We start from the raw sequence: 72,089 nt of genomic DNA, 5'->3' as shown, positions 1-72,089 counted from the left end.
AAAAGAAAAAAAAAAAAATTTATTAAAGGTTATGCTAAAAAATCTAAGCAAAAAAAAAATTGTTTCTGAAGATGCTGCTAATATTCTTTGTGAAAACTTTAGTGGATTGACTTTTGATATTAAAAAAAAATCAGTTTAAAAACAATACCTCACTTCCAAAAGGGCATAGGTATACTGATGAAATTAAAAAATTTGCAATAACTCTGCATTTTTACTCACCTAGAGCATACAATTTTCTACGGCCTACACTCCATTTACCTGCTTCAAGCTCTCTAGCCAACTAGACTTCCTTTGTAGATTGTGAACCTTGTTTTTTGAAGATGTTTTAAATTATATTAGTATAAAAGCAGAGACTGACATTAATTATAAAGATTGTGCAATTATTATAGATGCAATGGCAATCAAAACATCAATTCTAAACGATAAAAAGAGAGGTCGATTGATTGGATTTACAGATTATGGAAAAGATATTGTTGCAATTGAACCAGATACACCAGCTACAGAAGCATTGGTATTTATGCTGGTAGGATTACGAGGTCATTGGAAAACACCTATTGGCTATATCTTGTGTAGTAAAATAACAGCTGAAAACCTTTCATGTCTTATTAAAAAAGCATTACCAGTTTCCTCTGATAAAAAAATTAATGTACGTAGCATTACATTTGATGGTGTAAATGTTAACTTTAATTCTGCTGCATCACTAGGATGTACATTTGGGAAAAGACAAGAAAAAATTAATGGAAGATTTACTTTTGAAGGCTATAATCACTACTTGTATGTAATCCCTGACCCAAGTCATATGCTAAAATTAGCTAGAAATGCATTATGTGATTTAGAGGTACTTAAGGATTGTGATGGAAAATACATTAAATGGAGTTATATAAAAGCTTTATATGAAATACAGGAAGAAGAAGGATTAAAATTTGCAAATAAAATCTCAATAAAACATATTTATTTCCAGCGTCACAAAATGAATGTTAAATTTGCTGCACAAACACTTAGTAGTTCAGTTTCAGATGCAATTGAATTTCTGATGTTTTCCAAAGATCCAAATTTCAAGCATGCTGAAGGAACTATAAATTTTATAAGGGTCATCGACAAATTATTTGATATGCTGAACTCTAAAAATCTTTTTTCAAAATCGTATAAGAAAGCTCTTTTTTTGAATGATTATCCTTATAGGAATGCAACTTTTGATCAAATAATAAACTACTTATCAAAGTTGACAGATGCTAATGGTACTCCATTATTAAAACATAGGAGAAAAACCTTTGTATTAGGGTTAATTGTGGCTGCAAAAAGTCTTCAATACTTAGCCTATGAGCTTTTGACTTTAAATGTTCATCCTTTTAAATTTTGCCTAACATACAAGTTTTCACAAGATCATCTTGAGTTACTGTTCTCTTGTATTTGTGGAATGAATGGATTTAATAATAATCCAGATGCCCTCCAACTTAAGTCATCTTTAAAAAGAATTCTTTTGCGCAATTCTATTGTAGGCTCAAAGCATGCTAATTGTTTAACATTTGAGGATATTGCAAATGGATCTATTTTTGCATTAAAGTGGAGTAAAAAATATGCAATTTATTCAAATCCTGAAACAGATTTTTAAACTTTGATATTGATATTGTTACAATTCAAAATTATCTTGATAATACCTCTATCTATAAGGAAGTAATACTAGGATATATATCTGGATATATTTTAAGAAGATTATTATCAAAGATAACATGTTCTGTGTGTGCAAACTCACTTATTTCCGAAAACAATTTTGTGGAACATTCTTATGGAACATCAGTTCTTTCATTGATTAACATAAAAAATAGGGGTGGGCTTATTGCTCCAAGAAATGATGTTATACAAACTATAATAGTATGCGAGAGTGTTTTCAAAATTTATGTCTGCGGTGACAATTTTAAAAAACCAAAAATGAATGTGGAACGAAACCTTAAACTGAAAATGATTTATGCAGTTAATAAAATTATTAGTGAAAAACATTTTTTTAAAGACCTAAATGAACACGATGCTGAGCATGAAGCTGTCACTGAAGACATGCATTCCACACAACTGATAAAGATGTTAGCAAATGACGTTTTTAAAACCAGACTGCAAAGATATGGCCAATTATATACAGAAAAAGTTTTAAAAATCAATGATTGGTCTATGTCAACAATCTAATAAATTAATTACATTCAAAGGTTTATAACATAAATATAAAATAAACAATATAAAAGGATAATAAATTACTTAAAAATTCAGTTTATATATATATATATATATATATATATATATATATATATATATATATATATATACGTGAAAATATTATAAATAAAAATATTAAATTAAATTTTATTAACTGTTACTTTTCTTGATTTGTTATTTATATTGAAAGACTAATATTTCAAAGGAAAGATATTCTTTATATACCTGAATACCTATGGAGCTTTTTTTGTATTGAAAACCTTACTAGATTATAACATAACATTGAACTAAATTTATTTAATTATTGACGGTAAATCAATTATAGAAAAAAGTAATAATGATTTTTATGATAACAAGAAGTTTTTAACCATAAATAAAGTTCTAACATTTCTAGAAGGAACCTCTAAGTTGTGTCACACAGAGCTTAGTTAATAGTCAAAACAGTTTTATAAAATATTTCATTACAATTCTTGACTCTGTTTACCTTGCAGTTATGTTATAATACCTCCTAGCATTACTGCAGAGGGTAATTAATGACTAACAGGTGCATAAAATGTTAATAGATTATAGAATAAAATCCAACTAAATCTAAGATTTGAGTTAAATGTTAAATTTTAAAATCAAAAAAACATGAAATAAGTATGATTTTGAAATGTTTAACAAAAAAAAAAAAGCATATTTTACTTAATTATAAAATTTTAAATCAAAATAACATCAAATTTTTCAGATATCTGTGTATCGATTTTTTATTGATTATACATTAAATTAAACAATCTTAAGCTTCGTATTTGTTTTATTTTGATAAATAGCGTAAAGATTTTGTCCCCCATAATGGCCGATTTTTGCTTCACTTTTTCTTATGCCGATTTACGGCAGTTAGACATCTAGTTATTTTTAATATATCATTGAGTTTACTTTACGTAACTTACCATTAAAAGTAAGTTACATTTACAAGTAAAACTAATAATATAAATAACTTTTACTAGCTAAAGTAAATTTCTTTTTCAAGTAACACTTACTCATTTAAAAAACTTAACTTAAGTAATTAAGTTTTACGAGTTATATAATTAATGTAAAAAAAAAACGAATTACTTTTGAAAGTAAGTAAATTATATATTTTTATATGAGTTATGTAAAATAATTTACGCGTAAAAGTAATTCGCGTTTTTACATCAATATAAGTAAAAGTGCCATCCCTACTAATCAATACTATCAAATACTATCAAATGATGCGTCAATACTAGTTAATATTAGTCAATACTATCAAACGATACATCGCTAAAAAGGGCAGAAAAAGACCTTTATGAAACAACTGATATTTGCTTATAGGGATTAAAATAAAAGTTTAATGAAGCAAAAAAGCAATAAATTTGTTAGACTATTTTCACTTTACTCTTTAAATTAGGCTGAAATGCGCAACAAATTTGTTAAATAGATTTTTTCTTGAAGAATATCAAACAGCAAATATGTCAGACATGAACTTATGTCAAAATATGTTCGTAGAAAATATGCCTGACATATTTTATGTCAGCAGAAAGTAATTCAGACATAAAATTACGTCAAAATATGTCGACAGAAAATATGTGGGACATATTTTATGTCAGCAGAAAATAATTCAGACATAAAATTATGTCAAAATATGTCGATAGAAAATATGTGGGACATATTTTATGTCAGCAGAAAATATGTCTTAGACATATTTGACAGATAACAACCCTGATTTTGACTAGTAGACTTTTAGTCGATTTAGTCGAAGTCGATAGCAACACTAGTTTAAACACTTTTTAATTTTAAATTTGCATAACGTAAGTTTAAACCTTAGATTTAGAATTTACATAAAAGTTCGTGCGCTTTTCCTAAAGGATATAGTTATGATGTTTAAAAAATATAATGTGCAATTCCCTAAGGGCCTCAAACGCAAGTATATGCGGCCGTGGCGCAGCGGTTAGAACGCTTGCTTTATAAGCAGGAGATCCAAGTTCGAAACGAGCTCTGGACATATTTTCGCGTCACGGTAAGGAAGGAGGCGTAAACTTCCTGGTTAAATGCATTTCCGCGGTGCTCTGTGACAAGACCGTTAGGACTTCTTGGGGCACCTAAAATAAAAAAAAATAAAAAAAAAATAAAAATATGAAAACGGCTAATTACTCTCTAGTAGTTATTTAGATTTACAGCGATTTCAAACAATTATATTTATACCTTAGCAATCTTTTTGTTACATAACTCTAAAATGTAACTAAAGTTATAATAATCTCTTTAATCGCTCTGTAACCTAAGTGAAGTAACATGTGTTACACATTTACTAATAGCATAAGATACTAATTTATTAATATTTGTTGTATGCGTACGAGTAAAAAAACTACTTACTTTTTAGTTTGAATAAACATGTCAAAAACAAATAAATCCGTTATTATGAAAGGAATAAGAAAACGAAGCTTCGTTAGGACATATTTCGAAAAAGACCAAAAGAATCAAACAAAATGCAGCATATGTTATAAGATTCTACCTTACAACAGTTCGACCAGTTCAATGCAATCCCATTTATCAATTGATCATTGCATTAATTCAAAAATATCTAAAAAAATCAACAATTTTACTTAAAGATGACGATATATCCGATATTGAGAGCGGTAATGAAAATAGTTTTGAAGAGACTGGTCATAAAAAATTGAACAAGTTATTGATGAACTTTATTGCTGGTACTGATCAGCCGATTTCGATAGTGCGTCATCCATATATATATAAAATTAATTGCATCAATTACGGACAATCTAAGATCAACTTTAATGCTAGAATTGAAGGGATGTCATTTCATTACAATTACTTGTGATGTTTGATCATCATTGAGTAAAACAGCTACCTCGGTGTGACTTGTCATTTTATTGACAAAAATATGATTCTGGTTAACCGAAAACTGGATCTTAGGTTTATGTCTGAAGTGAAAACAGCTAAATATTTATTTAATACGTTAAACGAAATCTTCAGTGAATGGTCATTCAGTAATAAGATTTTTGCACTAGTTACTGACTCAGGTGCAAACATTTTCTCTGCAGTAAATAAGTTTGATGATAATGTTCTTAAGATTCCATATGCTGGTCATCGTTTGAATCTTGTGGTTAACGATCTTCTAAACACGAGAGATATAAAAGTAAAAAAGTTAAAAAATGGTTCAAAGCGTTACGAAGTTAATTAATAAAGAAATTACAGAAAGTGAAGTTAAAGAACTTGAAAAAATGAACGAAGGCAAATTGGAAATCGCAAAGGTAATTTCATCCTGTAGGCGTATTGTTGGTTCATTTAAGCATTCGGAGATGTTACAAAAAAAGTTAAGAGAAGTTCAAGAAACACTCAATATGAAACTAAAATAAAGTTAGTACAGGATATAGCTATTCGTTGGAATAGCCAATTCGATATGATTGAATCTATATTAACTAATAAAACTGCGTTGGATATGATAAGCATCGAATACTTAAATATAAAAGACTATCTTCCCACTGCTAATGAATTTAAGGTGCTGGAGGATTTATGTGATTTGTTACACCCAATTAAAGAGCTAACAAAACTTTTTAGCGGAAAGAAATAAGTTACAGTAACATTTCGGTTTCCAACATTTGTATTCTCTACTAAATGGAATACTTTAATCGCAAACCATTTTTACAGAACTAGTTAAGACTTTTTAAAAGGAATTATTAAGGTCTCTAAAAGGGCGTTTTAAATACATTTTTGCTAATGATTTTTTCTTAGCAGCTACTTTTCTTGATTTCAAATTTCGTAAATTTGAGTTTATCAAAAATGATATCAATAGATATGAATCCATTACATAAGACAAAATTGTTTATAAAAAAATTTTATGAAATGCATCTAAAAGAATCCAAAGAAATCGGTATAACAATTGAAACAAATTGTTTAAATAACACTTTAAATTCATCAAACATTTCAACTGACAATACCATAAAAAAATTTCAGCAATCGTCAACGCCACCGTTTGCTCATACTACTACTTTATATATATATACATATATATACATATATATATATATATATATATATATATATATATATATAAATGTACATACAGAGAGAAAAAGAAAATGACCAATTAAATTACTTGATACACTGCATAATTTCTGATGGTTTGTATTTTTTATGCATTTTTTTATCATTTATAACAACAATAGTTGTGCTGCAGCACAGAGTCCTGGTGGAGGCATTAAATTATAATTTATCTTCAAATTGTATTGTTTGTGGCAGTTTAAGAAGTTTTTCAAATATTTTAAATAGTTATGACCACTCAAAAGTAGGGGACCCAGTATGTTCGCATTTATTGCAATACTTGTTGCTACATTATGCTGCTTACTTACTTAAATTTAAGTTAATAACATGTTTTAATAACATTAGACTAGTTTTTTAACCTCAGTTCCAATGGCTTGACCTTGACCTTATTTATTTGTTTTGCTTTGTTATTTTGCTTATTAGTTGCATATATAAGATAACAATGTGGATAGGGTAGAAAGTCTTTATAAACCTTGAATATTTAACCTTGCTGTCATTCCAGTGACACTATAAAAATATTCTAAAAATATTCTTACAGAAGTTTCATTGCCTTTGACCAAATTGCCCTAAATGGGGCAAAGGAGCACTGGAATTCATACATATACTTTGGATTTTTAAAAATCTTTATGAACTTGTTTACTCTGGCAATATGAAAACTTGTTCTTTAACTAAAGTTAATTTTTATTGTATTTACAGAGCTTCAATTGTTCCCGGCCTTATCGCCCCGATTCGGAGAAAAAAGACTTAAAATTTGTACATATTTTTTTGATATTTATAAATATAAATGAATTTGTTCACTCTGATAAATTGAAAATTTTGTTTTTTATTATTTTTTTATTTCATTTTATTTTGCCGCATACTTTCTTCGTGAGCAGATGTGTTTTTGCGAGCGTAATAATTAAAAGAAAATAAATCGTAGTATTTTTAAGTTTTAGTATTTATATATCCTTTAAAATAGGAATTATTAACGGAAAAAAGAACATAAATAAAATAAATTAATACATCATGGATAAATTATCAAACGAGGAACAAATTATTTCAATAAAGCTTGTACGAGATATATTCAACGAAATGTTTATTAAGCAACAAAGTGATATTCTAAAACTAATAAGTGGAAATCTAAAGTTAACAAACGATATAATTGATGGTCTGTTAAAAGAAATAAACACTGTAAAAGATTTGTATGCAACACTCCAAAGGAAAATATATTAATTAAAGAGGAACAAAAAAATTACGTTAAAAGATTAAACAAAAATGAAATTGTGCAAAAAGATATAGAAGAAAGTCTGAACTTTTCACAAGATATGCAAGAAAAAAAAAATCTCGAATTAGAAAAAAAAATCATATCAAAATCAGAGAGCAGAGATACGGAAGATAATAAACTAAGGCAGCTTGAGGATAGACAAAGAAGGAATAATCTTCGAATAGAAGGTTTATCGGAAAATGAAAATGAAAATTGGGATGACACCAAACTGAAGGTATTAAATACTTTTGGAAAAAAACTTAATTTAAAAGGAATTGTAAATGAACGAGCACACAGGTCAGGAAAAATTGAAGCAGGTAGACCAAGATCAATAGTAATGAAACTGTTAAATTACAAAGATAAAGTTAAAGTTTTAAAAAGTGCGAGTAAACTAAAAGGATAGGGAATATATATCAATGAGGATTATTCATCAGAAACTGCATCTATTAGGAAAAAACTATTCGAGCAAATGAAGATACATAAGAAAACTGGTATATTTTCGGTTGTAATTTACGATAAATTAATAGTAAAAGAATTCAGGAAATTACCTCCTAAACATTAATTATTTTATTTCATACTTTAAATATTTTGTTAGGATAACCTTTCTTGTTATTATGGAAGGTATAAATTTTCGTGAATTAAGCTTTAGGGCATTCCAGACAAATAAAAATATACTTTTAGAGAATCATTCAGATCCAGACGTTAATTTTTATAACACTGATGAAATAATTAGCAACATATGCCCTTCTTATTATAATTCCGATATTTCTAATCTTTCTGCTGATATAGATATTAATGAGTTCTCTCTTTTACACCTAAATATAAGGAGCTTTCAAAAAATGTTGATAAATTGAAAGATTTTTTATATAGTGTTGAAATTAATTTTAAAATTATTTGTCTCACAGAGACCTGGTGTTGAGATAAACAAGTTGAAAAAGATTCAAATTTTCAACTACAAAACTATAAAGTTATTCATCAAGCCAGAAATTCTAAGACAATAGGTGGAGGAGTATGTATTTTTATTCACAACTCTTTTAAAAAATTTTAAACCGCTAACCGAATTTAGTGCAATTAGTAATGATTGCGAATCATTAACGATCAAAGTTATAAATAAAATCACTAAAAACATCATAGTACATGTTGTGTACAGACCGCCATCTGGCAATAACAAATTTTTTGAAAAATACTTTGAAAATTTAATCAAAAACAAAATTTTATGTGACAAACGTGTCTTTTTTGTTGGAGATTTTAATTATAATGCGCTTGATTACGACAAAAATAAAAATGTAAAAAATTTTATGAACATCATATTTCAAAATGGGTTCATTCCAACAATAAATAAACCAACACGAATTACTAGGAATAGCGCAACCTCAATTGATCAAATAATAATTAATGAATATACAAAATATAAAATAAAAACTGGAATAATAATATCTGATATATCAGATCATTTCCTAATATTTATTTTTATAATCGCGCATAAAGTTGTCGAACACACCCCTCAAAAAGAAATTATTATTACAAATCTAGTATATAATGACATTTCTATGGAAATTTTTAATAGTTCACTATTTTCTGAAAACTGGGATGAAATTCTACAAGTTCAAACCACAGATACTGCTTATAACAGTTTCCTTCAAATATTCAAAAAACACTATGATAAAGCTTTCCCGTTGGTAACAAAAATTATTAAAACTAAAACATTTATAAACCCTTGGATTACACCAGGAATAATAAAATCATCAACAAAAAAAACGATTGTATGAAGCGTTTATGAAAAAAAAACTTATGAAAATGAGTTAAGGTATAAAAAATATAAAGGTCGCTTTGAATCAATTATAAAGCTTTCAAAGAAGTAATACTATTCAAATAAAATAATAAAATTTAAAGGCGATACTCAAAAAACGTGGCAAGTCATCAAAGAAGTAATTGGAAAAAAAACACTTAAGCTAAATGGTCTTCCAAAAAAACTAAACTATCATCATCAAGATATAACAAAAGAATCTATAATTGCTAAAACATTTAATGAGGTGTTTGTCAATGCAGGTTTGAGTATAGCATCAAAATTAAAACACAGTGAGTTTAACAAGGAGAAATACTTGACTCCTTGTAATTCAATTATGGAAAATGCTGAGTTAACTGAAAAAAAATTATTAGTTGCTGTGAGTTTGTAGTAATGTTGTAATTAAATGTATTTTCTATATTAAAAAAGTTCTTTTGCATTTATTTGATCTTTCGTTTAAACAAGGAGTCTTTCCAAAAAAATTTAAAAATGCAAGGGTAATACCAGTTTTTAAGTCTGGAGATGATACTAATATTTCTAACTATAGACCTATTTCCATTCTTCCATGCTTCTCGAAAATACTAGAACGCATTATGTATAACAAATAATACTCATTTTTAGAAAAAAATAATATTCTTTATAACAAACTATTTGGCTTCAAAACAGGGCACTCTACTGATCATGCAATTCTTCATCTCATTCATATTTTTTCAAGGTTTTGACAAAAACAAGTTCACTTTAGGTGTTTTCATAGATCTTAGTAAGGCGTTCGACACTGTTGATTATAGTATTTTAATTAAAAAATTAGAAAACTATGGAATCAAAAATATAAACATAGCTTGGTTTAAAAGCTACTTATCTAATAGAAAACAATATATTTCATTCGGGAATGAAAAAACTAACAATAAGTCAGTTACTTACGGCATTCCTCAAGGATCTATAATAGGACCACTTTTATTTTTAATCTATATTAATGATTTAAGCAAAGCTTCTAATATTCTAGATTCTATTTTTTTTGCTGATGACACAAATTTATTTTATTCTCACAGTAATATAACAACATTATTTAAAACGGTCAACATTGAACTTCTAAAACTAACCGAATGGCTAAATATGAATAAACAACTAATTTAACTAAAACTAATTATATTATTTTCATCGCCTCCATAAAAAAGATAAAATCCCTCTTGCACTTCCAAAAGTTATTATTGGAGAATACATCGTAAAAAGGGAATGTTCAATGAAATTTCTGGGTGTAATTCTAGATGAAAACATAAATTGGAAAAACCACATCAACATGATTGAAAATAAAATTTCTAAAAATATCGGATTACTCTATAAAGCAAAACCATATTTAGATCAATCATGTTTGAAATACATATATTACTCATTTATTCATTCCTATCTGAATTATGCAAACATTGCCTGGTGCAGCACCAATAAGACAAAGGCAAAAAAGCTATTTAGCAAGCAAAAACATGCAATTAGGTTATTATCAAATGCACACCGCTTCTCACATTCTGGACCATTGTTCAACAATCAAGAAATATCAAATTTGTACCATATAAATATATAATTTTTATGTATAAAACTAATAATAATACAATACCAAATATCTTCAAACCATTATTTAATAAAATTCAACACAAATACATGACTAAATATGTATATATGTGTGTGTATGTATGTGTATGTGCATGTATGTATATATATATATATATATATATATATATATATATATATATATATATATATATGTATATATATATATATATATATATATATATATATATATATATATATATATATATATATATATATATATATATGTATATATATATATATATGTATATGTGTATATATGTATATATAAATATATATATGTATATATATATAGTGTGTTCTGATTATAAATTAACCTTTATGTTTGCTGTTGTAAATTAACCCTTATGTTTGCTGTTGGTTTTGGTTTTCCTGAATGATTTATTAAAATTTTACTCTAATGAATAACTTTGAAATTTGAATATATATAGCATTGCATGACCGTAAGTTAACTACTTCTTTAACTTTTATTAAAAACAACTTTGAAAGACTTTAACTATTTTCCATTTTATATAAACTTCTTTGAAACATTTTGCTTTTTTCTCTCATTTTTAATTTTTAATTTTAGTTAGAACGTATTTATATAAATGTCTAGAAAAAACAAGGGACTTGGTGATAAGGCAAATCTGTCTTCTTCTCGTTCTTGCCATTTTTATATATATTATAAAACACGAAACTTGTAAACATTTGTACGGCTAAAATGAAAGAAAAAAAAAAAAAAAATCTCTTTTTCTATAAATAACGTTAATTTTTTTACGGTTTTAATAGAGCTTCTAAAATTCTTGGCCCAATTTGCCCCAAAATAGGAAAACGGGCCCTGTGTATTTTTACATATTTTCTTAATATTTATTAATATAAATGAATTTATTCATTCTGACAGTTTGAAAAAGCTCTTTTTCTTTAACTAAAGTTAATTTTTACGGTTTTAATTAAAACCGCCAGGGTTAATGAATTACTCTTTTGACCCAGTTACTTCATTTGGGGAATTGGATCAAAAGCTATAAAAGTCTTTTTAATTAAAAAAGCTTTTATAGCTTTTGACCCAATTCCCCTAAATGGGGCAAACAAGCAATGGGATCCTTAACTTGGGGCCCCTAATATGAGAATAATAATTTTGAGAAATGAATGATTTGATTCTTTAGTAAAAAAAAAAAAATATAATGTAACATAAGTACTGCAATGAAACTCTTTCTCATTGATAGCATTTGAAAAATAAATCTAGTATCAAAATTTGGTGCCATAAATCCTTAAGGAAAACTCAACAAATCTTGACGCAAAATAGGCGTTATTGAGCCCAACATAAATTGTCATTACTTGGGAACCAGTTGTCCAAATTTAAAAAACGAACTCATTCTGAAAACGTGTTTGTTATCCGCGTACTTTGGTATTAGTTATAGCCAGAGATAATAATAATAGTAAAATCGTGTGAAGTGCCTACTACTAAAATATGAAGTTCTTTAAGTGACGAAACTTTAGATGCAATAACCTTTTTGAAAGCAGACTATGAAGAGTACTCATTGATGTTATTTACTTTTTTCCTAATTAATAATGATAAACAAATAAATACTTTTACGCATACTTTGTATTAGTTTGTCTTTGCATAACTAAAATAAAGTTCAAAGGAGTTCGAACTTTTTCCGTAATAGTTTCAACATGTTCAGGTTCGAAATATTAAAAAAGATCCGACTGGAAGCCCTACTACCTAGTGTATGCCAATAAAGTCGTTATATATGACAAGATTGATTTCAGTCTTCTGCGAGTTCTCTATAAATAAGTATAAGTAAATCTAGCTTTTTTTCTCTTTTAAAAAATGTAATATTTGAAACAGTTCGATAAACTTAAACTTATTGAAACAACAAGCAAGATAAACAAGCATAATTCAAAAATATACAAGATAAAGTAAAATATTTTATTTGGAATAATATATATATATATATATATATATATATATATATATATATATATATATATATATATATATATATATATATATATATATATATATATATATATATATATATATAAAGATATATTTATTATATATTTATAATATAAAGATATATTTATTGGATTCTTATACGTTTATATTATGCTATTGTCGTTTTTATATTTTCATTTATTATATTTATATCATTTTCATTTTATTATATTTATGTATAGTGTCAATTATAACTAATAATTGAATCAATTACTGGAAAAAAGTATTGACTCATGGTGACTATATCAAAGTTGTAAACGACTGTTCCTTGAATAGTTACTTTGTATATATTAAACTTTATGCTTACGATATTTATTATTTTACATATGAAACCATCAATCTGTTATTTTGGTATGATTACTTGGGTAGTTGTAAAACACATAGGTACTCAAATAATAAAAAAATAAGATGGCTCGTTTGTGCAAGTTGTCACTGGTATTGTCAAGTAAATTTTGAGAAGTTTTTCAGAAAAGATTATTGAGACTCCTTTAGTGTCGTTCAACATATCACATATCAGTTATGATTTATGTTACTCTTTTTTTTTTTTCATTCATTTTGCTGTTCATACAATAATATAAAAAGCTATTCCATAAAAAAAAAGAAAAAAAAATATATATATATATTTATATAAACAGACAGGGGCTCAAAGAAGCTATGGATGACTAGAGTCACCACAATCTTTTCATAGAGCCCCTATGTGAGCTTTAACAAGTGCAAAGAAAATAAAGTTATTATAATAAAAAAAAAATAATAATAAAGAAAAAAAGACAATAAAAGGAATAAATTCCTTTAAATATATCAAAAAATTAGGTTAAAAAACGATAGTGTATATTTAAAAAACGGTAGTGTATATGTTAAGCTTCAAAGTTGTCATTTAATTTTAAATTTTCTTTTTTTATATAAAACTTAATTGAATTTACTGTTTTCACCATATTGATGTGGTTATTTTTAAAACTGTTCCATATCTTAGGCCCTCGATATGTTATACTATATTCTTTGTATTTAGCTAGTTTGCGAGGTAGTGTTTTTGTGAGCGTATTAGGTGCTTAATACACGGCTTGGAACATTTATTAATTTTGGGAAAATTTTCCTACCCACCCCACGCGTATTAGGACCCTCTGTTTATTAATTTTTTCTTGGTATTGACAAATAAATCTCAAAATTAAAAATTTTTTTTTTTTATTCATGTTTTTTTATAAATTATTATTATTTTTAAGATTTTTATATAATTTTGCTTCGTTTGAGACCCAACATGACATAGTTCTGAAAAACTTTTTTTAATAATATTAAGGACCTATTTGATTTGAGGGTCGGTTAGCAACCCCTTAAAACATTTTTTATATAAAAAATTTTTAAATCCAGTATTTTTTTTATTATATACAACATATTTAGGGGATGCCAGGCAGTCATTTTCAAAAAAAGTTGTTTTTAGTACCACCCTAATATATATATATATATATATATATATATATATATATATATATATATATATATATATATATATATATATATATATATATATATATATATATATATATATATTTATAAATAAATATATCAGTCACTGATAAGAAAATTTAGATTTGTCAAAAATTAGGTCTTTGTTTATTTCTCACTATAGTATAGAACTTATATAAGCATATTATCAGTGACACTGTAATTAATTGTTCTATTCGTATTTTGTTTCCCACGTATTTATATGAGAAACTACCTAGCAAACATTTATAGCGGAATTGGGTGGACATTTATAAGCATTTTGAAAAAATCGCTGTAGTTACTGTATCCCCAATGTAAATTTGTTATTGTTTAGTGATTGGTTTATCATATTGGCAAGATCAAGAATTACATGCTCTGTTGAATGTCGTTTTTGGACCACTAGTGGTAGCCGCCAAAAGTGACTAGCCAATTACTAGCCACCATAATGGTCCACTAAACAACCGATGAGCAAAACTTCAATGAAGCGTTTAAAATGCCAAACTAGGTCCACTGTTAATCCACTACAACATTGTTTGCTAGGTATTTATATGAGAAAAAAGATTGGCATAAACATGCACAATTTTTGAGTTTAGTTTATGATAAATAATTTTATTAAATTGAGAATAAGGCCACGTAGGAAAGATGGGAAAGAAAGAGTAGGAAAACAAATATTTTCGTTGTTCACTGGATCTAATTACCAATTGCCACATTGTTTTTTTTTATTGGAAAAAAAGTTTAAAAAGTCCAAGAATAACTTCTCAAAACTTCAAAACAGTTATTTACGTTGTTCTGAAGAGATATTTCAAGAGATATAACACACGCATTTTTCGAAGTATAATTTTATTAAAAAAATTGCTATTAAATTTATCAATCAAAATTTTATCTAAATCTAAAAACAATTTGAACAAGTTTAAAAAAAAAAGTTTAAAAATTAAAACTTTTCAGTTAAAAGTAGTTTTAATTATTTAACTAACAGTAAAATTAGTCGCAATTTGACTTGTGCGATTCACTTTCCTATTTACGCCATAGTAATGTTTACCTCGTCAGTGATACGTTCATATTGAATTGTTTGCTCTGGCGTAACCTAATGTTAAAAAAATAACAGTGTAAGACAAGATAAGATATAAAAATAATAATATTAAAAACATTACAACATTAATTAGGCTTTAAATAACCTCAAACTCTCCTGCATCGTCGTAACGGTTTTCTTCAGAAGGACTTTTCAAGAATGTTATAATATAACCTAAAAAAAAATCATCATTATCAAAAAATATCACGGTCACATTTTTCTGTTTTAGTTTGAAATTGTTAACCAATTTGACTTTAAAAAAAAAAAAAAAGTCAAACCAAATAACAGTTTCAAGCCAAATAAGAAACATATTTTCTTCTTCTTTTGAATTAAAAAACTTTACCTGTGATCAAGCCGCAAATTATAGCAAATGCCAATGTTACAATAATCGCTGCAAATTGGAAACCACCCTGTTTAAGAGGCGATCTTTCAGGTGATGCAGTGTAGATTGATTTGAAACTAAATAGTTAAATACAAGTGTAAACATTACCTAAAGTTTTCAATGATTAATTTAGTCTAATGTCTGTTCAAAATATTTTAAAAATCACAAATTCTTAGTGTCAATTATAACTAATAATTGAATCAATTACTGGAAAAAGTATTGACTCATGGTGACTAAACTAAAAATAATGGATTCATATTAAAACTGAAATTGAAAAACATTCAATATTTTAAAGTTTTTAAAACTTTTACACTCTAAATTAAAAAGTGTAAAATTACACCGTTGTGGTGTTAATATAGCCTCAAACGGTGTTTATTGAAAATAATTTAAGCTAAAGTTGTAATTTTACACTGTTTTGGTGTACTTATACACTCTAAAGGTGTATTTTTATAAAAACGGTGTAAAATAACACCTTCTTTATTAACTACACCGTTTCAAAAAGGTGTAAAATTTAAATAATGTAACATTTTTTTTATTTTTACACCGTTTTAATAGAACGGTGTAAAACGGTGTAAAGCTGTTTTACACCGTCTTTCAAAATTATAATCTCAGTTTTACACCGTTTTATTAAAAGGTGTAAAACGGTTTAAAAGTAGAAAAACTTAATAAAATTGAATTAAAAGGTGTAAAATTACACCGTTTTGGTGTTAATATAACCTCAAACGGTGTTTATTGAAAATGATTTAAGTAAAAGGTGTAATTTTACAACGTTTTAGTGTAATTATACACTCTGGAGGTTTATTTTTATTAAAACGGTGTAAAATAACACTTTTTTTAAATCTCTACACCGTTTTAAACTGTGTAAAATTTGAAATATGTGACATAATTTTTAAAGTGGGGAAAGGGGGATGCCGAAATATATGATCGCCTCAGCGTATTTAAGGAGAGAAATATCACGTTTAGGCTCTTTCGTTTTCAAAAAATGCTGATTTATTTTGGGTACTTTGTTTTGTTTATAAATGTTCGGTGATTTTATTATTTACGCCTTTCAAGTTTTAGCTTAATACTATCGGACTGGCAGGGTCGTTCCTTAAGGTGCCGCTTCAAATTTTTTTCGAAGCTTTTATACCTGACTATTACTTGAGAAAGGGAGCGCTGCAACTAAGTTTGCCTCGGTCGCCGCCGACCCTCAAGGTGCCCCTGGGGACAGAAAGTAAATTGCTATGAGTGGAAACTAATGTGAAACTTCGGTTTTTAGCCATTTATTGAATAATTTAATGCTGTAAACATGAAGAACTTTTAATTTACAATAAAAAACCGTTTCAACTGTATTTATGACGCTGCACGTCGCCTTTTATGCATTTTAGTGGTAGTTTTATTTTGTTTGTACTTTGATTGAAAAAAGATTTAATAAGAAATAATAAATTATATAAGAAAAACTTAAACTTTACTTTTTAAAAGTATATAATAGTAATAGTTGATAATAAGCAGAAAACACAAATAATTGAAGTTTAAAAACGTAAATTTCAGTTTTTAAAAAATGCATCTCTCACTGTGACAAGAGAGGGGAGGGGGGGTGGAATTGGAAAATTTTGGCAATTTTGCGGATTTTTTTGCCAATTTTTGACATCAGCGGTATTTTTGCCAATTTTTGCCAATTTTAAACATCAGCGGCTGATTTTTTGACATCAACGGTATTTGTGCCAAATTTTGACATCAGCAGCTGATGTCAAAAACAATTGAGTTATTGACATCAACTTTGAATTGAAGTAATTAAAGGGACATTTAGGAAATCCAAAAAAAAAATTTTAATAGTTAAGGATGTAATAAAAAAATAATTCTAAAAATATGCCAAAAAAATAACATAATTTTTTTAATCAGTGAGCAAATATGTATTAATATTTGTCTAATACATAATTACATAATTGCTTTGTTAATTTTGTATAAAAATCGATTTGCATTTAGATTTTGCTAATTATAAAAAAATGCAAAATAGTGATAAGGATGACACTGTTGTAGCAACCAGACAATCTCTAATGGACTTATTATAAAAGGACAAAAATAGACTTCGACAAAGCACTAGTTGCAACAATTTTAATTACAACTATCAAAAATGAATTGTCTATAAAAAATGTTTGTCTTTCTAGACAATCATTTTAAAAACGGACACTAAATGAACAATCTCGATTTTTTAATGAGGTATAGAAGATCTATTTAATATATAATTTGGACTTATAACGAGTAATTAAATTTTCACTGCAGCATCGTTTCAAAAACTGAAAACGAGCACAAAATTAAAAATACAATTTTTCTAACAGAAGTTCATTTTTTAATTTTTTGTCCAGCGTGTGCTGTTGATTAAAAAGTTAATGTCTATTTAAAAACCTCAAAATGGACTATTTTGTGCTCAATTGAAGTTCATTAATTACTCAGTTCAGTTGTTTTTCAATTCTCTGTGAATGTGCGTGTTTTTTACTTTCATTTTATTGATGAATATGTACGCAAGTTTTAAACAATAATTAATCATGGGCAATGATCGTCATTTGGAGTTTTGATGTCATTTCAATATTTTTTTAATATTATAAATTTACTACATAACAATCTTCAAATAATACGGTAATGAAAGATTTCTGGTTTTATGAAATCAAGTAAATTTAGACAAAATCATAGACACCAAATAGACAAAAAATTATGCTTTGTAGACTTATGAAGTAAAAATTATTTTTTAACTGAGCAATCTTAGGACACCATCAAAAATTTGATAGACACAACAAGGACAAAAAATTAAACATTTGTTGTGTCCATTACAACATACAGAATTGTCTATGTCTGTGTTGTAAGTCTATCCATAGACTAGTCTGGTTACTACACTGTTGTACACGGAAAAAGTTTATATTACGTGAAAAAGAGTTTATTAAAGAATTTGGATAAATTGATTAATGGGAAAAAGTGGAAATTCTTATCAATAAAGAGTTTAGTTATTATTTAGTTATTCACAATAATTTATAGTTTACTAAAGGTCAATTCGGCAGTTACAAAAAAAAAAACTCTTCAATTTTATTTAAATTCCAAGTGAGAAAGATTATTATCTCGTTGTTATCATGTGTTAGAAAATAAAAAAAAATTTATTAGAAATGCCTGTTTTTCCTGTATATGCACATTTTTATCTGATATTCCTAAAGGTATAGTTGTTAAACTTGAAACCACACTTGCACAGTTTCTTGAAAAAGGTAAATTTTGTTTTTTTAAAAGTTATATTATAAATAATATTATTATTACTATTATTATTATTATTGCTATTATTATTGCTATTATTGCTATTATTATTATTATTATTGTTATTATTGTTATTATTATTATTATTATTATTATTATTATTATTATTATTATTATTATTATTATTATTATTATATATATATATATATATATATATATATATATATATATATATATATATATATATATATAAGTAAAAGTATTATTGTTAATACCATATTAGGGACTAATTCCATTTGATATTTCCTAAACTTATATAAGGTAATATACTTATATAAGGAATATATACTAAGGTAATACAATTATATAAGGTATACTTATAAGATAATATAAATTAAAAAGTGTAAAATTACACCGATTTGGTGTCAATATAGCCTCAAATGGTATTTATTGAATATAAGGTAATATAACTCAACTATTATTAATATAACCAGCTTATACTATCATTATTATATGGTTATAATAACTTATAATAAATTATATAGTTATTTACTTAACTAACATAAATATAAGTTTAAGAAATATCATATGGTTTTATTACTTACAGGTAATAAAACCATAGAGTTAAATATTTATATTTAACCCTATGGTTTAAATATAAATTATGGTTGTAATATAAAAAAATATTTATAAATAGGGTTCTCTAATATATAAATATTTTGTGTTAGCTAATTCTAAGTTGAATACAAATGCAACTATTGTTTGTAAACGAGGGCGAATGGAAGTTGATGAAAATGAGATGCTGCACGAACTGGAACCTAATACCCAACTTATTTTATGTAGTTCTTTAGATGGTTAGTTTTTTTTATCTGGGTTAATAATGGAAAAAAAACAAGTGTTTTCATCTAGTTTATATACTATAATGTATATTTTTTATTATCACACTTTTGAAATAATATTTTAGGTAATAGCTTTTGATTAAATTTTTTTTTTTTTTTTTTTTATATATTATTCACCTCCCCAAGGCCCGAGGGGGGCCACTACAGTCGAGGAGGATACTCATTTTTTTTTTTTTTTTAATATATTTTTTTTTTTTTTTTAGTCATTATGCGTGGTGCAACCCTCTCTCAACTCTTTAACTCCGAAACACGAACCTTGCCGAGCAAGGCCGCTGCGCGGAGAAACTAAGTTGAGCGCGGTACTTCCAGGGACGTGGTGGGAGTCGAACTCCGAACCTCTCGCTTACAAAGCGAGCGCTCTTACCACTACACCACTACCGCATTTAAATGGAGTGTTACTATATAATCATGTCATTATTTCATTGAATGACATTGTATTATTTATTAACATTAACTTTTTATTTCAATTTTTAGAAATTGTTCCATGTTATTCAGGATCATACTTCTCCTGAATCACACAATGATCTGAGTTATTGGAAGTTCAAGAAATGAAGTAATTCTTTAATAAACACATATACATATTAAAATATGATAGTATGATATGGTAATGAGTGATATAAAAAAAAAAGAATATAAAAAAGGAGGAGGTGAGGTGCTTAAGAGAGCTTTGCAACCTCTTGTATTTTTAAAACATGAATCTTGGCAGATTATTAAGGGTTCTATCTTTTTTTACATTAGTTTTCTGTTTAAATTTTTTCTCACTGCTAATAATGATATAAGAAAAAATTGCAATACATATGCATTAAATTTATAATAGAATTTATATAATAATAAGAGTTATGTTATTAAATTATATAAACAAAAATGTAAATAATATAAATAATAATAAAGGTTTAAATAATATAAATAATTACAAAATTTTTTCTTTGGAAATATCTTTTATAAGTGTTAAAATGCTGGCGTTATTAAAAAACATGTTTCTGTTATTTAAAAGTGATTAAATTGGAAATCATTTAAATGATTTTAATGACATTATCTTATAAGTATAAGCCAATACAATTTTAATTATGAATTAAGTATATATTAAAGTTATTCAATGCATGTTATTTTCGATTAATAATATCAATATAATAAAGAAAATATATTCACTTTCTAAAAATTAAAAAAAAAAAAAGTTCAAAAACTATTGTTTTTATCAGCTATAAAATTTTATTTCTGTTGAAGTTTAATACAAGAGTGATTTTTCTTTGCATTTACATTCCTTTATTTAGTAATGTTGAAATTTATAATTTACGCAATTTTAAGTTAGGGTACCCTACTGTTCAAACGGTATGGATTACGTCTGGGTACGGCACTGATAACCATAAAAAAAATCCTAATTGTTTCAATTTTTAACAATTTCAAAAATTGAACTGTACTAATTATCATGTCTGTTACTTTTTTAGTTGTAGTTCTTTTAATTCTTGATGAGAAGCAATTTATAATTATTTTAGAAAAAGAATCTGCATTTAAACAAACAAATAATTATTTACATTTTATTAGTGATCTACCAATGCACTACTGTCCATACTGCTTTTTCAAGTGCATAAATGAAAGAAAACTCTGTGGTCACATATATCACTTCCATCCTATGCAAAAATATAAATGCCATGTTTGCTACCAGCAATTTTCGTGTTATAGCTCATTAACATCACATTCATCAAGGAAGCATAAAATTAATCTGACTAATCTACCATTTGCAAACATACGTGATCCACTCTTGAATGAAGATATTACTACTAATTCAACTGAAAATCAAATTATGGAAGCAGAAAGTTTAGTTGTACAACCGTTTTATGAAAAGCTCTTATGTGTCTTGAAGCTGAAATTTACTTGCAGGAAGTTTGTTCCTGAAACCACTTTCAATGAAATTTTATCAGACTTATGCATGATAAAAGACTTCAATGAGATCATGGGTCCATCTGTTGTAACATGTTCAGTTAAATCAAAGTATGAATCTCTGTTAAAGAATGTATTTTTTTATATAACTCCTGAAAAAGTTTTTCTTTCAAATTCAGAAAAACACTGCATTTATGTTCCTATCAAAGAAAATCTCAAACAATAATTGTCTTCAGCTAATATGATTGAACAGTTAGAATTATCTGCAATAAAAAATGCAAATTCAATAACAAATCCTCCAAAAATTCGCGATGATTTTGTACATGGAAAGTTACTTCAGCAGAATACGTTTTTTGCTATTCATCCAGAAAGTATAGGAATCATATTATACTCAGATGATTTTGGATCTAATTCAAACCCTTTGCGGCAACAAATTAAAAAAAAACACAAGACATTCTGTCTTTATTTTTGTATTATAAATTTCCAAAAAAAGTATAGAAGTCAGTTAAAGCATTACAATCTTGTTCTGTTATCTTCAGCAAGACACATAGAATTTGGCCTTCCAGCTATTCTCAAAGTATTCATAAATGACTTAAATGATTTACAATCAAATGGTGTATATATACAGAATAAACATTACCCTATATGTTTTGTTAGCTTTCTTGGAGATAACTTAGGATATCATCTCATTGGTGGTTTTACATGTGGTTTTAACTCTTCTAGACCATGTCGTTATTGTATGATAACTAAACCCAGATTGAAAACATTATTTGCATCAAAAGATTGCATTTTACGAACTGTCAGTAATCAAAATGCTATAGTAGAAAAGGTTCAGGAAGATGCTTCCTTGAGTACTGCTTATGGTGTTGTCTGTTGTTCACCGCTTCACTGTCTCAAGAATTTTTACCCTGTTCTATCTCTTCCTCCTGACATTATGCATGATCTACTTGAAGGATGTTGCCTGAAGGAGATGAAGTTAATATTGAATTATGCAGTTGAAAGCAAGTTCATAACTTGGAAACAGATCAATACTTTGATGAATACATTTCAATTCAAAGGTGCTGATAAAACATAAACCTGGGCCTGTGGTGAAAAAAGAAATTAAGGGCAAAGCAGTTCAAATATGGTGTTTTATGAGATTATTTGGTGTTCTCTTTGCTGATTACTTTCCCAAAAGTGATCCAGTGTGGAGTACATGGAAGCTTTTGCGTCAGTTAGTGGATATTAGTTTTGCACCATCATTTGACATAGAACAACTACCAAAGTTCAAGAAAATACGTGAAAGACACTTGGTATCAGTAATGGAAAATTTTCCCAATAGTTCTGTATCACCAAAACAACATTATACAGTGCATTACCCTCATCTTCTTGAGCAGCACGGAATCCTCAGTGTGGCTTCTTGTTTGCGTTTTGAAGGAGTCCATCAGGTGCACAAGAAGTTTGCGTCAAACTCGAAGAACTTTAAAAATATCCAATACACAATGGCATGCAAATTTCAGAAAAGGGCAGCATATGATTGAACAAGAAATTATTTTGTTGATGTAGAAATTATTCTTAAAGGAACTACGGAAATTGATGTGTCTTCTCTTCCATTTCTTGTCAAGCAAGTCTTTAACACAAACTGGCCCCAGCTTACTAAAATAATTTATGCTAAGTCTGCAAGTTATAATTCTATTTTGTACCGAATCGGTGACTGTGTTCTTCTTAGGCCTCAGGAGTTTGCTAGCATTATTGCTATCTACAAGTGCAGTTCAACAATATTCTTACAGTGTCAACTATGTTCTACAGTTAAATATGATGAACACATTCAAGCTTTTCACATAATTAGATTGTCAGAATACATTTTTGTAACAGTCAACGACTTACACGACTATCATCCGTTGCCAATATACTTGATTAAAGAACGTGATATAATTGTGCCAAAATATTTTTACTGTGCTATATAAATGACAATTGCCTTTTTATTTATTAATTTGATATATTAAACATTAAATCAAAGTATGTATTGTTATTTTTTATTATTTATTCCTGTTTTTCTGTATTTTGTATTTTTTCAGCAAATCTTGTACCTCCAGAGCACAATCGTACATGACACTTCTATTTGATGACAGGTTAGTGATTTTCACTTCTCTTTGATTAAATGGTCACTACAACTAGATTAGATCACTACTGTATGATGATAGATTACAATAAAAATTGGATATATATATATCAAATTTTTAGTCTTCCAAAGCTCTATACCATAAGTTATATACCAATTATGGTAAATAAAAACTTTACCAAAGCTCTGTCACATTTAATTGCATTGTTTTGTTTTTTATAGTGTAATGGAGGCTGAAAGTACAAGTAATACCGTATTAACTTCACCACCATTGACTTCAAAGAATATTCCTTTAACCCAATTATCTGAAAAAAAATCAAATTTGAGTGTTTATCGTAAGAGGCTTACCTTAGAGCTTCCTGATTTTCCTCCTCAATTTAATGGAGATCAGCCTATCCCAGTCAATTTAACATCCTCTACAAGATTGCAGATTGTAGATCTGCTGTTTATCTCAATTTGCAAAACCATATTGTTAGTATAATAATATTAAATACAACTTTTAATAATTTGACATTATTTTAAATCAAAGTGCAAAACATAATTTGACCTTATATTATATTGGTTTATTTTTTAACAGTAATTATACTTTTTTTTTAAAAGGTATCCTTATCCCGAAGATCTGAGGGCAGTAGTGAATAAAATGCTTCTACGGTATCCAACCCTCATAGACATAAATGGAGATGGCTCGATGTGGTTAAAGTGTCTAACAAATAAGTTTAAAAACTTTAGAAGAAACCTATTGCCAGAAAAAAAAACATTTCAGTGCAAGTAAGTAATAAATAAAGCATTATTATACCAATAGAGTTATTTATGGGAACATTTTTGTGTATCCGGTATTTATTGGCCTCGTAAGTATGTTTTTTTTGTAAAAAATGTCCTGGTCAACAATTTTTATGAAAAATGGTAAGTACACACATTGACTTATACACACAATATATATATATAAATATATATATATATATATAAATATATATATGTATATATATATATATATATATATATATATATATATATATATATATATATATATATATATATATATATATGTATATACATATACATATATATATATTATATACATATATATATATATATATTATATATATATATATATATATATATATATATATATATATATATATATTATATATATATATATTATATATATATATATATATATATATATATATATATATATATATATATATATATATATATATATATATATATATATATATATATTATATATATATATATATATATATATTATATATATATATATATATATATATATATATATATTATATATATATATATATTATATATATATATATATATATATATATATATATATATATATATATATATTATATATATATATATATATATTATATATATATATATATATATATATATTATATATATATATATATATATATATATATATATATATATATATATATATATATATATATATTATATATATATATATAGAGAGAGAGAGAGAGAGATTTATTGATATACATATTTGTGTGTAGACGTAAAATAAATTCTTCTGTTACAACTGTCACACAAAATGCTGATAATGATGGAGAAGATGATTTTAGCTATCAATTTCATGAGCAAGCTATGCAAGCTGAAATGAGGAAATGCGAGCAAGATTGATTTTTTCAAAAAGCGTATGCAATATTCCTTTCGTCAACGCAAAGAATGGATTTCTATTAGCTACCCTAAAGTTGCTGATATTATAAATCGTTTTCCAGCAATCATTCATAGCGAGGAACTTTGGCATCAAGAGGTTGAACTGGATGTTGGTCTTAAAGTTCCTACTTGCAGAGCTTTTTTAGCTTCAAACGGAGATCTTCTGAAAAAGGCTTTAAAGACACCACAGGTATGCTATATAGTTTAAAATTTTTTTTTGCTGCTTCGATAAAAGTTCAGGTTGTTTCTATGGTGTTTCTATAACAGTAAATATTAATTTAATTAAAAATTATGAAATTGTTTATTCATGTATTAAAAAAAGGTGTTTATAAATTTTTTTTAATGATATTTTAGGAATATGATGACGACGACCTTTTGATAGCTATTAATCATTATTTAAATCCTCGCTCTGTTATTGTTAAGCAAAAACCCGAATCGGCCGACATGCAGCCTACAGTCTATCTTGAAGGAGAAGAATATATTCTATGCATTGAAGGTGTTGTGGTTGCCCAAAAAAAGTATCTTGTTGATATTATACACGCCAAATTATGTTTTTTTTATGTGTTCAACCTGGAATATCCTTCAGGATCAAAATCATTTTAGGACATGTTGACAGTTGCGATTTAAAAAAAAAATCTTCCTTTATCAATAAAGGCAAATCAACTATTAAAATCTTTACTGTAATTGTACGATAAAAACATTTTTATAAACACAGCTTTTTTTATAAGTAGAACGTAAACATGAATGTAGTTTTATGTATTTTATAAATAATAATTTGTGTATGTATGTTGTTATCAACGCCAAAAATAAACACTAAAACGGTGTAAATTAACCCTTAAAATGTGTGCAGCATGAAATATCAAAACGGTGTAAATTACACTAAAACGGTGTGCATCATGAAATATACTTAAATGGTGTAAATTGACACCAAAACGGCGTGCAGCATGAAATACACCAAATCGGTGTAAAATACACTAAAACGGTGTGCAGCATGAAATACACCAAAATGGTGTAAATATACACCAAAACAGTGTAAATTTACACCAAAACGGTGTGCAGCATGAAATAAACCAAAACAATGTAAATTAATACTAAAACCTAATTCCAAGGGTTGTAACAGTGAGAACAGAATTTAATTGCACAAAGTAATTTTTCAATAAAAGTAACATCTTTGAATAAAATATTGTGTCATGCATTAATTATAAAGAACTTTTTTTGTCAAATTTTTCAATTGTTAAAAATCCTTCAGAAAAAAAGTAAAAATTTTCTTTACGCTTTTGAATTTCCTGATCAGGAGTTTTAAACTAAAAGAAGGGGATAAAAACAGTTGCATATATAATAATTGTAAAAAAAAAGGTTACAGGTTAAAGCTATTAAAAATTACCAGTTTATTAAAATAAATGAGAAACAGTTTTAAGTTTTTATATTTTAATTATATACTTTAATATTTGGTTGGTCCTCTTTTTGCTTTAATTATATCGAACAAGTGTTTTGGCATTGATTCAACTAGACGTTTGTTTTGATTATTGTCAATGACCATGATTTAACAACAGCTATCTTTAATCTTCTTTTATGGTAAATGATCTATTACTTATTTTTTTACCTAACCAAGTCCATCAATGTTCTATTGGATTTAAATTAGGGCTCTGTGAAACAATCTAAAATGTTTCATCAAAAAATACTTTAGCTTTTTTTAGCAGTGTGTCTTCAATCATTATATCATTGAAACAAAAAAAAGTTTTTTAGCAAAAGATTTTAAATTTTGTTTCATAATATTTTTATACAAATAAGGATTTATAGTTTCATCAATGAATTCTAGTTTACCAACGCCATTCCACAACATAGAACCCCATAACATTATGCTTCCACCACCATGTTCAACAGTTCCTCTCATGCAACTTAATTGTAGAGTTTCTTAAAAACAAAAAACCTTATTTTTAAGAAACTCTTAAAAATAGTGATTTTACTTTTAAAACTTAAAAATAGTGGTTTTACTGTTTTACAACTTTTAAAAACAGCTGTTAACAGTAGTTTTACTCTTTTACTAATTTAGAAAATTTTTTATTTATAAATGAGGTGTAGAGCCGGCTCCTGAAACATATTTTATGCGTGCGAGAATAAATTAGGCGCCTTTTAGATTTAAATTCCAAGCGAACAATACGTACTACAAGTAAAACAATACGTACTACAGATTTTGCAAAATTTAATCTTAAAGTATCAATATCCACAGATTCAGCAATTTTGTTTTCAATGGAAATTATTGATAAGCTATTTAAACGTTCCTGGCCCATTGTTGATCATAAATAATTTTTTTTTAATTTCAATTTGGAATAACTACGTTCCCCTGTACTCATTGTTACCAGTAGTGTTAATAACATTATAGTAGGTTAATACAAACATTAGGAAACAGTTCTTCAAGCTGACTATCATAGATCCATTTAAGCACAGTTTCCGATGATTTTTTCCATCTAATTTCTGTGTAAACAAATTAAGTTCCTGAAACGAATCCTCTGAATACACATCTTTTGATTCACCATGAGTCAATACTTTTTCCAGTAATCTGCATTTATTAATTATGTCTTCTTCTCCTATTTTATCAATATCTTTGATATCATACAAAAACTCGAACGATTCTATTGTACTTGAAAAGCTTTCAAATCGTTCATTTATCAATTCTTTAGCTATTTTAAAGAAAACATCAAAAAACTGCTTTTTGAATTTTTGGTTTGGTTGTATATCACCGTCTTCTTAAAAAGGTTCATCATCAAAAAATCTTATTCTTTTTCTTGTTCTTTCACGTGAAATAGAACTGAATTCGTCAGTCAAATTTGCATCATTAGCTAGAACTTTGGGTTTTTAAATATATATTTTGTAAGAATCTTCAGTGTGTTTAGTAACAAAAAAATCAATAGTAATACTAGAAAATTATAAATATGGAATAGCCATGATAAATAAAAAAAAAATTATTTCAGTTATTTTCAATACTAATCAAGTTAAAAACAAGTTTTAGCAAAATAAAATGCAAAAATTACATTTCTAAAACTACAAATTTCAAAATTACAAATTCTACACTTCATAACTGTCTTGGCACACAGCACAATAATTAATAATAATTATGCGAGAAATAATTATGCAGCACAATAATTATGCGAGATAAAAGAATGAAACTTTTTTTACTTGTAGAAAATAAGTATTTAATTTTTTTAAGATATGGTTGAATTGAATGTGCAATTTATTTGGTTGAACTAAATGTGCCATTTAGTTAAACTAAAGAGGTATAATAAACTAGCTGGAGCATAGTAACACAATACGTGTTTAAGATGCATAAAATACTAATTATTACATATTTTTTTATGATATATACTCCATATGGCTACTTCTCAGTATTTTATATTTGCTCAATTTAAAGATTGATAACTGAACTTAGGGTTCAGTAATCTGAATTTGCCAATTTTTTAACTTTATTTTTTTCTCTATCTTCTAACTGTCACTTTCTCCATCTTTGTTGGTGGCAAAATTTCTTTAAATGGCCATGATAATTAATATCAACCAGCATCTAAACACCTTAAAGCCCACCATACTAACTTTTTTGGTATTGTATTAAAAATTTTTCCAAGGTCTAAAAGTAAAAACATTTAGTAGAAAATAAGTTGGAAAAAAAAAGTTTACTCTGGTGCATTGTATCTTTCAGGTGGAATAGCAATAGCACAAATTGCTGCACAACAAGCACCAAAAAGAGCTGGCATCCCGTGCAAATTATGTACGCCACATGAATCATGAATTGAGAGTTTATTTAAGCGAGGCTAAATAAAAGAACAAATACATTTATTACATTATATAAAGATATATAGTTACAAAAGCAATATTTGAAAAAGTTGAATAAATATTAAATTATTTTTATCACACTCTGTAAAAGCCTCACACAATACAAAATGCTATGTAAAGACATTGCGTGTCCTAACAAGCTCTTGTAAAACTTTTATATACTGCAAGAACAGGAGTTCCCAACCAGATCTATAAACTCCTATATGTCCTTGGAAACGTTCTAACTAGACCACAAAGTCTTAGAACTTAGAACTTAGTCAAACCTAGAACTTAACATACTGTTAAAGAATAACCGTGTGTTAATATTTAAAAGTATGTTATATATATTCGTTGTTTATATTTTTATTTTGAAAATGATATCAACAATAGTAAATAAAGTTGTGTTTAAATATGTCAGTTCAAATATGAATGACATATGAAAAGAATTATCAAACTTTCAAGTGCCAGACTTTTAACTTTCAGGCTAAGCTAAGATACAGAGTCTCGTGCTCTTAAGGTAAGACACCACAATTTTTTTATTATTGTTATTGTTGCAACAATAAAAATAATAAAAAAAAGTAAATCCAATGTAGTGGCTCCTTTAACCTTAAAAAATAAATACAGTAAAAAAAAAAAAGTACCATGCTTTGAACAACATTTTAAAGTGACAGATTTTCAACAAAGTTTTAAATATATTTTTTGTAGCTAAAATGTTTTTGTAAATTTTAAACATTATAAACTTGTAAAAATACCCAATAGAAAGCTTGTTGTGCTAAAGTTAGTTGTAACTATATAAGAAGCTTTGAAACCTTGAAATGTTGCATATCATAAAATATCATAGTAATATTGTTGCTATTATATTTTTTACTTCAAAAGCTATGATTATTTGATTGAGATGCAAAAATCAAAATTTTTTAAATCTCAATCAAAATAATCAAAATCGCTGGGAGAAAAACACCAAAACCCAACATTAGTATAAATTGCTGAATTAGTATAAATTGCTGAATTGTAGCTCTAAGCTAGTCATTTGCTTATTGCTAACATATGGTAGGACGCATTTGAAAATTTAATTAGAGACAAATAGGAAAATTATTGAAAAAGGTTGGTAACTACTGTTCATAAAGATAGGTAACCACTATTCAAAAAAGTTGGTTACCAATTTTCAAAAAGGTTGCTAACAAAGTTGTTCAAAAAGCTTTTCAAAACTGTTAAACCATTTCACAAAGTCTTTAAAGACACTACACCCTCTATCTGTAAATACCAACAAAGTTTGTAAAGCTGCTACAAACTCCAACAAACTCTTTAAAACCATACTTTAATGCTTACATACCCTTAAACTTACTTAACTTGGGACAAACGCAGACCTGTTTTGGAACACAGACCTGTTTTTAGTTAATTTTTGCTAGTTGGCTAAATGTTGAGCAACTGATTTTAATAAATGAACAAGAGTAAAAAATTCAGTCTTGATAACAATATAACGCAAATTTATGAATCAACTATTGATCTTTAGCTCATTAATTTATTTTGTGTTAGGAAAACAAAAAAAGTTTTTTTTCTCTTTATACTTTTTTTGACTAGAATAATAACAAAAATAAGGATTAACATCACTAAATAAAAGTCTTATTAAATTTCGTTATTTTTAAATTTTAATGTTTTTAATGTTCATAAAAATTGATAGTAACTGTTACTTGTAGGAAATACTTTTTATTGTATGTAGGTATAATGTAGGCAATTTTATTATATAAAAAATATAATTTTAATTATTAAGTTTAATGTATTTATCACTTTTATTTTAAAGGCGCCTTGAAACACTGTGAAAATGATTAACCTTTAGTACAAGTTATTACAACACTGAGTGAGCATTTAAACAAGAAATGACTTCTCTACCATTTTGAATCACCAGAAAAATATTTCTAGCAATAAAATCTTTTTTTTACATACAGATTTTTAAATTTCCAGCATTCTAATTTTAACAATGACTTTCTTATCATAGATAATAGTTTTTTTATTAGTTGTAAGATTTGCAACTATAGTTGTAAGTATATTTGTTATAACTGATGCAAGTATTGAAGACACAACAATTGCCTTATTTACAGAACAAAACAGTTAGAAATCTGAAAAAAAGCTAAACAGTTAAAAACAATTTGCTTTAAAAAAAAATTTTAAGTAGAAAATTTTGTATTTAAGTATACCGTGAGATAAGTGAAACCAAGTACGCAAATAGTAGAAGCAGTCAAACCAATTAACATTGCTCCCCAAGGTCTAATTAAAAGGTCACTGGATATTCCAACAGCAACACCTGCAGCTATTGTTGCATTCTGCATAAGTACCTGTTTAAATTCAAAAATATCAATAATTTAGTTACATAAAAAAATAATAATAATAATTAAAAAAAACTATTTACAAAAACAGTTAGGAAAATTTGAAATCTATAAATATAAGTTTATTAACATTATGTAGTAAATATCTTGAGTGTAATTATTCTCATAAAGTTTTTAATTTTTTTATTTAAGATTTTATTTTGGGTTAAAAAATATTGCTTCATAAACACTAATTTATCTTTCACTTAAGACCAGCAGTTTTTGACTAATTTAAAGATTCTAATACATGTTTTAAATATATGTTTTCTATTACTACACATTATATTTTTTTATTTATGATATTATTATTATAAACTAATTTACACATTAAACTTTTTCTTAATCTCTTATATAAATTTTTAAATCTCTTCCTGCTTCAATTTTTTTGGCCTGACAAACATATTTTGTTAAACTTTCTAATTTCATAGAATATGAATATTGTTTTCTATAGATGTTCCATAAAATATAAAAGTTTATAAATATGTTTTCCTAAAATAAAAAAAAGTTAAAATGTTATAGTTAAAAATGGATTAAATAATTTTTCATACATTCTGTTTTATCATATAACGTTTATGGAAAACAGTAATTGTATTCTAAGTTTCTTCTATTGTGTAAATATTTATTATAATTATACTTTTCTGGTTAACCTTCTTACTGTTACCATTCTTGTTATTACATAATGATAAATAACATAATAGGTAATGACATAATAGTTATTACATAATGATTAACCAGTCAGAAACAGTTTGTTATCCAGAAACTCTATACACTTAAAATACAAAATATAAGCTTTATAAGTGTGTAGGTTTTTATAAGTGTGTAAGTTTTATAAGTGTGTAGGTTTTTCCAAAATGGCTTCACAAAAAAGATGTAATATTCCTCTAGGGAAATTTTGGATCATGTGTTAGATGATTACACATCCAAAATGTGAGTCTAATTTGAGTACAGTGATGATAATGAAAGGACTCTTCTGTTGGTGGTATGAGTAGTGGAGAAGAGGAGGAGTTGTTTGAAAACAATAGAGGAAACTGTAAAGTGTGCTTAGGGTGTCCTGTTTCTGCATTTTTTTTTTTTGAGTTCAACTTTTATGTGAGGTATTATTATTTTGTGCTACCCCAAAACCTTGTTTTGGGGTAGCACAGTTACCTAATTTGGGTAAATTGTAGTTTTCGTTTATATTTTTCAACATTTTAAAAGATTTCATTGTCAATTTTTCAAAATTTATTTAAGAACTTTTAGTATATTATTTTTCACAAGGTAATGTAGTATAGGTAAAAAAAACTGGGCTAAAAGAAAAATAATTAGGGGTTGCACAGGGCTGAAATAATGTTACTAATGTACAAAATAATGGTAAAAAACAAATTATATGTTATTAAAGTTTTAGTTATATGTTATGTTGATTTTTTTGTTGTTTGATTTTTTAAATCAAACAGTAGCCAGGAATCTGGTCCAATCAGCGACAAAAAATTAGGAATTTTATCCAGTTCGATTTATGGAAATATTGGTTTTCCACAATTAAACTGTTTACTTTTTTTGATGTTAAGTAATTTTAAAGCTGCAGAACATTGTTCCATCACTGAAATAGAATCATCAAACAAGATGAAGACAACTAACTGTTGAGTTAAATACCAAAGATGTCAGTAGCATGACTGATGATATTGTCTGCTGTATTGTCAAACTTGTGATACCACTACATGCTTGTGATCTTTTGGCGATTGACAGTTGATGAAAGTTCGACTTTGCAAACGCTATTCTCCTAAGCTTATGGTGTTGATCCTGGTTGAACCAATTAATTTATTGCTTATTATGTACATGAAGATGTATACCTCACTGTCCATAAATCTTGCATGTTGATAAGCACTGGGTTTCTTAATCCAAAAATACTTCTCATTTTGTAATTCTCTGTCAAGATAAACAATTACTAAAACAATAAGTTTCCAATTTTGTCTTGAAAATATATTTTTTGTAGACAACTGCTGACCCATTTCAAGACAAGTTTTGCATGACAATAGACTGGATCATCTCCATCTGCAGCAAATAACAATTTTCGTTTTAATGACTATTGTGTCTCTAATGCTGAGGTCTAAGCAATCGGAAACTTCAGTAAACAATTCAGTCAGCATTGGATTCAACTAAGAAATTTTTTTTTTTATTAGCAATTTTTTTTTTTTTGAAATGTTGGGTAAAATTAATCATCTTCTAAGCATTTTTTTTGTTTTGCACTATGACTTGACTGGATTTCTTTTTCTACCCCAAATATTTTTGAGCTTGATCAAAATTTGTTCAAAGTATAATGGGTTGAAGAGGATCCTTTTCCACTAAAATTGTCAACTCCTTGGAGGTGCAAATATATTCTTAAAAAAACAACTTTTAAAGGAAGTTTTGAACCAACAGCTGAACTTTTTTCGAGACCAAATCCATAAATTGGTCTTGATGATCTTTTCTTGTGTGTAAATTTTTCCCCACTCTAGACTTTTCTACTTTTGAACTAATATTAAATAAATATTGAAAATATATGAAAATAATAAATTTATAAAAACAAAAATTCGAAATTGAATTAATACACTACTACTGCTAACTGTTCTCAATTGCGCGCTTACTTAAATATCAATAAACTCCAGTAAAAACTAGCAGTTAACAACATTATGTTGCCATAATTAAAGCACATATATAGTAATAAGAAACTGAGAAAAAAACCCAGCTAATATTAATAGGAAACTGTCTAACTTCCTATTAATCCTGTTAAGTGCAAGCTATTCCGACTGATCCTGATAAATTTTTGACTTATACGGCTAAACTTATTAAGTTCCAATTAATCTGATATTTATTGATTACCGAGTAATCCAATTAAGTACTTACTAAGTACTTATCAGGATTAAACAAAATATTTAGTAAGTCTTAGTAAAAGTTTTCAAAACGATGCAATTATAAAAACTCTGATTTTATTATGCGCTATCTTTTTTTTATAACACGGAAAACAAGTCAGCTAATATTTTTAGATACAATATTTTTAGTATTTAATGATTGTAACTCTATAGTGGTAGGCTTTTTTTGATTGGTGACAGCTGCATAGTTTACAAATTAAATATTGATTGTTTGTTAATAAATAATAATAAATAAAATATATTTCAGACAACAGGCATGTACAAATTAGGTGCCAGGTCCATAGTTTTTAAAAGAAAAGTATTATTTTAAGCTTTGATTAAGTGAATGCATAGAGTAATTTACCAAGGTACAAGCCATCAAGTGTTTACGAAAAGCATGTCTATAGTTTAAGATAATTGTTTAAAAAGATGGTAATCTGAGCTCTAAAAGCAAGTAAGATATACTATCCTATTTGTTGTATTCGAAAAACATTTTAGCACGTTTGTTGTAGCAATACTGAAGGCGTGCCATTGTTTTATCATTATAATGTGTTTATACTGATTTTAATATTAATTTTGAAGGTTATAACTCAATATAAATTTTAGCATTTTTTAGTCATGCTTTATTAGAGTGAATTTTTAAACTTTTTTTAATAAAGGCTGAAAGGTTCACTCTTTTATAGAATATACAGAAATATATTTTACTGAAAAATATATTGTTGTTTTCATTGTTATGTATGTATGTGTATGCATGTATGTATGTATGTATGTATGTATGTATGTATGTATGTATGTATGTATGTATGTATGTATGTATGTATGTATGTATGTATGTATGTATGTATGTATGTATGTATGTATGTATGTATGTATGTATGTATGTATGGATGTATGTATGTATGTATGTATGTATGTATGTATGTATGTATGTATGTATGTATGTATGTATGTATGTATGTATGTATGTATGTATGTATGTATGTATGTATGTATGTATGTATGTATGTATGTATGTATGTATGTATGTATGTATGTATGTATGTATGTATGTATGTATGTATGTATGTATGTATGTGTGTATGTATGTATGTATGTATGTATGTACGTATGTATGTATGTATTTATGTATGTATGTGTATATATATTTTTTCTTTTCTGTCTTATTTATATATAATGTAATTAAGCATAATGACTGATTGATCATGTTAAATTTCAACCTAATAACATACATACATACATGTTGAAATTCAACCTAATAAAGAAATAAAAATATTTATTTTGTTAATAGCCTTTAATTATGATATTCATAAAGGTTACCAATATAATTTCTTTTATTTGTTAGGAATTTCAATAAATACTTATCAAAAATGGTCTTAAATGCATAAACATGTTAAGAAGTATGTTGAATGCTCTGTAGGTTCAAGATTTTATCTTAATTTTTTTTAAAAAGAAAACCAATTTGAAGTTATCTCCAGCAACACTACAGTATTGTCAAACAATTTATGTTTTAATGACAAGAAATTGATGACAAGATGTTTATGATGGTGCACTTTCAATTGGAAATTTTACATTGGCACCTTCGAAATTACTAAATAACTGAAAACTGGAAACATTTTTTTTAATGTTCTAGTTAAACAAGCTAACACATTTGTTATTTTTATAACTGTTTCATAAATAAGCATCTTTATTGCTTAGGCAAAAGTTAGTTATACTATAATTTACTACTATAATAGTTAAATTAGGAAGGGTGTTTTTTCTTTTTAAATTATTTCTGCTTAAGTAAAAATTTAAAACTCATTATTTTTAAATTTTTAGTAAATTAAAATTACATTTTTTTAAATTTAAATATAACTTTGTCATTTTTAAAACACAAATAATTCAATTAAACACCAAATAAAAATATATTAACTAAAACCCAGTTTCTAAATGTAATACTAATAATTCCTAATTTCTCACCAAAAACTAATTTCTCACCAAAACTGGCTTATCTAACAAAGTGCTGAGTAAAAAGCTTTTTACTGCTACTAAGTTCTGACTAAAACTTGCGAATATGGCTAATGGCTCAATAAAAACCTGAATATTCCCTAAACTCCAATTAAAACCTGTTTATACTACTAAGTCTCTTGCAAGTACTTGTCAGGAACTTTGTAAGTATTACTAAGTACTTAATAGGATTAGTTGGGTTATTTTTCTCGAGAAGTTAACAGTATTTTTGATATGCCAGAAAATATACAAGAAATTTTATGGGAATTTCCCGAGCAAATTCCTATAAAATTTTAATTGCTTTCAAATAAATTTTTTTTTAAATGTTGATTTTTTTTTGTAAGTAATCATTTGCATTCTAAGTATGTACTATCTTAACTTTAGTATATTAATTATCTTAACAAATTATTAAGTTCAAGAGTGATATTTCAATCAGTAGCTACATTTTTATTGAGTTAACTAGAATAATAATTAGTTACTAGGGGTAAACAGATTCTATCTATTGACCAGCCTCACACCCTTTCTTCATCTATTTGGCTGGTCTAGATGTATTTTTAATACATTATTTTAAGTAGGATGTTTAACGCTGGATCTTCTTGACTCATTGCAGGGTTATGCTTGTGTCTCTATTTTTATGACAAGGCAGCTCATTCTACTATCTCCTAATGAGGGTACAGCTCCAAAACTTAGTTTTATGGTTCTGAGGCCAGGTGTTAGTCAGGTTTCCTGAACACTGTGGTAGCTTTCAGAGAGACTGATTCCATTAACAGCTGTAAAATATGAGAGTACCAACAGTGCCATGTTGGGGATGGATAGTGTTCCTGTTCGTAAATTTGGTGTTTATTGCCATGCACCTTTTTGAGCCCTTTGTTATGGCTAATGGTTTATTTATAGTTATGAAGCAATTGCTTGGACTATTAGATAGTGTACTGAATAATATCTGTGCTTTGAGTCAAGTTCTTTAACCAATTTGAAAAATCACTCAAATATGAAAACCATAAAACAAAAACACAATCATCATCACCAAACTCTCTAAATATATCATTCACTAATATTTGTGGTCTTTGAAGTAACTTTTCTTCTTTTGAGTCTTATCTCTTGCAAAGTTCATCAGACCAACTTGCTCTTTGTGAGACTAATTTGAGTTCAGCTGTCTGATCTTGTGATTTTAGTGTTGATGGTTATCTTCCTTTAATTCATAAAGACTCCAATAGTTACATGCTTGGCCTGGGAATTTACATTTGTAAATATTCACTCATTTGTCAGAAAACTTGGTTTAAATGCACAGACTATTCTTTTATATGCTTTTGTTTAGCACTACCTCACCCTAATATCTTTCTTTTTGTTCTATATCACTCACTTTCATTTATTTCTAATTAAATTGACCAAGCACTTTCTCTTTATCCTTCAACCAATACCATTGTTGTTGACTATTTTAATGCTCAACACACTGGATGGCTTGGTTTTAGTTTCAGTAACTCTGCAAGTGTTTTGGCCCACAACTTATGCCTTTCCTAATCTCTATCCAGAAAACCTGTATCATTTACCTTCTGTACTCAATTTATGTCTTGCTGCTGACCATAGTTTATTCTCAACACTCTCTAATTGCTTGGAGATGGCATTTGAGCTTAAAAAAGATCTCACTTTTGCTACAGCATGGGGCACTTAGTGGCCAGTGAACTTTAACTCAGATAAAACTTAATTTATTTCAGCTTTTTTTTTTTTTTTTGTTATTCACCACCTCAAGGCTGAGAAGGCCACTACAGATGAGGAGGCTACTTAATAGTGGTTATAACCCTCTCTCAACTCTATAACTCCGAAACACAAACCTTGAGGAACAAGGCCGCTGCGCGGAGAAACAATTTGAGCGCGGTACTACCAGGGACGTGATGGGGATCGAACTTGGAACCTCTCGCTTATGAGGCGAGCGCTTTACCACTATCCCACTACCGCATAATCATTATAGCAATCATTATAGCAATAATCTAGATCTTCCTATATTTATGAACAGTTATGTACTTGATGAGTTAATTACCTTTCATCTTCTAGGATTAACACTTAGTTCCAATCTCTCTTGGAAACTGTATATCAAATCAATTGCAAAACTAGCATCTGCTAAAATTACATTTCTTTATTGTGCTCGTTAATTTCTTTTTAAACTTCATATTTTCTCTTCCAGTAACTTCCAACTCTAATAGTGATTGCTTGCTGTCTTGTTGGAAGTGAAGATGCTTAAAAAAAAATTCATTTTTTTTATTACATTCTTGCTGACAGATCAATGAACTGCTGCGAAAATTTAAAGATTGACACTATATTGGCAAAATCACCAATTTTAATACTGTGCGACCACTGAATATTTTTTTCAGCCCAGCTTTTTTAGCTGTAATGCGATATTTAATTGTTAAATAATAAATTTTGAAAAACTGACAATGACAAAAACTTAAAAAAATCTTTAAAAATGTGGAAAAATAGGCGCAAAAATTACAGTTTATCTAAATAAGGTAACTGTGCTACCCCTAAATAATGTTTGATTCTCCCAAATTTATACTAAATATACTAAAATCTACATAAAAATACTAAAATCAGTAGTGCTAGTCTGTATTTCTTATATATTTAACAACTACCAGGAAGGGTTCTTGCGATTCCGCTATTAATTGAAAAGTCCCCATGTGATAAGGTGCGGATTGAGTTGCACTACCAGCCAGCTCTAAATTTAGAGTAACTTGGGTTTTTGTGCAACTATGTGTAAATAATGCAAGTAAGTAAAGTTACATAAGGATCTTTACAAATAATACAATAATTGATACCATTTTGAACTTATATGATTTGTTTACTAAAGAAGAAACACCAAATGAGGTTACAGCTCCAGCTGCCAAGGCAATGTATGTATTGATTACTGCTCTGTTAATCTGTAAAGGTCTACCAACGAGAGTTGCAGCATTAAAACTTGGCCAAAATACCCATAGAAACAATGTACCTAATCAAAATTTAGCAATAAAAATACAACTTTATGACTTATATAAATTAAACAATTAAAAAAATGAAAAAACTTAATTACATGCCGTGTTAAATAGGAAACAACATTTTAAATACAACATAACTCAAAAAAATAAAAAAATAAAAAATTATGTGAGCAAAAAGTAATGTGCAGTTAAGGAGCCTATCTGCAAATATCCTAAAAAACACAAAGAAAATATTAATGTCTATTGATGCGCAACTATAAGTAATTCAGTTTTTGTCATTTTCTCAAAATAAATTTACTTGGACTTAAAGCTCTTCACAAATGGGCTCTTCTGTTATTAAAATTATAAAAAATGATTCATACAAAATAAAAATGTTGTAAATAAAATACATAAAATAACTAAACAGAATCAAAAAAGTTTTGGCATTTTTACCAATCATTGAAAAAATATCTGAATTATAACTAGATGATTCCTTTCCATAAGGATCCCCTGAATTTTTCAGAACAAATGCAACTGCTAAACCAAAATAAGCTCCAAATAAGTGCAATGAAACAGTTCCTCCAGCATCAGCAGTTTCAAATACATCAGTGATAATGTTATTATTCACAGCATATATTATAGTTTCAATAATGGCAACTACCAAAAGTTGTAAATGACTTGCTTTACCAAGAATAGCACCAAATGTGATGAGAATAGGAGTGCAAGATATGTCAGCAAATGTTACACTGAAATTTATGCAAACAACATTACTAAACATATATTTAATATATAATAAACAATATAAATTAATTAATATATATCAAATAATATAATTTAATTACAGACAATATAAATTAATTAATATATATCAAATAATATATATCTAATACATTTTTACTAAATATTTATTATTTTGAATTTTTTTTATAATTTTTAAATAATACTGATTTTGCAATAAGATAGTTAGTTGGTTAGTAGTAAATGTTTTAACTGGCATAGCTAGTGAGTATTTTGTCAGGCACACTACAACAACGAAAGTGCTGCTCACCCAGCAATCAATTGCTGCATTAAAACTGTTGAGTGAAGGTGATTGAACTACTTCTTTTGATAGAGAATTTCATAAATTTTCCCTACAATATTTTAAAGTTACGTTACGTCTCAATTGGTAACAAGATCACATTCTCTAATTACTAATTAAACATTCAGTAAATAAACTTGAAAATGCAGTAAATGTTTGTTCTTTATTGCCGTATTGCTAAATACTTTCTTTTATTTTATTTTTATTGTAAAATAGCTTCGTCTCAATTGGTTACTTTGTCACAAAAAAAAAATAGTCTCAATACGCAACGTTACGTCTCAAATGTTTTTTTTTTTTTACTTTATAAAGTGTAACCAATTAAGACGTAACGTAACGTAACTAAATCTAGATTTGAGACGTAACTATAATACATCCCAAACTGATTGATAAAAAAAAAACCTGGTTGATAAAAAAAAACAACCTGGTTAATAAAAAAAAAAAAAAAAGTGGCTTCCACGGATTGCTAAGGTAAGTCTTATAAAAGTCTACTGGCTTTTAGTGAGTATTGAGTGGCTGAGAGGTTATAGAGATCGTAGCTAAATAGAGTGAGTGTTAGGATAGAGAGGTTGGTTAGACCTCTATAGAGGTCTACTGGCCTTAGAGTGACCGAATGGCTGAGAGTGTAATGTATACGGTTAGTACTATTTAACACATCACTAATAGACCCAAAAACATTTATGGAGATAGGTAATGAAATTGGAGCAACTACAGCCCAAACCAAATGCTATGCACAAACTGCTAGTAAAACATATTCACCAGCTGCAACAAACACCAACCATGTAAACGAATATAGCTCCCTTAAAAATACACTTTTAAGAAAAGTCAAAACTAAAATCAGCGACAACGAGTTTTTATTAGCTATTAAAGACACCGGATACGATAAATACCAATCGAATACCAAGAAATTCGTAACGACTCAATTATTAGGATTGTTATAAAAAATGACAAAATGTAGAATATAATCCTTGAAAAAGGACTAAATATCAATCGTGCAGACCGCCATTTCTACCAATCAATACCAGGTAGAAATATCAGCAAAAGAGAAAACAAAAAGACAAAACTCTAAAAAAGAACACCGAAGACAAAACTCTCTGATACTCCGGTATTATAGTTGCTATTACGGACAAACTAGAAAAACCAATTCCTAGATTCATAAACCTAAATGGTTATAAAATTAGGGCTATTTACAACGGACAAGAAGATGTGGGAAAGCCACAAAATGAAAATATAACTAATCAGAAAAACAAACACAAAGATGGTAGCTAATCAACTAGTAATATCCCCTCAGTAATACCACTTGAAGCAACACAAAATCCAATTAATATTATAAAGATTGAGGATAAAGGAAAAGAAAAGGAAAAAGAAAGGAAAAAATGAGGAGAACGTAGAAACACAAATAACAGAAGAAACTATAAAATCTCAACTAAAAAGACACCAAGAAACAATAAAGGTGAAGGAAAATGAAATATGTATAATAGGGTGGCTCTTAAAACAACATTTTTGAAAAAAACCTGTTCTGACCCCTTTACTTTGTTCTATATAATACTAAAACACTGGGTTTAAAATATTTTTGAACAAAAAATTATTTTAGGGGTAGCTCAAGACCCTTAAAAATTTGACTGGTCCCTAAAATTTTGAAAATAAAAGTTCTTCTAAAGTATGTCAACCTGGTACTCAAAAGAAGCGAAATTATATAAAAACTTCAAAAACAGTAATCACTTTACAAAAAAAGCATGTTTAAAAAAACTTTTTTTTAAAACTTGAAAATAATGACTTTTTTTATTTTCAGCTTAAAAACTATAGTTTTTATGAATTTATTTCAGAAAAAAGTTATTTTTTTGTAAATTGATTATTATTTTTAAAGTTTTTATATAATTTCGCTTCTTTTGAGTACCAGGTTGACATACTTTAGAAGAACTTTTATTTTCAAAATTTTAGGGACCAGTCAAATTTTTAAGGGTCTTGAGCTACCCCTAAAATAATTTTTTGTTCAAAAAAATTTTAAACCTAGTGTTTTAGTATTATATAGAACAAAGTAAAGGGGTCAGAACAGGTTTTTTTCAAAAATGTTGTTTTAAGAGCCACCCTAATGTATAAGCAAAAAGGATGAAGACGATAACGTTTTGATAAAAATAATGATTTAACATGAAACAATTTAAGAACTTCAACTTTAAAACTGCAGATGTAAATAAAAAGAGGAAATATGATGAATGTAAAAAAGCAAAATGGAAACAACGCAAAAAGGAATATTTTCAGTTTCATCTAGATCATGAAACAAAACAAGAGGAACGTAATTTAAGAAAACAAATGTAATAAATAAAAAGAGTAAAGCTAACACCACAAGCAGAAAATTAAAAAATGATGTTTTTGGTAAAACAACCAAAAAATATAAAAACCAAAAACATATATAAAAATTGAAATCAACTAAACAAACAGATTTAAACACCTACAAAATAATAATAATAACAATAAAAAAAAAAGCAAAAGAAACGCGGCTAAATGGGAGAAACAAAAAATGTAATTTTACTAACATAAAAGATTGGTGGGAATGTGGCAAAGAAAAAGTTAAAAAAGTCGTGTAGCGTTTTGTAAAAAACAAAATAGAATAAAAAAGAAAAAACGAGTTTAAGCTTTTAAAATCTTTAAAAAATCTTCTTCTAAAAAAATGCATTTAAATGAAAATATGAAAATAATGCACAGAGAGATAAAAAGAAAACTAGAAAATTTTAAAAAAGAACAGGCAGAAAGGGCGGCAAAAGAGCCATAATCCAAAGGAGGCTGGAGGGGGAGAAATTCTCTTAATATTTTTTTAGTTTAGAGAACCAAAAACTTTTTAAACAATTTGTTTCAGAAATAAATAATAGAAACGGCAAAACAATTACTATGGCGGATGAGATTATTTTAGAATTCAAAAACTTGTATGAAAAACTTTATAAACAAAAAATAAATGATAGTGATTGCCAACAATATTTATTAAACAATGCTAAAGTTTAAAAAATGACAGCACGCGAAAATTCTATTTTAACAAAAAATTATCAGAATCAGAAATTAAAACAACTTTGACTTAAATGAAAAATAACAAATTGCCTGGATCAGATGGTCTTACAGTAGAATATTACAAGACTTTTTTTGACTTAATAAGTGAAGATCTAATGGCAACGCTAAATAACGCATTAAACACAGGCGAAATGACTTGCTCACAAAAAGAAGCGATAATTACTTGTATTTTTAAAAAAGGAGACGAAAACGACATAAGAAATTGGAGACCAATATCACTGACTAACGTTGATTTCAAAATACTAACTAAAACAATTGCCAACAGACTGGTAAATATTTTACCGAATATAATGAATACCAATCAAACGGCGTGCATTAAAAATAGAAATATGAACAACAACTTAAGTTATACTAGGGACATAATAAGCATTGCTAATTCAGAAAATTTAGATGCATGGATTCTATCCATAGACCAGGTAAAAGCTTTCGACCGAGTTGACAGATTTTTTTTATTTAAAAGTCTTGAACATTTTGGTTTTGATAAGGTTTTTTTAAATCAGTAAAAAAAAATTTATAATAAAATAAAGGCTAAAGTAAAAATAAACGGAGAGCTATCGCAAGTCATAGAAATTTTGAGAGGAGTAAGGCAAGGTTGCCCTTTATCCATGATTTTATACATCATACGAGCAGAAATATTTTTAGCATATATAAGACAAAACAAAAGCGTAAAAGCAACAACTATAGGCAAAAAGAAACAAAAATTTAACAATATTCCGACGATATTAATTTTTTTTTATGCGGTGATATTTCTATTATAAATATAGGTAAAGCCCTAAACCTTAATTATAGAGCGACAACAGTCTCAAAAAGTCGCATGATTGGTATAATGTATTAAGAACTCCCATAATACCAAAACATTTTTAAAAACCATTTTCTACATTTGAACTAAAAGTAAGGTACCAATTAAAGGTTACTTACAATAAATTAACTGATTTGTTTGGTTTTTAATTTAATTGACTTAACAGTCTACCGCCATCAGAAGATCATCAGGCAATTTCTTTTTAGCACTTCCAAAAAAATAAAAATTGTGCCCCGAACCAACTCCAAAAAAAAATCAAACTGTATTTATAAAGCATGTTTTCAACTCAATTTCTCTCTAAATTCATATTGTTTTGGAGGAATCTGCTATCTTCTAAAATATTCTTCCTAATACCAGGAGTTATTGAAATTTTTTATTTTATATATTGTTATTTAGGTGCCCCAAGAAGACCTAACGGTCTTGTCACAGAACACCGCGAAAGTGCATTTAACCAGGAAGTTCACGCCTCTTTTCTTACCGCGACGCGAAAATATGTCCAGAGCTCGTTTCGAACCTGGATCTCTTGCTTATAAAGCAAAGGCTCTAACCACTGAGCTTGGGCTTTAGTATACCACTTTGCAATGAATTTTTTAAAAACTTGTTTGTAACTGGGTTTTACGGACCCAACTTTTTAGCCAAATTATGTATATCTTCCCTCAACGTGTCCATGTCTGCGGACAACGTGCGGATGTTAAGTTGTGGAACTCAAGCTTGAAAATGTTTTCATTATAATACAAAGTTATTGTGCAACTGTTGTGGGACATTTCTACAACTATTGAAAACCAAGGTTTAGAAAACATCAAGATCTATTTTTTGTTTTATTTTTCCTTTTTTTCATAAAAACAACGCAACACATGTGTAACTGAATAAAAATCAAAACCAAAGTTCTGTTACCTGTTTCTGTTTCAAGAATATGAGATAAAATTAAGGAATGTTGTCAAACTCAGAGCAATATAGTTATTAACAATATTATTATTGTTTCTGGTTATTCTGTTCTGTTTCTGTTTGGTATTATTTATTATGATGATTACTGTTATTATGATTATTTTTATTACTAAAGAAAATTGTTTTTATTTTTTAATAATTTTTTTCTTACTCTTTTAATCCAAGTTTAACTTCTCCGAGAGTAACATGTTTGCCTTTGAATTTTAATGTTTGATTAGACACCCATGCGTTAAGAAGTATTGACCACTGAATGGTAACTGCTGCAAGCAACAAATTATATGAAACTGCCCCATACCCATATCTTTTCAAAAATGTCATAAGAAACCCAAAACCAATAATGATCATAACATGAACGTCTTGAAATACTAAAAAAATAAAGAAAATAACTCTAACTGCATAAAAATTATTAAAAATACTATAAAATAAAGAGACTAAGAGATGTATATAAATTTATAATTATATGACTTGATACAAATATATGCAAGTTAAATCTAAGTATAAATATCTATAATTACCAATATTATGCAATATTATGAAATATTATGCAATATTATGATCTAGCTAACCAATGCAGCTAACTACAGCAGAGACCTATACACCAACAATGAAACTAGTTATGCGCAACACTATAATAGAAGTGGGACAGTTTAAACTCCACATTTCTTTTTTTTTAAACTTCATTGTATAAACTACCATCTATTTATAAGAACAAATACTACCAATAAGTTATAAGTGCAGAATAGTTATAGCGCAATAAAAGAGATGATAAGCATTGAATAACAACATTTAGTGCAAAAAAAAACTAATTATGATATAATAATCGTAATCAAATATACAAATTATATTTAAATATTTCTAAATTAACGGGTGATGCGGAAGTTATCGGACAAATCCTAATTTCATTATTTGAGCATACTAATTAGTTTTTGTGGTTTTATGCGTAGGCATAAACGTTCTATAAAATATAAACTTTATTATTAGAAACACAATTATTTAAAATGAGGTTAAATGCAGCTGAACGAGAATCTTTTCGAAAGCGACTAAAAATGTTTTTTGTAAATAAACCTTATATAAAAATAAAAAAATCGTAAATCATTTTGAAAAGGAAGGATTTGCTCAAAATACAATATATGATAACCTAAAAAGACTTGAAACTGTTCAATCGTTTTTTGATAGAAAGCACCCTGGTCGTCCGACATCCTGGACTAGAAAAAAGAAAACCGAATTAACGAGACTTGTCAACAATCGAAAAGGGGTCAGTCAGAGAAAAATAGGTATTAAATTCGGTGTAAATCAATCGACAATTAATCGTCAGTTAAAAAAAATGAATATTAAATATAGAAAACGTGAAAAGACTCCAAAATACACTATAGAACAACAAATAAAGGCAAAGAAAAGAAGCAGGAAACTAGTTAACCAACTCTATAACACAAAATCGCTTCTAGTCATCGATGACAAAAAATACTTTTGTTTTGCAGGGGACAACATGCCTGGAAATTCTGGATACTACACAAACAACAAAAAGACATGCCCAGAAAGTGTCCGTTTCATAGGAAAAGAGAAATTTCCAAAAAAATTATTAATGTGGATAGCCATATCTGACCGTGGTTTGTCCGAGCCATTGATTCGCACTTCCAAGGCTGTAGCGATCAATTCATCAATCTATATTAATGAATGTTTAGAAAAACAACTTCTTCCATTTATTCACAAGTATCATGGAGACTTTAACTATTTATTTTGGCCAAATTTAGCAAGTTCTCATTATTCTAAAGATTCTCTAAATTGGATGGACCAATATGTCTATTACGTTGATAAAGAATCCAATCCCCCAAAAAGCACGACCAATTAAAAATTTTTGGGGACATTTGGCACAGAAGGTTTACGAGGGAGATTGGCAAGCTTCAACAGAGCAAGTTTTGATTGATCGCATTAAACTAAAACTACAAGAAATTGATTTAAACTTTTTACAGTCGCATATGAAAGGCGTCAGAGTAAAATTGAGATCAATTGCAGATGGTGGTGTTTTTTCATATAAAAAATAATATATTTTTATTAAAAGATAAATGCTTTATTTAAAAAAAATATAATAGTAGTTTGTTTTTTTATCTATAAATAAGTTATTGACGTTTTTATTTTGTCCGATAACTTCCGCATCACCCGTTATATTCCTTTTTTAGTAAAAAACACATAAGTTGGTAAACACAGTTTATATTTTATGAAGTTTGAGAAAAGTAATAAAAAATTACAAAAATGTAAACATTTGAACCTTTAAAAATAGTCTTCTAATAGTGGCAAACATATAAGCATATAGCTTTTAATTTATTTTATGAGCTTTATAAAGATATTCATGTTAATTTTAATAAAGCTGATATTAATTAACATTATAAGCTGATATACTATCCAAAATGACAATGATACCAATGTTATTTATAAATATAATATAAAAATAGACTACCACCTATATATATATGGGTGTTCAAGTAATGGAAAAAGATTACTTAAGTAATTTTAAGTAACTTTTTTCAAATTGCTTAAGTAACTTAAGTAATTTTAATTAATTTTAGTTATTTTCCAAACAATGAAAAATTACATCTAATATTACATTTTTGTGTGATATCGTACTATAAAGTATCATAATCATAACTTAACTTTAAAGATAGAATGCTGAAAAATTAAAATTTCTATAAATTTATCACTCAAAGATGTTCTCACATTTGTAATAATAAAAGAAAGTCAAAAGCACTAAAGCATTTTTCTCTAACAATTGATGATGCTGATAAAAACTTTAAAGTACAGTGCAGCTTTTTAAGCATTTTTGGACGGTCATTTGATTCTTCAAATTCAGCCATTTCTTTTTTGATGCAATCAAAAACATTTAAGTAAGCCTTGTTCTTTATTAAATTGGAGTTTTGAGCAGAAAATGGTGAAGTTCTTCAGTCTTATTCTTTCTTTGTAAAGATTCTTTAATTTTAACATTGGAGACTTTACACTCCACTGCTGATGCTTTAGGATCTTTAAGATCACAAAAGACGTATATACATATCTTCTGCTATAATTTCTTATAATTTATAAATTATTTTTTTTAGATAGTCTAAACTATAATCTTTTTTTGGAAAATACGGTAAAACAAAATCAAGAAATAATCAAAACTTAAATTAAAAGTTAAATACCTTGATTTTAGGGTTCAAAATTGAGAATCGGACAAATTTTATGCATATTTTTATAAAATATCAGTTTTCTGTTCTTTTAATTCGGAAAAAAAAATACTTGATTTTACTTAAGTAATTTAGTGAAAATTTACTGAAGTAATTGATTAGTTTAAACAAATACTTAAGTACTTAAGTACTTAAGTTACTTGAAACAGCCCTACCAATATATGATCCTTTTTTTAAATTTAAATGCATCTAAAAATAGGGATATTTAGAATAGAATATTAGAAATAGAACTAAATGTAAAGATATCTAAATTACCTAATACTTATTCTGTTATATTTTTTAACTCAGCCTATGTTGCTAATACACATCTTTTACAGCATCGAGCTAGTAGTTAATTATACACAATTAAATTAAAAAATACAATAAAAATAATTAGTTATATAACTAAACTAACTTGATAACTGTTTATAGTTCTAATCTCTGTCCAGAGATTAAAGAAGCTGTAATAGTATAATAATTGATCATTGTCATCACATTTAGAGCTAAAGAAAGGCACAAGTTTTGATATTTGTTGTTCTCAGTCTCCAATCATTGGTTTTTTTGTCAAACCGTTTTTAGTATAACATAGTATATGCATATACATATGTCAAATTTGAATGTTTTTTTCACGTTTAAAAAAAGTCTCTTGAAATAAGTTGTATGATTTTAGCTTTGTTGTATGATTTTAAGCTAAAACGTAAAAACAAAGCAAAAAAGTTAATATACGCGTTCAGTGCCGCGGCAGTCAATACTGTCATTTGTCATTGTCAAACCTGTCATTGCCCCGAATTTTCAAAAGTTTTTCCACTAGGTATAACTAAAAATATTAAAAAAACAAGCTCCTTGAATTTTAATAAAAGGGCCCCAAAATTTGCAATAAACCCCTAAATTCGCTGAAAATTCATAATTGGAGGAGGGGGGGGGGCCTAGCCACAGCTTTGTGGACTTTATCTTGAGCAATTTTGATAAAAAAAAGTTTTAATCTTTCTAGAACTACTTTTTTAACAATCAAATAAGTAAGCAAACAAGCGTATATTTAAAAAATATCTGTTTTCACATTTTGAAAATAATATTTTACCTGGATAATAGTTTATACTTTCTTGTAGAGGTTTCAGATTTTCACCAGATTCATTATAATTTACAAAGCCTGCATACAAACAAATAAGTAGAACTTGAAACAAAAGCAAGGCCACTGGAAACGAGATTGCTCTAAACTCCATTTAAGTTTTTTATGTACTCTTATTGTCTAAATAAAACATACAAACTACATTAAACGACATTGTACGACTTTTTACGACATTAAACGACATTGTACAAACTACATTGTACGACATTTTAAAATAAAAAAGCCTTAAAAATGTTTTATAAATTATTTTTTTAATTTTTTTTTAGTTTTATAAAATTGTATTGTCTAACAGTTTTTTATTGCAATATAAGATTCTTTGGTGTGGAGGAGATAGAAAAAGAGTTCTCTAAAAAATATGTTCTAATTATATTCAATGACATTGTCAATCACCAAATATAACCCTGACAATTATAACAGCTCTTAGTTTTGAACCCTTCACATTGCTTATTTGTAAAGTGTAAAATGTTGTAAAAATCTTGTAAAAAAGTTGTAAAAATCTACATATATATTGCTAGTAGAAATATTAGAACTCTAAAAAAAGGTTATACATTCCGCGTGTACACTTAAGCCACTACATTATATAAGGTTCATTGCATATTTTTTAAGTTTGTTATAATATAAAACGTTATCCCCTTACCCTAGAAAATTATTTACAGCTTACTAGGTAATGAAATGCAATGCAATACAATAGCAGGGTAATACCCGAGCGTTTTCTCTATGTAAATGACTTAAATACTTTTTTAGATTTGGATAAAGAATTATTATGAGTATAAGCCCTTTTTAATAATTTAATAACAAAGTAAGAACTATATAACTGCAAATACTTTAGCACTAAAATTTCATTAAAATAAAAAAAAATTCATTTTATTATTTTAAACTCAGAATTATACATAACTCAAATCTTAAAATCTTGCATGAAACTTTTTTAAAATCTTGCATGAAATTTTTAAAATCTTGCATGAAATTTTTTTAAATCTTGCATGAAACTTTTTTAAAATCTTGCATGAAATTTTTTAAAATCTTAAAAAATAAAAAATCTTTATCACGTACCAATACTACTCTTGTTTCTTTTTCTGCCTAATTGTACTTGTAACTTATTTCAGCCTGCAATCATTTAGCAGTCAAGATTTGTGTTTTTGGAGATATTGGGGAGAGGTCTCGTTTTATACGTCGTTCTTCTGGTGTTATAAGGTTGAGGATTTTTAGCCTGTCTTTATAAGTATACTTTCTAAGGGCGTAAAGAATTTTTGTTACTTTCCTTTGAATTTTTCCAAATTTAGTTATATTGTGTTTGGTCTAAAAACACCATTTTGATTCGCATTTCCCATATAAAATTATTTCTTGACGTGATGGTCTTTAGAAAATACTCAACACCTTGTTGGCTTATTGAAAAACATATTATTAGATATAATTCAGTTTTGCTACTTAATATATGACTTGAAGCTAAACTTAACAAAATTGCTTCAATTTTTAAAGCACTACCACGACAGAAGGTCAAAAATTTAAAAAAACGTTAAATTTCTTTATTATTGATAACAATTTGTAAAAAAGAAGGAAATTGGTGACATTAAGTATTTACGACTTTCTAGCAAAGACTCTTTTAAAAGTCAATGCCAGATTTAGATTGCTAGATTTAGATTGCCAGATTAAAGATTAAAGACCTTTACTTTAATAAAGATTTACTACTACAACTGATTTGAGCAATTTTATTTTAAAAAAAATATATGTGCTTTAAATGTAAAAAAGTCAATTAATATACAATCCAAATAATATACATTTTTGTCATTAGCGCAGTCAATTAGTAACAAATTTATATGTTTTTGTGCTATTTTGGGTAAAACCATGGAACTTGGCGAGCACATTGATATTATTGGAATACTCATTTAAAGACTCAGACCCACTTCCAAAATGGCTCCGCCTGTCTTTATGGTAACTTGATCATGTCCTTAGCAACAAATTTTTTTAAAAAGAATCTGACGTATATGAATTAATCAAAAGCTCATCAAAAAAAAAAGCAAAAAACATTAACACACTATATGTTAAAAATAAATTGGTAACGAGTACGAGGGCTTTGAAAACATGAAAGTCAGGGGGTAAAAATTTTATCTATTTTTGTGCTGAATCGTATCTTCGAATAATATTTAAATGTTCTTATGAAACAAATATTTTAACTACAATAAAAATGTAATAAGTATATTTCAGAATAATAATAAAGTATTTAATTTTTAATATATATTGAAAACATAATGTAATAAAACAAAAGTTATCCCCAGAGATTTTTTATAAACTTTTAAAACCCGTTATCTAAATTTTTGGTAAATTACGAATTCAAGACACAATCACCACAACATTTTCAAAGTGCGGTATATGGAAGTAACGCTTTAACACATTTAAACAGACCTCTACAACATTTTCTCTACTTTGTAACCACATCGGGTAAGTTTATTGCACCTTTTGGAAGCTTCTGGAATTGTCGTCCAAACAATTTTATAAATATTGTCTTCCATAATCCAATTCCATTCACATGTATAAGGCAATGATGGGTTCGTATACAATAAATATGCCCTCCAATACAAAGTCTGGTAAACAGCTCTGGAGATATGCAGTTGCTTAGCATCTTTTGTAGGGGAATGTTGTCTGCTAAACGTCCCTTTTTTAAAATAGGTCTTTTCTGCATTCATTTATACTACTGTAAAAACCTGAAGGTCATAAAGTACCAAAACTTTCAATTAATTGGAAAATACTAATGATATCATCTTTTGAAAGGCAATTGGAAATCGATTGTAAAGAGATTTTCGAAATTTTTCTAAGTTTTTCAGGAAAATTTTTTTCCAGCAAAAAATGAAACTCGATCGCAGCCTGTCATTACGCGAAATAGAGGTAAAAATTGCTATTTTGGGCCGAGACATTTTGTAAGATTGTGCTGTGAAATGAAGCGTTAGTTCCCGCCAGTACCGAACCATACCCATAAATCTTATGTAAAACTGTAGTTGTAACTGTATGAAAAATTTCTAAATATAAAATTAGGAAAATATATTTAGTGAATTCAACAACTGTTATTCAAAAGCTCCATCAATAATCAAACATTCAACTATAGGTATATCTTTAAGTGGACTGTGAAAATCAATGAAACAAGTTTAAATTTCTGATTCAACTGCGTAGAAACTCATCTTTTGACAAAAGACGGTGGAAAGGTATATTTTTCATGAGCAAAAAAACTCGTTTAGGTTGCCATCTTGGATCATGGAGGAAATATACAGTTGTAAAAACAATTGGCAATTTTTTTGGAGCAAAGATATTTGTTATTGATCTTTTAACTTTCTTTTTGTATTAACGTTACAAAAAAGTGGTAGATTATTTCGTTTTCTTGGATTAAATTGACTCCTTGCACTCCTTCACTCTGGTTTTGAAAAAACGGTGGATTATTTTTAGCCCCAAAAATCTCAATGAAATTAACCTTATTTACAATATTTTTTAACCAGTCTTTAGTTGCTTTTAGTGCCGCCATTTTGATATAAAGTGGCCCCATCATAATGACAAAAACCTGTTCTCTGTAGTATTCTTCCGATTTCACTTTATCAGTTTAGATAAAGAATACAATGGCTGATCAAAAGCAATAATGGATGTTAGACTTTATTTTAAAAAACTAACAGCTGTCTTGATCACATCCATTTTTTGGTTATGGCAGCAGATTTAGAAAGTTCATGGAATAACAGTAGCAACCCCAAACAATCAATTACTTTAACGGCATTAATCTGTGATGTACTGAATGCTTTTTATTTTTTGCATTTATAGTATTTCCTATCTTTAATGTGGTACAACCATCTGAAATAAAAAAAAAGGTTTTCAAATATATATATATATATCTTTGATTAACTATATAAACATATAATAGGCATAAGATGGCGAGTAAGTAAGTCTTACGTTTTTTCTAAGTTTATTTCAGATGAAAGTTCCCAAAAGAAATGTTTAAAAAGGCGAAAAAATAGTTTTCCATTTCTGGTATTTCATTAAAATTTAAAACTGATCGAATCTCAGTGTATGAATCAGATCAGTTTAATAACTGTTTTTTTTTAGAAAATTCTAAAGAAGAAATTTCAAGATCTGATACAACTTTCTCTGATATTTGATGCTGGAATAATGATATTCCTGATTCGTGAAAAGAATCTTCAGCTGTTAAGAAACATGGGCTGTGATCTATTTTATCCAAAGCAGCAATAGTGAAAACATTAAGATTCAAGCGCAGTGAGCAAACCATTTTTTTTCTTCTGCAAAATAGTTTAAAACACTATTACCCATTTGCGTTGATAATTCCATAACCCTGTTATAAGAAATTGATATCCAAAGCTTATAAAGTTAATTAATAAGTGTCTTTTTGGGAGCTTTCGTATGAAATATTATGTTTACATAAGTTGCTATGGGGCTTTCTCAAGATTTTTGTCTTTTTTGACTCTTGGTTTTTTGGCTTGTTGATTTTGACGAACACGATTCATACTATTGTAAATTATCAATTGACTGGTTGATAAACTTGCTTTTTCTAAACTTAGAATATATTCATTTCTTGTATTCTCTTGTAAAACGGTGTCAACAAATAAATGAAGCATGAGCAAATTCACTTAATTAATCTTGTAAAAATTTATCGCTGAAGTCATAACTTTGATTAGCGAGAATATCTTGCCGCAAGATTTTAGCTGCTTCAAAAAAATGAAACATTTGTCTTCATAATTCCTTTCATAACTGTTCTTCAAAACACTTCCAAGATTTTCGTCAAATGTAAAGTAGGAAAACCTCTTACAACTATACTCCCTTAGATTTTCTACATGTGCCAACAATCTCTGCTTTAATTTTGTGGTATGGATCCTTTCAGAAAATTTTCTACCAAGTTCACTAATCCCTTTATAGTTGAGCAAGATCAACTAACTTTAAAAAAATTAAAACTAATTTAAAAGACAAAATTAAAGACGCTGTTATCATCATACATCGTTACTTGTATCATATACTGCTTTAATTTAGAAAAAAACCTGGGTATCAATTTGTTTGTCAGAATTACCTTATGACACTTTTTTATTTAGATCTCCTACAGAGACTTAGCAGAAAAGTAATATTTAGCATCTGGAGCTATCAGTTCACCAGCACTAAACTTACCTAACAACGTCCTATCTTCAAGGGTAGTGGCCCACTTTTTTACAGGTTTTTCTAACTTAAATGTTGAAACCCAATGAAGTGCACTGTCAGAGCTTTCACAGAAAAAATACTTTAAAATGATTTAAAAGTTGTTCTTAAAGAAGCCATATTAATTGGTAGAAAATTCTTTGAACAAAAATTATGTTCGACACCATCATCTTTCTTCTTGTACTCTAGTTGGTATAATAGTGCTTGTTTTTCAGCCCTTTTTAATTTTATTTTGCTAAATTTACTATAAGACAACTTATGAAATTTTGCATCATGCTGAATAAACTATCCATTAGAATGTTTCTATTTACATTATCAAATGATAGTGTAATTGGTGACTCGCTCAGGCTTTCAAATTTTTCAAATCAAGGAATTTAATTTTGAATGACTTTCAGGCGGTAAGTTTTTTGGACTTGATTGTCTTATCAAAGTTTTTCTTATAAAAAAAAAAAATAATTTTATATTTTAAATAAATAAAATGATTAAAATGTTTTTTCCATTGCTATTTTTCCTTATAAAATAACTGTAATTTATTTTTGGTCGAAATACGTATCCTTTTACCCTGGATTAATATAATTAATATAAAACATCGTTTTAAAGCATCATATAGCGCTTTCGTATTTTTCGCTTCATTTTTATTGAGCTTTCGATTGGTATATAAAATATTAGATTTTGAAAAAATAAAATTTGTTGCTATGAACAGGTGCTAGTTTCCAAAGAGACTTTTTGTGGTCAATCTAAAAGTAGGAAACTAACAAATAAAAATACATAACTTATTAAAATAACAAGTAATGTAGAATGGTTTCGCAAAATTTAATAAGTAATAAATTCGCTACCAAAGCTAACTCTTTATTGAAACATGCTTAACATCCCGATAACAGATGATATAGTGTGAAAGAAAATCAAAGAAAAGAAATTAAAATATTTTTCCTCTTAGAAAAACTAATCTTAAATTATTATTAGAGAAAAAGTGTAATACAATGTAATGAAACCTCTTTATGCAACCATTATGAATTTAATAAAACTTACATCATCACGCAAACATATCGTTGGTATACAAGGGAAATGCTTACCAAAAACATCATTTTGAGATAATGAACAAATAAGTTTTTGCGTAACAGTTAAAATAATAAGTTTTTGTGTAATAGTTGAAATCTTAATAATTCATTAATAATTGATTTATTAAACTTGTCTGGTATATCAAACGATAGAGAACCTAAAATACTAAGTAGTGGTATAAATAACACCATACTGACCTAGTGCATTACCCATGTATACCGACGATATGGTAACATAACAGTTGTTAAAATAATTCAATAACTGCAAGTAATTCGCTTCATTAGAAAAACATTAGATTACGTAAAATAAGCAAATAATGTAATTAAGTTAATATAAAAGTTTAAAAAAATTTAGTTTTTCATATAAAACATCTTTTTTTTAAATATATATAAAAAATTTTATTACGGTTGCAGGACAGTGACGGATCCATGAATTTTTGGTGGTGGGAGAGGGGGGGGACGCAATAGTGATACAAAATATAAAAATGTTGAAGCATTTTTGTATTTTGTATCAGTACTGCGCCTCATAAAAAAAAGGTCCTGCATTCCTAAGATATTTTAGGACTTTGAGATTCTGGTGGGGAAAGGTGGAGGGGGGACTAGGGTATGCATCCCTCTCCGAAATCATAAAATCCGTCACTGTTGGAGGATTACTTAATTATTAAATAATTTAAAATTTTATCAGTTCTTGTACTTTTTCTTATATTTTTTGTATCTTTTTTGTATCTTTTTTGTATCTTAATATTTTTTTATAGTTGTAAGAATTTTTTACCAAATGTTTTTTAATTTCTTTTTCTTGATTTTTTTTCAAAATTATAATTACAGCCCAATATTCTAAGAGTATTAGTCTTATACTGACTTAATCTAACTGTGTAACTTATGTAACTATGAAATTACCTCTAACAGATAAAACTTGCACCACACAACTTTATTTAAATTTCATATCACTTTTCTAGAACAGCCTTTCTAACTTTCAAATAAGATACAGTGTTAAATATAAATTAAATAATTTAATTTAATTTAAATACAAAAAATTATTAATTTAAATATAAAAAAAAAGTTATTTAAAAAAAAAAATCTAACGAGGTAGAGGGGGGGGGAGAGAGAAAGATTACTTCATCGCACTCCCTACTACCTCAATGGATCCACCCTTCCTTAAAGTCAACACTAAACACATCAACTAAAAAAAGTCTTTAAAAAAAAAGCAGTTAAATACTAATAATAGCATGCTTTTCATTTTTTAGTTGTTTAAATAATATATCGAGGGCATACTGCCAGAATGCACTAAGTCATTTTTTGTTGGTTTTGAGTTAAGTCAACATTAACACTCATTATTATATGCTTTATCACTTCCAAAACGCACCAGACCTTATATTCGTATAATAATTATAATAGTCATACGAATATAAAGTCTGGTGCGTTTTGGAAGTGATAAAGCATATAATAATGAATGTTTACGTTGACTTAAAACCAACAAAAAATGACTTAGTGCATTCTGGCAGTATACCCTCGATATGTCTTATTTAAATTACTAAATTAGTATTTGTATTTGTTTATGACTATAAACAATATTTTAGGTTATTTCCTTTTTTTTTAAAAAAAGCAAAAACCTTCATATTATTTTTAATAGAAAAAGTCAGTTTAATAATTTGTTATTAAAAAAATTGCTTATTGGTAAAATTTAAAGGTGACCATTGTAGTGAAAAACGCACTCAAAAGTCATATTAAAAACAAGATTTGCGTTGCGACACTATGCATAAACATGTTTTAATGTTAGAGTGTGAAAGTGCATCCAACATAAAAACAATGGTTGACGGTCAAACCATGGACATACTAATGGTTATTTTAAATGGTTATATTTAAAACAATTGAAATTGCTTAAGCACAGAAATACTCTCTTTTGAAATAAAACCAACTAAAACTTACACCCACCTTTTTGATGCTATTTGTAACTTAAATACCAATATTCAGAGTAGCAATATTAAACTTACTGTAAAAAATTGCTTTTTTAAATTTAAAGAGTTTGTAAATTTTGCGATTTCAGATCACAAGCTCTGCATTAAACTAATGGACTTCTAAAAATAATATTGCTAGTATTTGTTCAAGATTCTAGACAGAAAATTAAATAAACTTATTAAATTTGTCTGATCGGTCTTTTATTAAATAGATAAACCTGTCTTCTTTCTAATTAAAAAAACTAAAATTAATGTTTTTTTGTGCATTTTTTTGTTGCACCTCATAATGTGGATTACTATATATTGGAGACACCATTTCGATTTAAATCAACTTTTTTACAAATAAATAAGTATATATAATTTGTTTCAAAAAATTATGTCATACGCAAAACTTGCTTATTAACATTAAATTAATAAACACATTATTTTGATTTGTGCTATTTTAATTACTTATTATTAAGATTTACTTTAATAAGTTTTTTTTCTTGAAAAATTTGCCCTTTAAAGCTTTTAAAACGCGATTTTTCAATTTTGTTTACTTTCTACTTTATTAAACAATCGTTAAAAGCAGTTTATGATGAAGCAATTAATAATGTCTGAAAATAATTTTATTTATTGAAGATTTAACAAACAAAACAAAAACAACAACAACAAAAAAAACAGAATGCTACCAATCTCCACAATCTACTCCACAAACATCATTAGAGTTTGTGAATTACGTGAAATTGACATTGAATGTCTATATAATGTCGGAATTTAATCAAAAATTAGCACATTGAAAAACAAATAATTTTCCTCTTTAAAAAAAAAGTACGCTTTTTTCAAAACTCAGATATGCTGCTAAGCTACTAAGTACCCCGATTGATAAAAAAACCTGAAATGATAATGAACCTGAAAGTAGAAAATATTAAAATCAAGAAATTCTTCTTAATAACCTTAAAATTTATACTTGGCTTAGCATCACAGAATTATTATTTTTTGTTTCAAAAAAAATAACTTATGATAAAATATATATGTGAAAACTTATAAAATTATTTCTAAAAAAAGTAAAAAAAAATATCCAGCTCTTAAACAAAACAGCATTATTTTTTACAATTGTATTTGTTTAAAATTTCTGTATTAACCGGAACATTAATGATGAACATAAGTTTTTTAAGAACATATTTTTTATTAAAAACAATTTTTAGTATTTTCAACATTACAGACAACTTTTAATGTTATTAGGTTAATGTAAAACAAAAATTTTCACATTAATTAAACCTCCAGTGTTTTTAAGTAGTTTAAATTTCATAGCCAAAACTAAAAAGCAAGAGGATAACTTCAGCTTAAGTAAGCTGGAAACTAGATGTTGCAGAAACTACTCAAAAAAGATCAACTACTTTATTAGCCTTACGAGTTTCGTAATAAGATTTATCATGGCCAGTTTTGTTAAACATAAAGAGCTAGAAAAAATAAATTTGCAATTTAACAAGCATATTTAGTAGTTCGTCGATTATATTACCATGTGCAGTTATAAATATGTAAACAATGTATTAAAATTAAAATAATAATCTATTCAAATATTTTTAAATGTCTTTTTTTCAGAAGTGCGGGCAAACTTAGTTGTTTGTAAAAAAAATTAAATAATAAAATATTATTTTTTTCTTGCCAGCTACAGGTCACTGTCATACCGGTGATTCACAATGTTTTATGGGCTTTTTTAAGAAAATCGATTTTAAGTAAAAGATTTATAGTGCTTTATTTGTAACACATTTAGTTCATGTAATTCTTTTAAGGTATTATTAAGGCATCTTTATTAGCTTACTTCAAAACCACTCTCTGTTTTGTCCAACACAGAGGGTAAAACAAATTTAGGCCCAAAAACAATTAGTAATTAGTGTGGAGCATAGAAATAAAGATTTAGGATACAAGCAAGGTTATAAACCTTTTTGTTAAAAAGTTATTGGCGTCTTTTAACTCAAAGTTTCTTATTTCTCTAAGGTCAAACATTTTTTTCCCTTTTTTTCAGCTATTCGTTATTTTATTACGCCTTTAGAAAAACAGCAATTATTAAGAGTATAAATAATTAAGTCTCTCCATAGACTAAAGATTTAATTTTTATCTAAATTTCTATCTTTGTGTTGCACTTTGACATTATCACAATATTCCATCTATCTTTACGTATACCTACTTTACTTACGTTAACAATAACTGTGTTAATTATATTTATAAGTTAAAGATAAAGGTATGTTGCTTGTTTTTATAGGTGACATTCTCCTAATCTTGTTATTTGTGCATTCATAGGTGTGTCTGGGGTGTACAATATTTATCAAACAATGCGCGTCACAATAGTTTATTACAGGGGTGCAATGAAAATACATGAACAAATCAATATACTATTCCCCTTCTCTAATATATGTACATGACAGTTTTAAGTTACACTCGGAAAATTTTTTTAAGTATTCTCTTATTTAAACTGTTAATTATACTTTTTTTATACTTTTTAATTTTCTAGGAAAACTGTCTGAAAAATAATGTAAATAAATAAGAAGAACAAAATAAGTAAAAAAGTTTTAAATTTGAAAAAACAATAACAAAGTTAAGACCAAAAATGTTAATTAATTTAACTTACGTTATATTGTAACGTAAATTAAATTGGATTTAAAATTTTATGCGTAGTTTTTACGAATTGATATTGTTAATCGTATTTAAACTTTTAAAATTACGTTGTGAATTCAATAGTCATTACAAAAATAAATAAATTAGTGTTAGAAGTGATCACTTCTAACACTTCTAAGTAGGTCGACCTACTTAGAAGTAGAGACCCGTTATCTTGACGCTATACATTTAACTTAAAAAAAAAATGTTGCGTGGAAACTACCGAATTTTTTTATTGATAATAATTTAGTAAAAAGAGAAATATCGTTAAAATACTTGGGCGTAATTCTAGATGAAAACATTAATTGGAGTGAACATATAAATGTAATTAAGAATAAAATTTCAAAAAATATTGGTATACTGTATAAAGCTAAACAGTTTTTAAACCAATCTTGTTTGAAATACATATACTTTTCATTTATACATTGATACCTAAACTATGCAAGTATTGCTTGGTGCAGCACCAACGTTACAAAAATAAATAAACTTCTCTGCAAACAAAAACATGCTATTAGGATAATTACAAATAAAGGTCGACTCACCCATACAAAAATACTTTTTAGTAAACTCAATATATTAAATGTTTTCAAAATAAATCTTTATCAAATTCTTATATTTATGTTTAAACTTGATAAAAAAAACGGCACCGCGTTTATTTTACTTAAAATTTAAAAAAATAAATCATATATACAGCACAAGATTTTTAAAAAATAACTTTAGTCGATCCAAAACCTATTATTCAGCCATTAAATACTCAATTTTAAATTGAGGACCTAAATTATGGAATACACCTTTAAATGATGATCTTAAAACACTCTCTTCGCTTAACCAATTTAAAACAAAACTTTGGCAAACTCTTCTACTAAACGACGATGAATTAAATTTCTTCTAAGGCGTTGAATAAGAGTACTCTTATGATTTCATTTATATAATTATGAATATATTGATTAACTTTATAAAATAATTCTCAATCTAAAAAGAAATTTAAAAAACAAAGAAAAAGAAATAGGAGGATAAAATATTAAAAAATTTTTTTTTTTTAATTTTTAATTAATTTATTTTTTTCTTCCTTTCTTTCTTTAAAATATAATTTTTAAGAAAATTTAATTAATATTTAAAAGATTTTGTATTATCTTACGCCGTTTTTAAAAAGCTATGCAATGTATGGTATATATTACGGGGCTTAGTGATAAGACAACTATAGTTTTCTTTTTGCTCCTGTCATGTAAGTTTTTATTTATTTACTTAGTTGTTGTAATTATTGTCAAACGGCAATATATATATATATATATATATATATATATATATATATATATATATATATATATATATATATATATATATATATATATATATATATATATATATGAGAAAATACAACTTTATAATGGAACTTGAAGTTTCATGCCATTCGGCAATCATCAGCCATATTATTCAAATATAAAATAAAAACCGTTATAAAAAATACAAATTTAGCGTTACAACGGCATCTGACGTCAAGTGTACGTGATCCGATATTTGCTAATCGCCGGAATCAAAGTTAGAAAGTAAATATTTTTTCCTATGCCTACAAGCAGAAACCAATTCACTTTTTTTATTAAGTAGTAAACCACTATCAAAATTCATAATAAAATATTTTTCACTGATGCAAAGGTTACACTTTTTTGTAGCTGGATTATAAGATTGGCATCGTTTAATTATGTTCCACTTAATTATAGGCATGTTACCTGCGTCTTTGCATTTCCAGATTTCTTTGGAAAGTTCTGTATCATTTCTATACCTTGTTGCATTAAATGATTTAAGGTGGTTTGCAAATCTGAGCTTGAATGAGTTTTCACTGATACCGATGTAAGATTTTTCCGTAAGACTGGGATTAGGTGATGATAAAGTGGCTTTATATACAACGTTTTTTGATAGACATTCGTTATTTAACGGGCATGCAGTTTTCTTAATGCAGTTGCAATTTATATTATTAGTGGTGAGTTTGTTGTGCAAAATTTGCTGGTTGTGTGAATTAATAATTGATCGAATATTTGGCATGCAGCTGTAACTAACTTTTATTGTATTTCTGTTGAAAATTTTGTGGAGCTTATGATGTAATGGAAAATGTAAGTCAATTAAGTTTAAGAAAAGGAGTCCAATTTTTGTTACCACATTTTTACTGAAAGGAGAATTAAACCATATTATATTTCTTTTTCGTTTATTAGTATTAGAAGGATTTAGATTCGAATGATATTGGAGATTGGTGTGAAATCCAGACTTTTCTAATGCGTCTTTATAAATAGGAGCAGACTTTTGGAAAACTTTTTCGTTTGAAGAATTGGAAGATAATCTATGTTCAATTGAGGTTGGTAATTGTTTTAAAATGCTTGGTGGATGGTTGGAACTAGCATGGATATAATTTAGCGTACTATCAGGTTTATGGTAAGGTTGAAAAGTGCAGTTATTAAGATCAAATGTAACATCAAGGTAGTTAACAACTTTCATATTAGATTGAATGGAAATACAGAGGTTGTATTGTTTAAATATTTGAGTAAAATGCTTCTTAATTATTTCCATTTTTGGACCGCTTGCGTTCTTAAACACGGCTAGGCCATCGTCTCTATACAATCCAAAATCAGATTTTTTATAAAATTGCGAAATCCGGAAGAGAAGAAAAATACCAACTAACTCACACACTTCCGCTCCATCAAATGCACCCATGGTAACATCAAACAAACCACTCGATTTCTTAATCCAAACTTGATCATTGGTAAATAATAAAGACTTACGCGCGCGGAGAATTAAAGATTTGTGATCAGCATCAATGGAAACGTATTGTTCTGCAAAGTTTATGGAGTCGATAAGTAGCTTTTCATTAATAGAAGGGTAAAAGTCAACGATGTCGAAAATAAGGAATTTATAAAAATGTTTGCCATTTTTTGAAGTTGGTAGAATAAGTAAGCATATTTTATCAGATATTATCACCAACCTAAGAAATATTTTGCAATTAAATCAGTGGATTAGTACACAAAATGTAATAAATTGGTTCAAAAACATCAATGACAAACATTTGATCTTAATAACTGCACTTCTCAACCTTACCATAAACCTGATAGTACGCTAAATTATATCCATGCTAGTTCCAACCATCCACCAAGCATTTTAAAACAATTACCAACCTCAATTGAACATAGATTATCTTCCAATTCTTCAAACGAAAAAGTTTTCCAAAAGTCTGCTCCTATTTATAAAGACGCATTAGAAAAGTCTGGATTTCACACCAATCTCCAATATCATTCGAATCTAAATCCTTCTAATACTAATAAACGAAAAAGAAATATAATATGGTTTAATTCTCCTTTCAGTAAAAATGTGGTAACAAAAATTGGACTCCTTTTCTTAAACTTAATTGACTTACATTTTCCATTACATCATAAGCTCCACAAAATTTTCAACAGAAATACAATAAAAGTTAGTTACAGCTGCATGCCAAATATTCGATCAATTATTAATTCACACAACCAGCAAATTTTGCACAACAAACTCACCACTAATAATATAAATTGCAACTGCATTAAGAAAACTGCATGCCCGTTAAATAACGAATGTCTATCAAAAAACGTTGTATAAAAGACCACTTTATCATCACCTAATCCCAGTCTTACGGAAAAATCTTACATCGGTATCAGTGAAAACTCATTCAAGCTCAGATTTGCAAACCACCTTAAATCATTTAATGCAACAAGGTATAGAAATGATACAGAACTTTCCAAAGAAATCTGGAAATGCAAAGACGCAGGTAACATGCCTATAATTAAGTGGAACATAATTAAACGATGCCAATCTTATAATCCAGCTACAAAAAAGTGTAACCTTTGCATCAGTGAAAAATATTTTATTATGAATTTTGATAGTGGTTTACTACTTAATAAAAAAAGTGAATTGGTTTCTGCTTGTAGGCATAGGAAAAAATATTTACTTTTTAACTTTGACTCCGGTGTCATGAAATAAATTAACCCCCATAATAAATTAACTCCCTTTGCGTAAAAAATTACGCGGGGAGTTAATCTATTTCGAAATAGATTAACTCCCCTTGAAATAAATTAACCCCTGTCGGCGAAACAAATTAACTCCCCATAATATATTAACTCCCTTGGAACAACTTATACGAATTACAAAAAAAGTTTTAGCTTGATGTTTTCCAAATGTGTTGACTTTAAATCTGTTAATTAGATATAGATATGGATATAAATTATATTTCTACTATTATAATATCATATATTAATAGTGGCAATATATATATATATATATATATATATATATATATATATATATATATATATATATATATATATATATATATAAAATATATATATATAAATATATAAATATATATATATATATATATATATATATATATATATATATATATACATATATATATATATATATATATATATATATATATATATATATATATATATATATATATATATGTATATATATATATATAAATATATATATATATATAGGGGAAGTGGGGGCATAACAGCCCCCGTAACGTTTAGATTAATGGAGTATGAAAATAAAAACGGCATGCGTTTTTTAACAGTGTATTTCGATAAACACATCATTAAGCTTTAAATTGCTGCAATTAAGAAAAAAATAAAACGGTTTTTGAAAATGTTATAACACAAAAATTAGACTTAGTGAAAAAAACGGTTCTGCCCCTATAGAGAGGCACAACCGCACCCTAAAATATGTATATAAATATATATATATATATATATATAAATATATATATATATAAAATATATATATATATAAATATATATATATATATATATATATATATATATATATATATATATATATATATATATATATATATATATATATATATATATATATATATATATGTATATATAAGGAATTGGGGATGAAATATGAAAATAAAAACGACCTGTGTTTTTTTATCAGTGTATTTCAACAAACAACAACAACAAAAAAAAGCTTTTTATTTTAGCAATTTAGAAAAAAATGCAACAGTTTTTGAAAATGTTATTAAACAAAAATCGCTAGGAGTATACTCAGATTCAGAGCAAGATGTCAGGGATAATTCTAGCAGTGAAATAGTTTGTGTTTGAGATTTGGTAGTTAGATTTGGTGTTGCTGAATCCATCTCAGGAAATGACCTGTTGGTTGTTTCTGAAGGCTCAAACATCCAATCATCAAAAACTTCAGGATTAAGTGGACTTATTCCAGTCTTTCTAAAACAATTTACAGCTGTCAACATGTTTGCAGATTTCATATAAGCTATTCCAAATAGTTCTGGAATCTGATATTCGGTCACAACTCTAGGATAATGTGTACGCAGCCAAATAGGAACTTCGTTCGAATAGTTGCTACTAAATGGTGCCATGAAGGAGACATCTAGCGGCTGCAGATGGTGTGAACAATGTGGTGGAAAACAGTAACACAATTTTCACGTGCTTTCATTATGAACTCCATATTTTTTGTATGTGTTGCATGAATCTAATAATAGCAGTACAGGTCTTTTTTTGGATGGCATTGCAAAGGACAGAAAATGGTCAAACCACATAAAAAATATATCTGTTTGCATCCAACCACTAGGGTGATATGATGCAATAGTCCCGGAGGAGCTATTTCGATAATATTAACATTCTTGAGAGCTCTAACATGGGGGAAAATAATCAAGGGTGCACGTATATACCAGAGGCACTCATATACATTTTGATTGTTATGATTTTCCCTTGTTCAGCTAATGTTAGAGCTCCAACTTGTTTTTTACCCATCTTAGCAATTACTTTTGAAACTTTTTTTGGTACTGAAGAAATTCCTGTCTCGTTAACATTATACATATTATTTGGAGTTATGTTATTTTCATCTATGCTTTTAGTCAATAGTTCAAAAATTTTATTCACAGCAGGTCAGTTAAATCCCATTGCTCTAGCTCTGGAAGTTCCCTCTGGTATACACAAAGAAATAACAGGATTGCGTTTTAAAAAGTTTTCTGTCCACTGGTAGCCTGCCATTCCTGTTTTTTTGTTAAAGCTATGTGACATCTTGTTCTTTTCAGCTAGCTGAAATGCCAATTCTCTCAAATCTTTTATTGTAACTGGAAACAAGCGACTCTCTAGAAAAATTAGGTGTTTAGCTAACTCTTACTCTTGTTCAAGGTTAAAAACTGATTTAAAATTCCCAAGTTTTTTTACTGAACAACTACTTAGTTCTAAACTTCCTTGCTGAAGTCTTTTTATTCTGTCACGCAGTGTCGTTGTTGGGATACAAAACGTTAACGATGCCTTCTTATACCCCATTTCCTTCTTTATTACTGATTCAATAGCTGCTTTCATTGAATTTTCTTCCCAGGATTGTCGATTAGTTAGACGTTTGTATTTTCTAACCATATTAGGTAACTAAAATCACAAAATAATAATTTTTTCTCTATCAAAGAAAAAATATAATAACAATATATAAATATACAATATGTATCTCTCTCTCTCTCTCTCTCTCTCTCTCTCTCTCTCTATTTATATATATATATATATATATATATATATATATAATAGAGTTTATATAGCTAACTAGTATATATTAATACACACTACACACACACACACACACACACACACACACACACACACACACACACACACACACACACACACACACACACACACACACACACACAGATATATATATATATATATATATATATATATATATATATATATATATATATATATATATATATATATATATATATATATATAGAGAGAGAGAGAGAGAGAGAGAGAGAGAGAGAGAGAGAGAGAGAGAGAGAGAGAGAGAGAGAGTATAGTATAGTATAGTATAGTTACTATACTATACTATAGTATAGATATAAACTCTATAACCTTAGACATTATTATTAGCAAAAGAGAATGGTTTTGAAGTATTAGTATCAAAACAATAGTAATAGTAGATCAAAACAATAGTTATAGTATTGCACGAACTTCTACTAATACTATTATTCTACTAATACTATTGTTTTGATCTCCTTTTTATATGTAATATAAAGGCTTGTCAATAATAAACAGTTATAAAGTAATTTTATTCAACGCTCACTAAATATTTATATATTATATATTTTAATATATATAATACTAAATATATTTTATAATAGAATACTTACACAATTTTATAGATATAATTATAAGTTAAATTATTTAAAACGCGTATCATAGGGGGTTAATTTATTTCAGTGGGGGTTAGAAATACTTAAGCCCCCGGTTAATCCATTTCGCTATATTTAAAAACATTATAACTCCCGGGGTTAATTTATTTCGAAATAGATTAACCGGGGAGTTAGAATGTTTTAACCGGGAGTTAACTTTTTGGGGAGTTAATCTATTTCGCGTCACCGGCGATTAGCAAAAAACGGATCACGTACACTTGACGTCAGATGCCGTTGCAACGCTAAATTTGTATTTTTTATAACGGTTTTTATTTTATATTTGAATAATATGGCTGATGATTGCCGAATGGCATGAAACTTCAAGTTCCATTATAAAGTTGTATTTTCTCTTTTAAAATATTTTAATAATATTATTTGATCTATTTTTTTCAAAAAGATATTGATCACTCTTAAACAGACAAGAGTTGTATTTCCAGCAATATACAACATTTATCAATATATATATATATATATATATATATATATATATATATATATATATATATATATATATATATATATATATATATATATATATATATATATATATATATATATATATATATAAAACAACTTAAGTTACATCACTTACACTACCGTGCAATTATTAGGATGGATTTTCTCCCAAATTAGCTCGAACAATGCAGCACTACTGGTAAGCTGATAATTTATTTAAAAAAATAGTGTGGGTTTGTAGCAAAAAATAGCCCGTAATAAGTCACTAGTAAGCTTATTTTTCTTTTAAACTATAGGTTGGTCTTTTTAGTTAATTTCCGAAGCCAGATCGAGAAGAATTGGGCTTATTTAGATATGTCCTTTAAGGATCTCGGAAACCTTTTTTCTTGCTTTCTGAAGCAGTCCATAAAAGAACTTATTCACATTTGAACATCTCTTACCTAACAAAATATCTCTAATTGCGCTCAAAAATTTTATTTGAACAAAATTTTAAAAAACGCGGAAAACATATAATACTATCTTACTTGTACTAAGCGTAGTACGGAACAATTATACATATATATATATATATATATATATATATATATATATATATATATATATATATATATATATATATATATATATATATATATATAAATATTAGTAGAAAATCACTTAACAAAATTTTTTTCCATTTGACCCTTGGTTTCATCAACAAAGATTCATCAGAAATGAATGATCAAATTAATAAAACTTCAATTTATACCAAAAATTAAATTACAGGAAGTTGCAAATGTCTTAACTACTGTAAATTTTCACACATTTGTGGAATTTGGCAGGGTTGCCAGGTTTTCTTTCGGGCACAAGCCAAAAACGAAACAAAAATAAACCAGAAATAAACCAGACCAAAAAAATATATATATATCATAATTTTTTGTTTTAAAGCTTGTTTATATTTTATATTTTGAAAAAATGCTTTTTTATCTAAAAATTCATCCTTGAATATTAAAATTTAATTTCTAAGAGAGTGAGAGAGGAGGAGTAGAACGAGTTTCTGAATGTTTAATGGGGTGCCAGTCCAACCTTCATAGTGGCGTGGGGATAGTAGTTCACTCCCTAATACCTATACTAAATCCTACACTATTAACCTGTAAAATATATATATTTTTTCCACTTGCATATGGATATAGATTTCTTCTCCAACCTTTACGATAATTGACTCCATTATTTTAAAGTTCTGGTAAAAAATCTTTTGCCTCATTAAATATGATTTGATCCAAATGACTGAATGCAAGACTTGGCTTGATATATTCTTGGTCTGATTTTTATGCAGATGACCTGTGAGAAGACTCGACAAAATAGTTAGAAATGGAACACATAGACAGCCAAGGCAGTAGACATTTATGTTGCAGAGGTCTAGGTCTCAGGAAACTTCTAAATGGTCTCACAAAGCAGTTTAGAATTCAGCGGTGTTTTTAGAAACTAATTTTTCTTAAAAGTTTTCAGACTCGCTTTAATGATGCAATGTCAATTAATTTATGATTAATGACGATTTCTGTAAAGATTTTTAGTTTCTTCACTTTTTGCATCCATAAGATATTACAGTAGATTTGAAAAGGCCTTTTCAATTTGGAAAACAACTTTCATTACAGGCAAATTTTTTTCAAAAAATGCCATTTTGAATGTAAGAATTTTCTAATATTTTTGGCAATTAAAGGATAAAAGCAACATTTTAATGACATTACAAGTAAAAGTTTTTTATGTTTTAAGATTTTTATGTGCGCATTTCTTTCATTTATTTTAACTTGATTGTTCTTCTATAAAATGGAAAAATGGAAATCTTTCTTTCCCTCAAATTAACTTTTTTCATGAAATAAAAACTTAAATTAATTAAATTGATTTATTATTAAATAAACCAGAATTATACCAGACTTTAAGAAACATACCAGATAAAACAAAAAAAGACCAAAGACTTTAATATAAACCAGATTTGAACCAGATTTTCTAAAATAAACCAAAACAAAAAATCTAAGCCAAACGATAAAAAAACAAACCAGATTTGAGAAATCTGGCTTTAAAAAACACCAGATGGCAACCCTGGAATTTGCTGACACTATTATAAAAAGAGTTCTTTAGAAATGATTACTTATGCTATTTTTTTAAAATGTTTTTTTAAAAAGGGTAGTTAATGTAAATATTATTTGAACTCATTTATTTTTATAGTTTTTTAGGAGAAACTTATTTTCGTGCCTACATTTAGAAATTAATTCCGATCTTTTGTTTAATAAGCATTTTTGATTTGCATGTGTAATTATTTCAAATTTTTCTTGTAGGCATAGTATGCATTTTTTGGAAATATTGTTATATGCAGGCGCTGTTTTAAGGATAGACCAATTCAGTATAAAATCATCAACATTTTTTCTTTTAATTCCCATATATATTTTGACAGCATGGTGTCTTTTGAATACTTTCAAAAGTCAAACTGTCAAAAGACACCATGCTGTCAAAATATATATGGGAATTAAAAGAAAAAAATATTGATGATTTTCTACTAATATATGATTGCTCTGTTCTTTTACGAACATTGAGCACTCTATTGTGTAGAATACTTTTCAAAGTTGTTTAAATATATACATACATTTATGTATATATATATATATATATATATATATATATATATATATATATATATATATATATATATATATATACATATATGTATGTATATATTTAAACAACTTTGATATATATATCATCGCATTGATATATATATATATCATCGCATATATATATATATATATCATCGCATATATATATGTATATATAATCGTATATATATATATATTATATATATATATATATATATATATATATATATATATATATATATATATGATGATCGTATATATATATATATATATATATATGATGATGATGATGATCTTATATATATATATATGTATATATATATATATATATATATATATATATATATATATATATATATATATATATATATATATATATATATATATATTAGGGTAGGCCACAGTCCCACATATATTTTTCAAAGTATCAATTTTTCTAGTAGCTGCATAAAATATTGTTCCTTTTACTATAAAAATCATTTTTTGTTATGAAAGTGTTTATGTAGCTCATCTCTAAGTTCTGCCGAATTTCATTTTAAGTTTCAGTTATATGAATAAATCCAAAACACAAAACTTCCATTACTTCTGTTCCGTTTTTTAATTTGTTCGGCATAATATTTACTAATGACGGCATATTTCTATTGAATTTCTTGTAAACAAACACTACACGCGACGCATTCTTGTTTATTTAAAAATATTGTAAGCAACATAATCTACTGCAGCATGCAGCAGTGTTTTATCTATTTTAACTAATTTGTTGTATTTTGATTCGAATTATTCTTTTTTTTCTAAATATTTTGCATAAGTAACAGCCGCTAAATCATAAAGTTTACGTACAAAAAGAAATGTAATTAAAATTCTTTTTTATATAATTAAATACCATGAAATTTTACGATACTTAAAGATTTTTGATTTAAAATAAAATAACTTGTTATTTTCAAACAACATAGTTAGCTTAGATGTGTTTAAAGATAATTTAAAAAACAAGGTTAATAAAAAAAACGAAGAAGCACGTATCATAACACTAATATATTTTTTAAGAAAGCAACTAAATTTATTAATTCTATAATTACATTCATCTTTCCATTCGTTTTTAAGAAATGAAGATGTTTTACGTTTTATTATTTTTCTAGCAGTCATAAAATTTAATTCATTTTAACATTTTAACATGGCATCGCATACACAAAAAAGAAAAGAGAATTTGTCTGTAAAAAATAA

At 27.1% G+C, this 72,089-nt stretch overlaps 2 protein-coding genes across 2 annotated transcripts; one reads left to right on the top strand and one right to left on the bottom strand.

Moving 5' to 3' along the window:
* Positions 1-15,166: 15,166 nt before the first annotated feature.
* On the bottom strand, positions 15,167-58,063 carry LOC100197687 (ammonium transporter Rh type C). The gene is made up of 10 exons (XM_065818479.1): positions 57,904-58,063; positions 49,694-49,861; positions 45,573-45,786; positions 39,996-40,288; positions 39,408-39,577; positions 31,586-31,723; positions 29,259-29,392; positions 15,756-15,871; positions 15,519-15,586; positions 15,167-15,427 (listed from the first exon to the last, which is right to left on the bottom strand). Exons 2-10 carry the CDS (start codon positions 49,833-49,835, stop codon positions 15,362-15,364), a joined length of 1,341 nt encoding a protein of 446 aa, XP_065674551.1. The 5' UTR covers positions 49,836-49,861; positions 57,904-58,063; the 3' UTR covers positions 15,167-15,361.
* Positions 25,537-26,518, top strand: LOC136090770 (uncharacterized). Its single transcript, XM_065817666.1, has 2 exons — positions 25,537-25,779; positions 25,944-26,518. The coding sequence occupies exons 1-2, from the start codon at positions 25,570-25,572 to the stop codon at positions 26,190-26,192; spliced, it is 459 nt and encodes a 152-aa protein (XP_065673738.1). The 5' UTR covers positions 25,537-25,569; the 3' UTR covers positions 26,193-26,518.
* Positions 58,064-72,089: the final 14,026 nt, after the last annotated feature.

This window comes from Hydra vulgaris, chromosome 14 (genome assembly GCF_038396675.1).
Source record: "Hydra vulgaris chromosome 14, alternate assembly HydraT2T_AEP".
In the NCBI taxonomy this organism is placed as follows: Eukaryota; Metazoa; Cnidaria; class Hydrozoa; order Anthoathecata; family Hydridae; genus Hydra; species Hydra vulgaris.
The sequence above is the reverse complement of the archived record's forward strand: the minus strand, read 5'-3'. Positions and strand labels throughout refer to the sequence as shown.

Excerpts from the sequence above, each read along its gene's own strand:
- LOC100197687 (XM_065818479.1), bottom strand. The coding sequence starts at position 49,835 with ATGGAGTTTAGAGCAATCTCGTTTCCAGTGGCCTTGCTTTTGTTTCAA. Across the intron at positions 29,393-31,585 it reads TTGGTTTCACTTATCTCACG|CCTCGCTTAAATAAACTCTC; the intron begins GTATACTTAAAT and ends TCTTTTATTTAG. Across the intron at positions 15,872-29,258 it reads GAAAGATACAATGCACCAGA|TTTCAAATCAATCTACACTG; the intron begins GTAAACTTTTTT and ends TTAACTATTTAG.
- LOC136090770 (XM_065817666.1), top strand. The coding sequence starts at position 25,570 with ATGCAATATTCCTTTCGTCAACGCAAAGAATGGATTTCTATTAGCTAC. Across the intron at positions 25,780-25,943 it reads AGGCTTTAAAGACACCACAG|GAATATGATGACGACGACCT; the intron begins GTATGCTATATA and ends ATGATATTTTAG.